Here is a 72,089-nt window from a genome sequence, read left to right as displayed (position 1 = left end):
TTTCAGGTGGAAGTGCAATCTTTTGGTAGGTGGTATTAGGAGTACTCCCTCTTCTGTTCTGCTTTGGAGCCCTCTTTATATATACAAGCGCACTTTGGCCAGAGTCATTCAGTAAATTTTCTGTTTTCAAATAAATGTCTTTCCCATTTCTTTAATCATGTGGCAAGTATGAAACAGGGTCTGTATTACAGACGATGTCAAACAAATACAGAAATTTCGTGTTCTGTAGGCGTTTTGATAATAGATCAGGCCATTCCTAGTTGCTTCTTACCAACAGAGGAGTTCGGTTTGTGCTATCCTGTGAGTACTTGCGTTAATCCCCAGAATTTAGTTACTGACTTTATTCAGGCGTGATCAGAAATCGATAAACGATGAAGGTAAATGTGTCTGACATCTATCTTCGAATCTTTTGTGGGATTTCGGAAAGTTCCACTAACAGTGCGCTGGTGAGAGTTTATTTCATGACACCAGGAGCTAGGTGGCTCACCCTGTAATGGAGAACTTCTAGTTTCTGTAAAGTAGATTTCGATGTGTTGCCATGTACGACGTTCCCTAATCGAAGACAGAGCGTATCAAGAGTATGATGGATGTGCCACTTTCAGGCCAATGATTTATGACCTGTCATCCTTCTCCACCTTTTATCAGTGATTCATGTCCCCTCTCCGATCCTCCTCCGCCACCTCATCCCTTTAGGCTGCTTGGGCTCTTATTCAGTGTTTATTTGATATCTAATTGATTGCCAAATTAGGAGTTCCATTTTTCTTATCGATATAATTTATTACCCAATACAAATAATTAATGAGAAATATGGCGTCCAGTATGGCAGACACCATGATATCACAATCAAACATGGTTGCCCAAAGTAAGTCTGCTACTATGGTGTCCCAGAGGTTGTAGCCCACTGTAAGATTCTTGAAAATTTTTTAAAAATCCAAGTGAGGTAGCTTGCATATCGCATTGCTTATTCATTTAAAACATTTAGGAATGTTTCTGGATCCTTCCAGACATGTATGTAGCAGCAATACATTAAAAAAACGTGCTAAAGCTTATGCAAAGCATTGTAGAGGCTATGCTGAATATAAAACGAAATGAAATTCAAAAAATGCAGGATAATTTACTTGTTAAAACGATTACTGACTTGTTACAGTGCACTATTTGAAAACTATAATTTTGAACACTGTTAAACATGAACTAGAAACTTCATATTTACCTCAAAAACGTAGCCGATGTAATGAGCTCACCAATCGCTTGTGATCGCAGGAGACAATGTTAATGAACCCATGTATGCCAAGTGAGCCAGTGTGGTCTGTGGCCTGCTGGCGTATATCAGCATGCTACTGGCAGCTACAGCTCCTAGCTTATCTCTATCAGACACCTTGCATGTCTGAGTGTTTCTTCACTAACTAAAGGGGTCATCTCACAAGCCATGGCAGAGATGTAGAAAATACATACCAGACATGTAGACATTATAGTGTCTAGATACTTCGCCCTTCAGATATCTGGAGATCAAAAGGTCTAGACTTTCAAGGCCAATAGTATAACCTTCAGTAGTCTGGAGGTCATATGTTCTGGACATTCAAGGCCAGCAGCCAGAAATGCCTGCATCCTCCCCCCTCCCCTCTAGGTCTCTTCTCTTATTGGTTGGAAAAATGATGGGCTTTTATCCTTCTGACTAAACGCATAGAATTTGCCCAACCCACACAAGGTGGATGGGTAGTTTTCCTCCATCCCTCTAGCCCTCCCTCATCCCTTCAACTACTCTACATAGTAACACCACTTGAATTCACTACAGTATCAATCAGACTGTCTGATGTGAAATGAACATACGGCAATCTCTCTGGGAAGAGTGATGAGGAGCCTAGATGTCCACACCTGGATAAAAACATATCATGTAGCTATCAAAACATTGTATATTCAGGTTTGTTCTTTTATAGGCGTGATTTAACGAATTTTTTGGCGTTACAGATCACGGAACATTATCACCACTGATGGGTGATGATATGCTAACCCTCATTTTGGAGATTACATGTAATCCAGTGGCGGGTGGCTGGTTTGGGATGGCTGAACCACTGCCATGACTATACTCATAAATACGTATCTCTATATATGTGCTGACAAAATTATTCACAATTTTGAAAGATGTCAGTCAGATAGACACGCATGAAAGCACTGTGCCCAACCTGAACGATGTCAGTCCACTGAGTGTGAAAGCATTATGGTCCCAGAGCATAAGCACTATACCTAAGCCAAATGAGGACAGTCCACTGGGTGTGCACCAGATGCAGATTATGATATATGTAAGTAGCATGGCTCTCTCTAAATATGCAGGTGTTTGTATCTTACCCTCTCCCTTAAAACCCACATCCTTTCGTCTTTCCCTCTCCTTCCGTCTTTCCTGATGAAGCAACCTTGGGTTGTGAAAGATTGAAATTTGTGTGTGTGTGTCTGTGTGTGTGTGTGTGTGTGTGTGTGTGTGTGTGTGTGTGTGTGTGTGTGTGTGTGTGTGTGTTTTATTGTGCCTATCTACCTGTGCTTTCTCGTTTGGTAAGTCACAGGGAAACATTCCACGTGGAAAAAATACACTCCTGGATATGTAAAAAAGAACACATTGACACCGGTGTGTCAGACCCACCATACTTGCTCCGGACACTGCGAGAGGGCTGTACAAGCAATGATCACACGCACGGCACAGCGGACACACCAGGAACCGCGGTGTTGGCCGTCGAATGGCGCTAGCTGCGCAGCATTTGTGCACCGCCGCCGTCAGTGTCAGCCAGTTTGCCGTGGCATACGGAGCTCCATCGCAGTCTTTAACACTGGTAGCATGCCGCGACAGCGTGGACGTGAACCGTATGTGCAGTTGACGGACTTTGAGCGAGGGCGTATAGTGGGCATGCGGGAGGCCGGGTGGACGTACCGCCGAATTGCTCAACACGTGGGGCGTGAGGTCTCCACAGTACATCGATGTTGTCGCCAGTGGTCGGCGGAAGGTGCACGTGCCCGTCGACCTGGGACCGGACCGCAGCGACGCACGGATGCACGCCAAGACCGTAGGATCCTACGCAGTGCCGTAGGGGACCGCACCGCCACTTCCCAGCAAATTAGGGACACTGTTGCTCCTGGGGTATCGGCGAGGACCATTCGCAACCGTCTCCATGAGGCTGGGCTACGGTCCCGCACACCGTTAGGCCGTCTTCCACTCACGCCCCAACATCGTGCAGCCCGCCTCCAGTGGTGTCGCGACAGGCGTGAATGGAGGAACGAATGGAGACGTGTCGTCTTCAGCGATGAGAGTCGCTTCTGCCTTGGTGCCAATGATGGTCGTATGCGTGTTTGGCGCCGTGCAGGTGAGCGCCACAATCAGGACTGCATACAACCGAGGCACACAGGGCCAACATCCGGCATCATGGTGCCGGGAGCGATCTCCTACACTGACCATACACCACTGGTGATCGTCGAGGGGACACTGAATAGTGCACGGTACATCCAAACCGTCATCGAACCCATCGTTCTACCATTCCTAGACCGGCAAGGGAACTTGCTGTTCCAACAGGACAATGCACGTCCGCATGTATCCCGTGCCACCCAACGTGCTCTAGAAGGTGTAAGTCAACTACCCTGGTCAGCAAGATCTCCGGATCTGTCCCCCATTGGGCATGTTTGGGACTGGATGAAGCGTCGTCTCACGCGGTCTGCACGTCCAGCACGAACGCTGGTCCAACTGAGGCGCCAGGTGGAAATGGCATGGCAAGCCGTTCCACAGGACTACATCCAGCATCTCTACGATCGTCTCCATGGGAGAATAGCAGCCTGCATTGCTGCGAAAGGTGGATATACACTGTACTTGTGCCGACATTGTGCATGCTCTGTTGCCTGTGTCTATGTGCCTGTGGTTCTGTCAGTGTGATCATGTGATGTATCTGACCCCAGGAATGTGTCAATAAAGTTTCCCCTTCGTGGGACAATGAATTCACGGTGTTCTTATTTCAATTTCCAGGAGTGTATATCTAAAAAAAAAGATGATGTGACTTGCCAAACGAAAGCGCTGGCAGGTCGATAGACACACAAACAAACACAAACATACACACAAAATTCAAGCTTTCGCAACCAACGGTTGCGTCATCAGGAAAGAGGGAAGGAGAGGGTAAGACAAAAGGATGTGGGTCTTAAAGGAGAAGGTAAGGAGTCCTTCCAATCCCGGGAGCGGAAAGACTTACCTAAGAGGGAAAAAAGGACAGGTATACACTCGCGCACACACACAGACACAAGCAGACATTTGTAAAGGCAAAGATGTCAGTCGAGGCGGAAGTACAGAGGCAAAGATGTTGTTGAAAGACAGGTGAGGTATGAGTGGTGGCAACTTGAAATTAGCGGAGGTTGAGGCCTGGCGGATAACGAGAAGGAGGATATACTGAAGGGCAAGTTCCCATCTCCGGAGTTCTGACAGGTTGGTGTTAGTGGAAAGCATCCAGATAACCCAGACAGTGTAACACTGTGCCAAGATGTGCTGGCCGTGCACCAAGGCATGTTTAGCCGCAGGGTGATCCTCATTACCAACAAACACTGTCTGCTTGTGTCCATTCATGCAAATGGTCATTTTGTTGCTGGTCATTCCCACATAGAAAGCTTCACAGTGTAGGCAGGTCAGTTGGTAAATCACGTGGGTGCTTTCACATGTGGCTCTGCCTTTGATCGTGTACACCTTCCGGGTTACAGGACTGGAGTAGGTGGTGGTGGGAGGGTGCATGGGACAGGTTTTACACCGGGGGCGGTTACAAGAGTAGGAGCCAGAGGGTAGGGAAGGTGTTTTGGGTATTTCATAGGGATGAACTAAGAGGTTACGAAGGTTAGGTGGACGTCGGAAAGACACTCTTGGTGGAGTGGGGAGGATTTCATGAAGGATGGATCTCACATCAGGGCAGGATTTGAGGAAGTCGTATCCCTGCTGGAGAGCCACATCTAGAGTCTGATCCAGTCCCGGAAAGTATCCTGTCACAAGTGGGGCACTTTTGAGGTTCTTCTGTGGGAGGTTCTGGGTTTGAGGGGATGAGGAAGTGGCTCTGGTTATTTGGTTCTGTACCAGGTCGGGAGGGTAGTTGCGGGATGCGAAAGCTGTTTTCATGTTGTTGGCGTAATGGTTCAGGGATTCCGGACTGGAGCAGATTCGTTTGCCACCTAGGCTGTGGGGAAGGGACCGTTTGATGTGGAATGGGTGGCAGCTGTCATAATGGAGGTACTGTTGCTTGTTGGTGGGTTTGATGTGGATGGACGTGTGAAGTTGGCCATTGGACAGATGGAGGTCAACGTCAAGGAAAGTGGCATGGGATTTGGAGTAGGACCAGGTGAATCTGATGGAACCAAAGGAGTTGAGGTTGGAGAGGAAATTCTGCAGTTCTTCTTCACTGTGAGTCCAGATCATGAAGATGTCATCAATAAATCTGTACCAAACTTTGGGTTGGCAGGCCTGGGTAACCAAGAAGGCTTCCAATAAGCGACCCATGAATTGGTTGGCGTACGAGGGGGCATCCTGGTACCCATGGCTGTTCCCTTTAATTGTTGGTATGTCTGGCTTTCAAAAGTGAAGAAGTTGTGTGTCAGGATGAAGCTGGCTAAGGTAATGAGAAAAGAGGTTTTAGGTAGGGTGGCAGGTGATTGGTGTGAAAGGAAGTGCTCTATCGCAGCGAGGCCCTGGACGTGCGGAATATTTATGTATAAGGAAGTGGCATCAATGGTTACAAGGATGGTTTTCAGTGTTAACAGATTGAGTAAGGATTCCAGGCGTTCGAGAAAGTGGTTGGTGTCTTTGATGAAGGATGGGAGACTGCATGTAATGGGTTGAAGGTGTTGATCTACGTAGGCAGAGATACGTTCTGTGGGGGCTTGGTAACCAGCTACAATAGAGCGGCCGGGATGATTGGGTTTGTGAATTTTAGGAAGAAGGTAGGGGTGCGGGGTGTCGGTGGGGTCAGGAGGTTGATGGAGTCAGGTGAAAGGTTTTGTAGGGGTCTAAGGCTCTGACGATTCCTTGAAGCTTCGCCTGGACATCAGGAATGGGATTACCTTGGCAAACTTTGTATGTGGTGTTGTCTCAAAGCTGACGCAGTCCCTCAGCCACATACTCCCGACGATCAAGTACCAGGGTCGTGGGACCCTTGTCTGCTGGAAGAATGACGATGGATCGGTCAGCCTTCAGATCACGGATAGCCTGAGCTTCAGCAGTGGTGATGTTGGGAGTAGGATTAAGGTTTTTCAAGAAGGATTGAGAGGCAAGGCTGGAAGTCAGAAATTTCTGGAAGGTTTGGAGAGGGTGATTTTGAGGAAAAGGAGATGGGTCCCGCTGTGACGGAGGACGGAACTGTCCCTGGCAGTGTTCAATTTGGATAGTATCTTGTGGAGTTGGATCATTAGGAGTAGGATTAGGATCATTTTTCTTCATGGCAAAGTGATATTTCCAGCAGAGTGTACGAGTGTAGGACAGTAAGTCTTTGACGAGGGCTGTTTGGTTGAATTTGAGAGTAGGGCTGAAGGTGAGGCCTTTGGATAGGACAGAGGTTTCGGATTGGGAGAGAGGTTTGGAGAAAAGGTTAACTACTGAATTAGGGTGTTGTGGTTCCAGATTGTGTTGATTGGAATTTTGAGGTTTTGGAGGGAGTGGAGCTGGAAGTGGGAGATGGAGTAGATGGGAGAGACTGGGTTTGGGTGCAATGAGAGGAGCTTGAGGTCTGCTGGAAAGGTTGTGAAGGGTGAGTGAGTTGCCTTTCCGGAGATGGGAAACCAGGAGATTGGATAGTTTTTTGAGGTGGAGGGTGGCATGCTGTTCTAATTTGCGCTTGGCCTGTAGGAGGATGCTCTGAACAGCTGGTGTGGATGTGGGAGAGGAAAGATTGAGGACTTTTATTAAGGATAGAAGTTCACGGGTGTGTTCATTGGCTGAGCTGATATGTAGGTGAAGGATTAGGTGGGTGAGGGCAACGGACATTATGACAGCTGCCACCCATTCCACATCAAATGGTCCCTTCCCCACAGCCTAGGTGGCAAACGAATCTGCTCCAGTCTGGAATCCCTGAACCATTACGCCAACAACCTGAAAACAGCTTTCGCATCCCGCAACTACCCTCCCGACCTGGTACAGAAGCAAATAACCAGAGCCACTTCCTCATCCCCTCAAACCCAGAACCTCCCACAGAAGAACCTCAAAAGTGCCCCACTTGTGACAGGATACTTTCCGGTACTGGATCAGACTCTGAATGTGGCTCTCCAGCAGGGATACAACTTCCTCAAATCCTGCCCTGATGTGAGATCCATCCTTCATGAAATCCTCCCCACTCCATCAAGAGTGTCTTTCTGCCGTCCACCTAACCTTCGTAACCTCTTAGTTCATCCCTATGAAACCCGCAAACCACCTTCCCTACCCTCTGGCTCCTACCCTTGTAACCGCCCCCGGTGTAAAACCTGTCCCATGCACCTTCCCACGACCACCTTCTCCAGTCCTGTAACCCGGAAGGTGTACACGATCAAAGGCAGAGCCATGTGTGAAAGCACCCACGTGATTTACCAACTGACCTACCTACACTGTGAAGCTTTCTATGTGGGACTGACCAGCAACAAACTGTCGATTCTCATGAATGGACACAAGCAGACAGTGTTTGTTGGTAATGAGGATCACCCTGCGGCTAAACATGCCTTGGTGCACGGCCAGCACATCTTGGCACAGTGTTACACTGTCTGGGTTATCTGGATACTTTCCACTAACACCAACCTGTCAGAACTCCGGAGATGGGAACTTGCCCTTCAGTATATCCTCCTTCTCGTTATCCGCCAGGCCTCAACCTCCGCTAATTTCAAGTTGCTACCGCTCATACCTCACCTGTCTTTCAATAACGTCTTTGCCTCTGTACTTCTGCCTCGACTGACATCTTTGCCTTTACAAATGTCTGCTTGTGTCTGTGTATGTGCAGATGAATATAGGTGTGTGTGCGAGTGTATACCTGTCCTTTTTTCCGCCTAAGGTAAGTCTTTCCGCTCCCGGGATTGGAATGACTCCTTACCCTCTCCCTTAAAACCCACATCCTTTCATCTTTCCCTCTCCTTCCCTCTTTCCTGATGAAGCAACCGTTGGTTGCGAAAGCTTGAATTTTGTGTGTATGTTTGTGTTTGTCTGTGTGTCTATCGACCTGCCAGCACTTTCGTTTGGTAAGTCACATCATCTTTGTTTTTATATATATGTATATATATACCCATTACATGCAGTCTCCCATCCTTCATCAAAGACACCAAACACTTTCTCGAACGCCTGGAATCTTTACCCAGTCTGTTACCCCCGGAAACCATCCTTGTAACCATACTGCTATGTCAAATTTCTTAACAGACTGGTCATCACAATCATTCAGCAGTTTTTTTTACACTTAGTGGTACAAAATGTTCATGTTTCCTAGAATTTAGACTTGTCAGAACTTTATTTAAGACTGCTAATACTTCACATATGGAATTATTCTGTTTCTCAATGCTCACCCATTTGTGAATGTACAAAAAGTAAATAACATTCATTTATAGGATCACTGAAAAAACTCTTTAAGATTGCAGGGCACTTTGAGTTAGACTGTGACAAAAAGTAAGATTTCAAAGGTTCATACATTTTCAAGATTCTTTTTGTGGCTGGCAACAATGAAAGCCACCTTGTTTTGGGAAAGGAAAGTAAATTTTTGTAAGTGACACCAACAAATTCACAGAATTTAGTGAGTTCTGCAACACGAACACAAAAAATACACTCCTGGAAATGGAAAAAAGAACACATTGACACCGGTGTGTCAGACCCACCATACTTGCTCTGGACACTGCGAGAGGGCTGTACAAGCAATGATCACACGCACGGCACAGCGGACACACCAGGAACCGCGGTGTTGGCCGTCGAATGGCGCTAGCTGCGCAGCATTTGTGCACCGCCGCCGTCAGTGTCAGCCAGTTTGCCGTGGCATACTTAGCTCCATCGCAGTCTTTAACACTGGTAGCATGCCGCGACAGCGTGGACGTGAACCGTATGTGCAGTTGACGGACTTTGAGCGAGGGCGTATAGTGGGCATGCGGGAGGCTGGGTGGACATACCGCCGAATTGCTCAACACGTGGGGCGTGAGGTCTCCACAGTACATCGATGTTGTCGCCAGTGGTCGGCAGAAGTTGCACGTGCCCGTCGACCTGGGACCGGACCGCAGCGACGCACGGAGGCACGCCAAGACCATAGGATCCTACGCAGTGCCGTAGGGGACCGCACCGCCACTTCCCAGCAAATTAGGGACACTGTTGCTCCTGGGGTATCGGCGAGGACCATTCGCAACCATCTCCATGAAGCTGGGCTACGGTCCCGCACACCGTTAGGCCGTCTTCTGCTCACGCCCCAACATCGTGCAGCCCGCCTCCAGTGGTGTTGCGACAGGCGTGAATGGAGGGACGAATGGAGATGTGTCGTCTCCAGCGATGAGAGTTGCTTCTGCCTTGGTGCCAATGATGGTCGTATGTGTGTTTGGCGCCGTGCAGGTGAGCGCCACAATCAGGACTGCATACGACCGAGGCACACAGGGCCAACACCCGGCGTCATGGTGTGGGGAGCGATCTCCTACACTGGCCGTACACCACTGGTGATCGTCGAGGGGACACTGAATAGTGCACGGTACATCCAAACCGTCATCGAACCCATCGTTCTACCATTCCTAGACCGGCAAGGGAACTTGCTGTTCCAACAGGACAATGCACGTCCGCATGTATCCCGTGCCACCCAACGTGCTCTAGAAGGTGTAAGTCAACTACCCTGGCCAGCAAGATCTCCGGATCTGTCCCCCATTGAGCATGTTTGGGACTGGATGAAGCGTCGTCTCACGCGGTCTGCACGTCCAGCACGAACGCTGGTCCAACTGAGGCGCCAGGTGGAAATGGCATGGCAAGCCATTCCACAGGACTACACCCAGCATCTCTATGATCGTCTCCATGGGAGAATAGCAGCCTGCATTGCTGCAAAAGGTGGATATACACTGTACTAGTGCCGACATTGTGCATGCTCTGTTGCCTGTGTCTATGTGCCTGTGGTTCTGTCAGTGTGATCATGTGATGTATCTGACCCCAGGAATGTGTCAATAAAGTTTCCCCTTCCTGGGACAATGAATTCACGGTGTTCTTATTTCAATTTCCAGGAGTGTATGAAAATGGTTGTACAACTTCATGACAATGCAGTTAATGTCAACAGGTAAAACATCACAAGCACTTTGAAGTGTGTTATGAACAACATGTGCTGGACAACCTATGCCAAGAATGTTAGAGTTTTTTAATTTTTCTTTCAGATGTGTGAAAACATTATTACCCTCTCTCTTCATTAACCCCCAAAAATTACGGTTAGTATTGTCTGCACCAAATGCAACACAATTTGAGATGATGCTGAATGACTGTATAACATGAGAAAGATAATTGGAAATTGTTTCGGACTTTTTGTTCTGCAATTCATTAAGACAAGCAATTTTGTTTGCAGTCCACCTCACTTACAGAAAAATACTGAACTATCACAGGAGAAATTTTCTGATGCCCATGGTTGCTAGCATCAGTAGATATTGAAAAGTATTTTGCACTGTTTACAGCAGCTATTACCTGTTTCCAGGAATGCAGAGCTATAACATTGTTGATAATTGCTTCACATGTTGTTCTTCCACATGAAACATTTTCTGCAATCTTAGAATCAGGAGTTCCCTTTTTTGTTTAGTTGAACACTGCAGTCATTAGAACGATAGCTTTGGTGGTGTTTTAAAAATGTGGAATGATAGGGTTCCTTCTGCTGCAGCTACATTTTTCTGTTCCTCTGTATTTGAAGTTACAAAATATCTCGTCATTTTTTGCGAGGAATCTGCCAATCGAAGATTCTTCCTTTGTTCCTCTGATTCCATATGATGCTTGAGATCTGCAGCACCACCATGAGACACAGATACAGCACAGTTACATACGTTACATTTTGCTGAACAGTCATAGTCTGTAGCAGTGAAGCAAGGAAATTTCCTCTGGAGCTCTTCTGAAAACTTTGATTTTCATTTCGGCATCGCCACAACGTGCTAGCCCTTAACGAAACTGATACTGAGTGCTCACAACAATGGCAAGCAAAAGCAAAGAAAATAAGAGTATGCAACAATTATAGTGCTTAAGATGTACATTATCAGGGGGTACCAACATACAGAATGTCAGTTTCAATTGATAGTTTATAAAATTGACGCTCAGAAAATATTTTAACCAATTTGTAAATGTCTGAAAATAATCCTTGCAAGTGGGGACAAATTGCTTGTTTAAAAAAAAAAAAGTCGGGACAAATTTTTGAGCCTCAAAAAATGCAACACTCCCGATTAATCAGGCCATATGGTCACCCTAGGTGTATGGCCAAGGGCCGGACTCTGATTTTGGACAAATGATTATGTAAGTGATAATTCATAAAAATCTTTCTACAATAATAATTTATGCTTACATATAATGCTTATCAGATGTTTTTCTTGTTTCTAGTAATCATGGTTAATGACATAGCTATTTCAGAATGGGTCAACGTCATAGCAAGTGTCTGTCCAACTAGAAGGTGGTGATTTCCTTATTGAGAAACACACCCCAATTAGAGCGCAATGATGAGGAGTTGAAATCTGTGTTAACATTCACACAGATGATTGACTATGTAAGTACCAAACATTATTTATGCTTCATACAATTCCTATCTATCATGTTAGTTTTTTCCTTAGGAATAGTCACATGCAATGCTTATCTACTTCCCTTTTTTCTACAGCAATATCAGAACCTTCAGGATTGTGTCTTGCAACAACAGCCCACCTGAGATAGTATTGCCTCATCATGATCACCTCAGCCTGGACTGTCGATGCCATGATCACCTCAGCTTGGACCATTGGCATCACGAATCACCTTACCCTGGATGACAGACATCTGCGGGCAGAAGTATCTTTGCCCATTTTACTAGCATCAGTGAGATAAATGAGCATCAGGTACACCATGCCACAGCTTTGCCTCATGCATTGATTACAGGCATGTATGCTATGAAATCACACATCTCCTCCTGTGCCCCCCCTCCCCCCCCCCCTCCCCCGCGCCCCCGCACAAAAAAAAAAATGATGTGATGTCAATAAACAAATCATTGTGCACCTGTGGAGGGAAAATGGTGTGATATTATAGGGCAGCTCCATTACTGAGTGGTTTGAGGATTCCTCCTTGAGTATCGTATATATTCAGTTCCCTGAAACGCAAGAAAGAGGATCTGGGAAAGCTCTACATAGAGTCCTCCACTTGGATGTTCACACCTTTTTTTTAACTGTTAAATGGGTGGGGGTCCTCCAATATCCATTTTACAGGGGATGTAGCTGGAAGACAAGCAATTATTAATCTGCAAAATGATGATGACTTTCACTTTGAATTGTTCCTTCTGGATAGGTAAAGAAATTACAAGAATCATCCAGAGCATACAAGTAAATAACAAATGCTTAATGTTTGTGGAAGAGGAGGAGGAGATTAGTGTTTAGCGTCCTGTCAACAACCAGGTCGTTAGAGACATCATAAGCTCAGACCAAGGAAGAAAAGAGAAGGAAAGCAGCCATGCCCTCTTGAAGGAACCATCCTGGCATTTGCCTTAAGCAATTTAAGGAAATCATGGAAAACCTAGATCAAGATGGCTGGACATGGATTTGAACTGTCATCCTCCAGAATGAGAGTCCAGTGTGCTAGCAACATGCCTCCCCTCACTTTGCCCTCACCAGTTGAATCAACATTTACAATATCATGATTCAATAACTTTTGCTTGGCTGATAGTTCACCAGCATATGCATTATGTTGCAGGCAAAATACTCACTAAGACTGTGAAAAAATATTGGTATGTATATTAGTTGTTGCTCTGCATTCTGCACTTAATAACTTGGCAGTGATCTCTACGTGAAGTTTCAGCTTCTTTAGCTAATTAAACCCACAAATGCAGCAGTTAACTGCTTTCTTCTGTAATGTTATATTTTCCTGCAATTTGCTCATAGGAATGTTAATGCAATAACTCACATCATCTTCATTTGCAAGCTGAGAGAGCAGCCATTTTGTAGGATTTTCCCCTATATTTGGTTCAAAGTCATTAAGCCTCAAGTTGTATGTGTGTACAACCTGATAGGCTGCTGCATATGGTACACGTTGTTCTGTGAAAGTGGTACGTGGGGCAGTGGGTTCCCTCCTACAGAATTTCTTAAATTTTAAGAACATATTCATTCCAGTAGGCTAGCCAGCTGCTTCCCCTCACTTTGCCCTCTCCAGTCATGCCCTGTGTACAGCAATTCAGCAGATGCTGTGCTAATCACTTGCTTGTAGTAAACACGTTCAGATATCTAGTGTGAAAATATTGTTTGTGATCTTTTGTATTCAGATGGGTGGAAATTAGATGAGACATGCTTTTGTTCCAACACAGGTGTTGTTTTTCCCTGTGAATTAAGAACAATAAATCTTCACATTTCTAGACCTGATCAGCAACATTGGAGAAGAGGGGGGGGTCCAGAAGCTTTATGTTCCAAGCTAAGCATGAATACATTGCTCAAGGAACGTAGAAGTCTTTACTATCGAGGGAAAATATAAAAATTAGATGTAGCAGGGCATGGTCTACAGTTGGGAGATAATTTAGTGAAGTTTTCCAAAGCCAAATTTTACCTATATCCACATCTATATCTATATTCTGCAAATCATCATGAGGTGCATGGCAGAGTGTACATCCCACTGTACCAGTTGTTATGGTTTCTTCCTGTTCCATTCACATATGGAGTGTGGAAAGATTGATTGTTCTCATGTCTTTGTGCACAGAGTAATTATTCTAATCTTATCTTCACAATCCCTACACAAGCTATATGCAGGGGGTTGTAGTACATTCTTAGAGTAATCATTTAAAGCCAGTTCTTGAAACTTTTTTAATAGACATTCTCAGGACAGTTTACATCTGTCTCCAAGATTCTGCCAATGCAGTTCCTTCAGTATGTCAGTTACACTCTCCCAAAACAAACCTGTGACCATTCAAACTGCCCTCCTCAGTATACGTTCAATATCCCCTGTTAGTTGTACCTGACACAGGGCCCACACATTTGAACAATATTGTAGAACCAGTCACACTGGTGATTTGTAAGCAATCTCTTTTGTAGACTGATTACACTTCCCCAGTATTCTACTATAACTGCTGTAACGTAATATTGGAAGCAGTTCCTAAAAGATGTTGCTTGACAATATTTAGTCTAATTTTAAATCATGAAGAACACACGACACTTGGCCTGCTTACGACTTCTTTATTGACTTTTGCTTAGCGGATATCTCAGAATCATCACATCTTTGCTACCAAAGAATAAACAAGAAAAAAATTAAAGATATTACATCATGTTATCAGTAATGAACTATAACTATTAACGGTCTTGGCAACTTCATAAAATATAAAAATTCCATTTAGATTCATCACTGTTGCCTTTATACTACTCCCCCACCAGTAACATGGTTATGAATTAATACACGGCGATGAAAGAATTTTTAACTGCTCTAAGAATTGAGGTGGGAACCTTATAATCCATCCTGACTTCGATACTCTGATATGTGGAGGTGGTTCCTCTGTGGGATGTTGTGGTTCAGTGTCCTTGGAAAAGTTTGGAAGTTCCTTCTCTGATTCCCATTCTTCTTGCAGGAGATAAGCTGGTTTAAGTCTGTCCACTGACACATTTATGTGTTTACACTTCCTTTTATTAGTGAAATATTTTTCATGTCTTGAAATAACAGGAAAGGGACCATCATATGTAGGTTCTAATGGTTTTCTAACCCTGTCACATCTCAGGAAGACATGGGAACGGGTTTGCAGATCTTTTGGAACAAATACTGATCTTGCTTTGCTTTGTGCAGGCCTACTAGGTTTCAGATGAAGCATGTGCTTTTGCAAATTAGATGCAAATGAATCAAGGTCAATCTCTGTAGTGGGCTCTTCAAAAAATTCACCAGGAAGTCTTATAGTTTTTCCATATACCATCTGTGCAATGGAATGGTTCAATGTTTCTTGCACTGCAGTGTGCAACCTCAATAGAACAGTAGGCAGAATTTCTGTCCAATTAGAACTGTTATGGGCCTTGATTGCAGACTTCAGAGTTCTATGTAGTCGCACAATTTTACCATTGCATTGAGGATGATATGACGTTGTGTGTTGAATGTTCATTCCACATACTATGCCCAAATTATTAAACAACTGTGATCTAAACTGTGTTCCTTGGTCAGTGATTACCTGTGATGGTACACCAAATCTTGCAATCCAGTGCTGGTAGAAGGCTGTTGCCACTTTTTCAGCTGAAATATCTTCAAGTGGTATGACTTCCATCCAAGATGTGAAATGGTCAATACAAGTTAAACTATAAGTCATGCCATTAGGAGGAGGAAAAGGTCTGATGAGGTCAATGTGTACAACACTGAAACGTTCATCAGGTTCTTCAAACTTCTCTAGCGGTGATTTTGTGTGACGAGTGACCTTGGTTTTCTGACAACTGACACAGGATTTAGTCCACTGTCGCACATCACTTTTGATGTTTGACCAAATGGCTCTGCTACTCAACAGTTTCACTGTTGTCTTTATGCCAGGATGAGCTAAACCATGAAAATGAAGAAATATTTGATAACGAAAAGGTTAAGGAATATAAGGTCTGATATTTGCAGTGAATGTGTCACACCACAATGTTTTCCCTGATGGAAGTTGATATGACTTGAAGTTTAAGGCGTTATTTCCTGCTCGGAGTTGCTGTAGTTCTTGATCTTGTTGCTGGTTTTTAGCAATTTCATCATAGTCCAGTATTACTACTTCATAAACTCTGGACAGGGCATCTGCAACAATATTGTCATGGCCACTGACATGATGAATATCGGTCAAAAATTGTGAAATGTACTGGAACTGTCTCATCTGTCAAGGAGATGCCTTATCATTGTTTTGCTTGAAAGCAAATGTGAGTGGCTTATGATCAGTGAAGATTATGTAGTCCCTTCCAGTAAATGCTTAAACTTTCTTTACAGAAAGGTAAATTCCCAGTAATTCTCGGTCATAGGTACTGTAACCCTTCTGCGATTTACTCAGTTTCTGTGAAAAGAATTCATCAGGTCTCGAATTTCCATTTTCCAGTTGCTAGAGCACAGAACCAACAGCAATATCTGATGCGTCTGTACATAATGCTAGAGGTAACTCCGAGTTAGGAAAAGCCAATAATGCAGCATTTACTATATCTTGTTTGGATTTCTCAAATATTTTCTTTGCTTCTTCAGTCCACTGAATTTGTCTATTATCCTTCTTTCTTGCTCCCTTAAGATAGTCATACAAAACAGCTTGATTCTGTGCTGCATCTTTAAGGTAGCGATGGTAGTAGTTGACAATGCCAAGAAATCTGCGGAGCTCATGCAGTTTGTCAGGTAACTTATACTCTAAAATTGCTTGCACTTTCTCAGGTAGTGGACAGGATCCCTCTGATGATATCCAGTACCCCAGGAATTCAATTTTATTCACTCCAAAGGTTGATTTTGATATGTTGATTCGAAGTCCATAATTAGACAATCACTCCAGGACTAGTTTCAAGTGTGTTCGGTGTTCTTCAATACTGGATGAGGCGATTAAAATGTCATTGAGGTAAGGAAACACAAAATCTAGCCCAAACATAACTTCATTAATGAATCGCTGGAATGTTGAAGGTGCATTCCACAGGCCAAAGCTCATGATATTAAATTCATACAGTCCAAATAGTGTGATTACAGCTGTTTTGTGCTTATCTTCTTCAGCAATTGGTATTTGATAATAGGCCTTAAAGAGATTGATTTTAGAAAATATGTTTTTGCCTTGAAAAATGCAATGGAAATCTTCTATTCCAGGTACAGGATAATGGTCTGGAATTGTTCTTTCATTTAACCGTCTATAATCTCCACACGGACGTATTGAGCCATCCTTCTTAGGTACAATATGGAGAGGACTTGCCCATGTAGATTTAGATGGTCTAATGATGCCACTGTCTAACATGAATTTAAATTCTTGTTTTGCCATCACCATGCACTTTGGGTCTAACTGTCTTGCTCTAGACAACACAGGCGGGCCATCAGTGGTAATACAGTGTTTGACATCATGTTTAATTTCGCTAGGTATCAAACTAGGTTTAGCTATGTCTGGATACTGTAACAGTAGATCTGTACATTTTGTGTTTTGGCTCATAGTGCTCAGGATGTTTTCCTCTGAGACTGACATAACTTTACCCTCAGCATTGAGCTTGGTTACATCATCTATTAATCTTTTATTATGGACATCTACTAATAATTGAAATTTATTCAAAAAATCAGCACCCAATATAGTTTTATTGATCTTTGCAACTATAAATGCATCTACTAATAATTGGAATTTATTCAAAAAATCGGCACCCTATATAGCTTTATTGATCTTCGCAACTATAAATGGCCATTGAAATTGACGTCGCAGTCCCAGATCAACAGTACGAAGTTCGATTCCGTATGTAGGAATTTCGGTACCATTTGCAGCATACAGTTTATATTGTGACTCACCATTAACATTTGCGTGAGAGGGAATTACAGAAACATCCGCTCCACTGTCGACTTAAAATTGCCAATCCCGTTTGTTTGTCAGTTACAAATAAGCGGGTTTTGCGGCAATGGACTTGGGCAGCAGAACTTGCCGCTAATTCAGCAGCTGGGTCACATTTCCCTTTTCAGTCCAGCTACACGGAGGTGTGCATTCTTCAGACTTGCAGTTCTGCCCAAAGCGAAATTGGTCATAACAGTACTTGCCCTTGGGGTTGTATTTATTTCGAGACTTACTACGACTTCTTTTACATTGACACTCACCGCTTCTGTTACGAGACCTGCCTCGATAACAATATGCATAGGTGCAGTACTGAGTCAAATGTTTCTCACAAATCAAGAAATACTGCCTCTACCTGGTTGCCTTGATCAAAATTTCAGTATGTCATGTGAAAAAAGTGCAAGTTGGGTTTCACATAATCAGTGTTTTTGCAGTCCATAGTGGTTGGCATGAAGGACGTTATTCGATCCAAGAGACTTCATGTTTGACCTCAGAATATGTTTTAAGTCTCTACAACAAATCAATGTTAAGGATATTGGACAGTGGTACTGTGGATCACTTCTACTACCCTTCTTGTGGATGGGTGTGACCTGTGCCGTTTTTCAAGAACTGGGCAAGGTCTTTTGTTCTAGGGATCTATGATAGATTATAATTAGAAGAGTGGCTAACTCAGCCTCAAATTCAATAGAGAATCTGACAGGGATTCCATCAGGGCCTGGAGCTTTGTTCAATTTTAACGATTTCAGCTGTTTCTCAACACCACTGACACTAATATTTATTTCATTCATCTTTTTAGTGGTACAACAACTAAATTGGGGCAGTTCCCCTGATTTTTCCTTTATAAAGGAACATTTGAAAACTGAGTTAAGTATTTCAGCTTTTGCTTTGCTATCCTCAATTTCAGTTCTGATCTTATTTGCCAGGGAATGGATACTAACTCTGGTGCCACTAACAGTCTTTACATATGTCCAGAATTTCTTTGGATTCTGTGAAAGATCACTTCACAATATTCTGCTATGGTAGTCGTTGAAGGCTTCCCACATTGCTCTTTATGCATCCAAACAAGTTTCATTCAGCATCTCCCTATCTATAGCCCTACACTTCGTTCTATACCTACTATGCAGTAATCTCTGTTTCTTTATAAGTTTCTTTACAGTGACTGAATACCATGGAGATTCCCTTTCATTACAAACTGATCTACTGGGTCATATTGATCCAGTGGATGGTAAACTATTGTTTTAAACTTGAGCCAGAGTTCCTCTACATGCTCATGCCCTGTGCTTTAAGTATCAAGTTCCTCACTGAGATATGACACTATTGATTTTTATCTACTTTACTGAAAATATCTATATTTCTGCTTGTTTTAGCTGTCCTTTGTACTTTGGTAATTTTTGTTGCCACTGCCACATCATGGTCACTGATACCAGTTTTGACGTGGATATCCTGAAAGAGGTCAGGTCTATTTGTTGCCATTAGATCCAATATGTTTTCATCATGGGTGGCATTTGTAACTATCAGTTTTAGGTAGTCTTCTGAGTAGGCATCACAGGATGCCTTATCATGACCACCACCAAAAAAAGTGTCATTTTCCCAATTAATTGTTGGGTGATTAAAGTCTCCACCAATGGTTACAGTACGAGTGGGGAACTTATGTACAAGCAAACTGAGGTTTTCTCTAAAGTTTTTGTTTACATCAGGAGATGAGTGTGGTGGTTGATAGAAGGAACAAATTATCATTTTATGCCTTCCCCTGATACTGAATCTTGCCCAAACAATCTCACATGCAGCTTTAATTTCTACCCCGGTGGATTTGAGTTTTTTGTCTACTGCGACAAATACGGCACCTCCACTTTCCATTTGCCTATCCTTTCAATACACACTTAAATTTTCTCCAAAAGTCTCACTGCTATCAATTTCAAAATTAGTAAGTGAGCTTCAATGCTTTTCATGAGGTCTTCAAACTCTGGCACTTTGTTGAAAGTGCTTCAGCAGTTTATCATTAGAATTTTCATACTCTTACCTGTGGGAGGCATTTCTTTCATTCTTACACTGATACTCCTGGATTTCCTACAGCTATGGTTCTCTGGATTTGATAGAGAGTCAACCAATCTAAAAAAAAAAGAACCTTTGTGTGCACTACACACACAGACAGCTACATGACTAGCACGCTCTGGTGTGTAGTGCAACCTAATCTAATTAGGGATACCCTACAGTTCTCAACCCTAAGGCACAAGGCCAGGAAGTTACAGCCTAGGTTGTCACAGAACATTCAAAGTCTCTGTCCCTTGCCGCCATTTACCTGAAGGGTACCATCATTTGCCATACATTTGAACTATTGATGATTAATGGACCCCTACATCTTGTATTTGCCTCTTCCTGATATTGGATAAAACAGGTTTCCTCTTAAAACAGGCAAAGTGAGTCCCACTGGGTCAATTTCAGTTTCAGTGAAAGACAGCACCTCAAACTTGTTGGTTAGTGGGATTGGCACAACACCCTGAGTCCTCCCTGGTCCCTGTCCACCTAGATCTATCCTTGACATGCCACTCACAATCAAGTGGACAGCTAATGGCAGATCCTCTACTTCCTGCAGAGGAGACAGGATCCACAGGAGAGGATTGTACTTGAGGTACCTCTGATACCAGTATCCCAGGTACACAACTCTCAGTAGCTCTTCCCACACACCGATTCTCAGCAGCTCCCAGTCATTTAACAGTAGTCAGGACAATTTCCAGATCAACCAACTCATCTTGTGCTTGAGAACAGCATTCACAGTCATGCTGCATTTTGGCTGATGCAATGTATTACAAGGCAGTGAACAAAATGACTTTAAATTAAGCCTTCTGCTTATGTTTTAATCTGTTGAGCTAAAAAGTTGCTAATTCCCAATAAGAATTGAAGCAGATACACATGACAATATTTCCACTCAGCCAACACAAGAACCTGTGGTAAAAATTACTAGTTTCCTAAAACCTTTTGATGTTAATTACAACTATTAGCAAACTCTAGAACAGAATTAATTTTTGATAAATGTGGATAATATATACTCCTCTTTAAGCAAAAACTATATCTAACACAATATCTTAGAAAATGTGCTACAGTAACTAAATGACAAACACTGATCTACTACAAACTTCTTACACAGACGTGACATGAACAGTAAAATATGCTAATCTAGAACTTTAATTCTATAGTGATGAACTATTATCCACAGGTATATTGAGAAACCATGAAAATATTTAAATATGAGGATGATTTTAACAAAAAAGAACCAGCCATGAAGCTTAGTTATGTATGGAGAGTTGCTCTACAGAATCAATAATAAGTTTTACCTTTTACAGATAGTAGTTGATAGTTAAATTTTACCCCTGATAAGGATTGTCTCTGCCAGTTACATGTAAACTTCAACTACACTGCTCTTCCGCAGCATTTATCAGTCAGCAAAACCCAACAGAAGAAGGAGCATCATGGGAGACATCCAGCACAGCTCTGGATGAAACATTAGGGATGGAAAAGTTTCGTGGACCCAGATCATACAACTCGTAAGATTCAACAACAGCTAGAACATCCAGTCATGAAAGCCTTAGTTGTATGATTTTTCCAAAGTAGCTACATCATGCTCTAGTTGCACCTTTAATAAAGAAAGACAATACAAAGAAAGGTAATGCAACTTAAAATTAGATGCCAGTTTCAGTGCTGTCTGTTTTCTCAAAAATAATTGAATCAATCATGAAAAATAGACTAATGAGTTACATGGATAAACACAACCTTCTTGATGAAGCACCATTTGGTGAAAACCAAGAGAACTGCAATATGAAGCTTGTAAACTGCTTCTGCAGCTTACTTAACTTACTGTTGTATTGTTCCTTTGATGATGGGTGTACAACTGTTTTTTCATAATAACTAACAATTTTCAATAATTTTGCCTGTGGCTCACTTGTTCCAGTGTATCAGAAAATGTTTGGCATATCCAGTTATTGAATTAAGAAGCTGACAGTTCTTGTACAAACTTTTGAATGTATTAATGAAATTGACCAATTAAACTGAAGCAAAGAATGTGTTGCAAAATCTGGTACCAGATTGCAGAGGTATGGTCTCTACCATACCACTTAAATATAATCACAATAATGATTTTCATATCAAGCCACTATAACAAACATGTTTTTACTGAAATTACAATTAAAATTTATGAATTTGCAGAGACTGACTTTAATGCAAACAGTGCCACGTTATGAAATGCATCTCTCTCTCTCTCTCTCTCTCTCTCTCTCTCTCTCTCTCTCTCTCTCTCACACACACACACACACACACACACACACACACACACACAAGACAAACTCTGTCAGGTGGAGTGTGCAGGGACATGACTGCCAACAAGTACAGTGTGCAGAGGTGGGGGGAGGGGGGGGATGGGCAAAATAGGAGAGGGGTGGGGAAAGATGGGCAGATGCATTGGCCGAGGACTGCAAATAAACAGGATAGGAGACGAGAATGAGAAAGATATGATAGGACAAAGGGGGTGAAAACTGTTGGGTGGGACAGTATGTTACCATAGGATGTCAGGAGTAGAGAATGTGTTGTAAGGATGGCTCCCAGTGTGCAGTGCAGAAAAGCTGTGGCAGAGAGAAGGATCCACATGGCTTGGGTAGTGAAGTAGTCATTTAAATCAAGTGTGTTATGTTCAGCTACATGTTGCACCACAGGATGGTCTACTTTGCTCTTGGTCACAGTTTAGCGGTGGCCATTCATCATGGTGGACAGCTGGTTGGTAGTTATACCAATATAAAAAGCCATGCAACTACTACAGCAGAGCTGGAAAATGACATATCTGCTTTCACAGGTGGCCCAGCCCTGATGGGGCAAGATAAAACTGTGACAGGACTGGAATAGGGTTTGCTGGGTGGGTGGAATTGGCAGCTTTTGCATCTAGGTCTTCCACAGAGATATGACCCTTGTGGAAAGGGGTTGGGAGTGGGAGTGACATAGGGATGGACTAGGGTGTTATGGAGGTCAATCTCAGACAAATTTTATCCACATGGATTTTTGATGTTACATTCTTGAATGCAATTAACATGATGTCCATGTAAAACATATAAGCATATTGCTATGGGATCCAATTTACAAACTCTGACATAGGCAGCCCTGTGCCTGCATCTTCTTTATGTGAACCAAGTGTAAAATGCTCAAACAGTTAAGTTATATTAAGATCCTGCCCAATACACCCATTGAGTGAAACAACATTTGTATGTAAGACATCAAAATCATATGTCACACAGCCAATACCCTTCATCGTAACAAAGAACTACCCACTTTTTGGAGATATGTATGTATTGGTGAGTATGTACCGGAACAATTCTGAAATTGTTGTGGGAACATCTCCTCATAGTAACATTGTGCCACACATCAGGAGCATCCTGTAGTCTCATCCTTAATGTGTCTACTAACTGACTCTTGATATATAAATCCATCCATATTTTATCACTTTTTTATCAACAAATACTAATGCAAAAAAGAACCTGAATCAGTACTGAACAGCAAACAGTTGTACATCTGGGGCAGATGGACAAGATGACATTTAACCACGTTGTCAACAGAATACCAACTCTCAACAAAAAGTCTTCTTTATATGCACAATAGACATTCATTACATTAGGCATTTGTGCAGGTGTGGTGGTACTCTCCATATAATACACTGACTAAGGAAATTGGGGTAACTGACTGAATAAATTAGTCTGTACAAGCCTGTCACAGAAGCCAAACAATCAGCATTCTACTTTAGTATAACTAAAAAAAAAAAATTGTTGATAGTATTTGGCCTCATCCAGCTTTATGCAAACATTTCCAATAACAGTCATAAAGTAATAAATTAATTTCTGCGTGGAAGTATGCAATTCTGGTTTTATGAGTAGTTGAACTATTACTTATTAGCAAGATAGGCTGACATTGTTTCCTCTTGGTGATACTTATAGATTTTAACCTTGTAACATGTGAAAACTGTGTTTACACTGTTTATTGACATGTAGGTAATAGACACAAAGTTAACCACCATGTACAAGGTTTTCTAATGTCTTGTTCTTTCAGGTTTATGAGTTTAACACCTAGTTGAACATGTTCTGTCATGAAGACTGTTCTGTCGATACTTTCTGTTTGGGACACTACTGTAGATGTGCCATACTGAGAGAATTAAATGCAAGGTTATAAATATTATTTTCCCAAACTTTGTTATAATATCACAATATTATTCGTACACAACATACTCATGAGCAACTGAATTAGACATCTCTCTACTTGTATGAGCACTCGCTGTCACTCAGCAGACAGTGCTGTGTCAATATGGCCATATGACAGTGGGGACATTGGGGAGCCATACTAATTCATCTCTACTATTGCCCATAACTTTGAACTTGAACAAAGCTGGAATCAAGGTATGCCATTCTCTATATTCCAAATGAATACTATAGGATTGGGGTTAGATGACCCTGTGGGCCACACTACACCCTCTTGTCAGTTGTTTTCTCAAACTGATATGATTTGGTGTGGATGTATTGTCTGATGTAGAAAACAGATGTCTGTACATGATTTACAATAAGTGTCCATATCACTCATTGGTGAGAGATGACGGCTGGCAGATACAGACAACAACAGAGAGGGGAGAAGGATAGAGTTCACCTTAGGATACTTCTAGCACCTGCATGCATCACTTCATACAATATTTCCTGTACATTTACCCTCCCATAGGCAGGTGTCAATCTGTACCATAACGAACCAGTTTGTGAGTTCGTGCTTAAACTGCTAAATAGCCTTTTCCCTCAGATCGTGGTAATATTTTTAACCAGTAATTTGCAGAAAGTATATGTACATTTTTGGAGTAGTAGCTGATACGCCTCACAACACGTTATAGATGGTAAGACTGTTCATCACTTGTTGCCCAACAATTGTTGGATATTTTGCTGCAATGGAGCCAGTATATTCATTACTGCAGTCTTGACTATCATCAGAGACTCCTAATGACGTTTTGTTGCCCATAACATTTGATTATTGCAAAACTGACCATCTTCATCCTCATTTACAACCTCACCTACATCCATACTCTGCAAACCACCGAAGATCATTGCAGAATGTATTACTGTACAAGATGTTAGGGTTTCTTCCTATTCCATTTGCATATGGAGCATAGAAAGAATGTCTACTTAAATTCCTCTGTTATGCTGTAAATAGCCTAATTTTGCTCTGAAATCCCTACAGGAGCAATAGACAGGGAACAGCTGTTAAATGTATGAAGTGCACACATTACTCACGAAGTCTGCTAGGGAAATCAGGTGCAAATATAGGCTCCCTGTTATACATATGTATGACTGGTTGCTTTTTGTTGTTCACGCTACAAGGCCTGGAGATGGCCATTGAGGAATTGAAACAGATAGCCTAAATTAAATGCTATAAAAATAATGGCTGTTGGATTATTATTTTTTCAATATAATACATTGTTGGAAAAAAAAGTACACCTGGAAAGACAATATCAATTTTTATCCAATGATAGCATATACCATCTGGCAATAACAGATGTACTAATAATGGTTTCAATGTTGTTGACCAACAGACAGCATAGTGGCATACCTACCAGTGCACCATCTGTGTCTACACTTTAATAAGAAGTGCTCACTGTTAGAAGGCTCAGTGTGGTGAAAAAACTTGAAGTAAGCAGGCAACCATGCCACAGAGATACACTTGCACTCCCTACAGCCACTTGAGTGGGTTTGAAAGGAGTCAAATTGTGGCCTTCCAAGTGGTAGAAGGGTCCTCTCAGAGACTTGCCACACAAGTTGTATATGCCGCATCAGATGTGCAACAATGCTGGTATCACTGGTTACATGAACATTCTCGTACACATAGATGAGGTTCTGGACATCCATGCAGCAAGACTACTGTCAGGATTGTCGAATTGTAAGGGCAGCAGTGACATATCATACAGCTACAACAGCACAAATAATACAAACTGTTGTGATCCAGTTATTAGCAGTGGGACTATGGGCATGCACGTTTCTAGCCCATCTTCCACTCAACCACAGCATCAACATTGTGCAGCTCAACTGGTGCTGTCATAGGACCACTTGGAAGATGGAATGGCATGCTTTGGTCCTTAGCAGTGAGAGTAGATTCTACCTGCACACAAGTCTTGGTCGTTTGTGCATATTAGATTAGATTAGATATAAATACAAAGATGAGGTGACTTACCGAACAAAAACGCTGGCAGGTCGATAGACCACAAACAAACACAAACATACACACAAAATTCAAGCTTTCGCAACAAATTGTTGCCTCATCAGGAAAGAGGGAAGGAGAGGGGAAGACGAAAGGAAGTGGGTTTTAAAGGAGAGGGTAAGGAGTCATTCCAATCCCGGGAGCGGAAAGACTTACCTTAGGGGGAAAAAAGGACAGGTATACACTCGCACACACGCACATATCCATCCACACATACAGACACAAGCAGACATATATATATATATATATATATATATATATATATATATATATATATATATATATATATAGATTAGATTAGCTTAGATTAATACTAGTTCCATGGATCATGAATATGATATTTTGTAATGATGTGGAACGAGTCAAATTTTCCAATACATGACATAATTAAGTTAATTTAACAACATAATTAAGTTAATATAACAACTTTCTTATTATTTTTTTATGTTTTTTTTTTTTGTTTGGTTTTTTTTTCTTAATTTATATCTAAAAATTCCTCTATGGAGTAGAAGGAGTTGTCATTCAGAAATTCTTTTAATTTATTCTTAAATACTTGTTGGTTATCTGTCAGACTTTTGATACTATTTGGTAAGTGACCAAAGACTTTAGTGGCAGTATAATTCACCCTTTCTGTGCCAAAGTTAGCTTTAATTTTGAATAGTGAAGATCATCCTTTCTCCTGGTATTGTAGTTATGTACACTGCTATTACTTTTGAATTGGGTTTGATTGTTAATAACAAATTTCACAAGAGAGTACATATACTGAGAAGCTACTGTGAATGTCCCTAGATCCTTAAATAAATGTCTGCAGGATGATCTTGTGTGGACTCCAGCTATTATTCTGATTACACACTTTTGTGCAATAAATACTTTATTCCTCAGTGATGAATTACCCCAAAATATGATGCCATATGCAAGCAATGAGTGAAAATAGGCGTAGTATGCTAATTTACTAAGATGTTTATCACCAAAATTTGCAATGACCCTTATTGCATAAGTAGCTGAACTTAAACGTTTCAGCAGATCATCAATGTGTTTCTTCCAATTTAGTCTCTGATCAATGGACACACCTAAAAATTTTGAATATTCTACCTTAGCTATATGCTTCTGATTAGGGTCTATATTTTTTAATGGCATCATACCGTTTACTGTATGGAACTGTATGTACTGTGTCTTATCAAAATTCAGTGAGAGTCCATTTACAAGGAACCACTTAGTAATTTTCTGAAAGACATTTTTGACAATTTCATCAGTTAATTCTTGTTTGTCAGGTGTGATTGCTATACTTGTATCATCAGCAAAGATAACTAACTTTGCCTCTTCATGAATAGAGAATGGCAAGTCATTAATATATATTAAGAACAACAAAGGAACCAAGACCGACCCTTGTGGAACCCCATTCTTGATAGTTCCCCAGTTTGAGGAATGTACTGATCTTTGCATATTATGAGAACTGCTTATTTCAACTTTCTGCACTCTTCCATTTAGGTACGAATTAAACCATTTGTGCACTGTCCCACTCATGCTACAATACTTGAGCTTGTCTAGCAGAATTTCATGATTTACACAATCAAAAGCCTTTGAGAGATCACAAAAAATCCCAATGGGTGGTGTTCGGTTATTCAGATCATTCAAAATTTGACTGGTGAAAGCATATATGGCATTTTCTGTTGAAAAACCTTTATGGAAACCAAACTGACATTTTGTTAGTTATTCATTTTTACAGATATGTGAAGCTACTCTTGAATACATTACTTTCTCAAAAAATTTGGATAAAGCTGTTAGAAGGGAGATTGGACGGTAATTGTTGACATCAGATCTATCCCCTTTTTTATGCAAAGGTATAACAATAGCATATTTCAGTCTATCAGGGAAAATGCCCTGTTCCAGAGAGCTATTACACAGGTGGCTGAGAATCCTACTTATTTGTTGAGAACAAGCTTTTAGTATTTTGCTGGAAATGCCATCAATTCCATGTGAGTTTTTGCTTTTAAGCAAGTTTATTATTTTCCTAATTTCAGAGGGAGAAGTGGGTGAGATTTCAATTGTATCAAATTGCGTAGGTATGGCCTCTTCCATTAACAGCCTAGCATCTTCTAATGAACACCTGGATCCTACTATATCCACAACATTTAGGAAATGATTATTAAAAATATTTTCAACTTCTGACTTTTTGTTCGTAACATTTTCATTCAATTTGATGGTAATACTGTCTTCCTGTGCTCTTGGTCGACCTGTTTCTCTCTTAATAATATTCCAAATTGTTTTAATTTTATTATCAGAGTTGCTGATTTCAGACATGATACACATACTTCTGGATTTTTTAATAACTTTTCTTAATATAACACAGTAGTTTTTATAATGTTTGATAGTTTCTGGGTCACTACTCTTTCTTGCTGTCAGATAAATTTCCCTTTTCCGGTTACAAGATATTTTCATACCCTTAGTAAGCTATGGTTTGTTACATGGTTTCTTACGAGTATATTTAACTATTTTCTTGTGGAAACAGTTTTCAAATGCATTTACAAAAGTGTCATGAAATAAATTATATTTTAGATTGGCATCAGGTTCACGGTACACCTCATCCCAGTCTAACTGCTGTAGGTTTTCCGTGAAATTGTTAAATCGTTGACTGAACGTACTACTTTGGAGGACTGTTTAGTACTGCTGAGTCGAGCTATGTCATATATTGTAACTAGCTGTGCACCATGATCAGAAAGACCATTCTCAACAGGCTGAGCATTTATCTGGTTAAACTTATCTTGGTCTATAAAGAAGTTATCTATCAGTGAGCTTCTATCCTTTACCACCCAAATAGGAAAATCAATAACGGGTGTCAAATTGAAAGAACCGAGTAATACTTCAAGGTCATTTTTCCTATTACCCTCTTTCAGAGAATCTACATTGCAGTCCCCACAAATAATAATTTGCTTCCCCCTGTCTGACAGATAGCACAAGGAGCCCAAATTTTTCAGAAATAGATGAAAATTTCCCGATGGGGACCTATATACAGTTATAGTTATAAATGTGCCTTTATTTAATTTAAGCTCACAGGTTTTGTTTCTATACTTTTTGCACAATGATAACTTTTGACATACATGGCAACTCCTCCTTTCTCCATATTTTCTCTAATTACATGTGCAGAGAGCTTATATCCACTTACATTTACCTTATTCATATCAGTAACAATGTGATGCTCAGACAGGCATAGTATATCTATTTCATCCTCAGCTTCTAAATCTTCTAAACAAACCAGAAGCTCATCTATTTTATTCTTTAAACTCCCAATATTTTGATGAAATATACTTACATTATTTTTAATTATACTTTCATGAGAACCTTTCCTTATTCTAACATTTGCAGTATTCTCCTGTCTGAGTTTCTCATTGTGCTTAGGCCTAGTTCCTATACCAGTGGTCACATGGTGTTCAGAGAGGCAGATTATGTCAACTGGGTTGGGTGACTAATTCATCAATGCAATTACCTAGGACTGAGATACAACTTGGTGGAGGTAAAATTTCTGGTGATTGGTGAAAATTTATAATTGACAGCTGTGATTGGTGATCCAATGTGCTAGAATTGTGCTGTTTAATTTCTTTCCTAAACTGAATATTTGTTTGAATCCTGACCTCTCGTAGAACTTGACATCTTTCTGTCTTACCTATCCTAAAAAAGGTGCTGCTCCAACACCTGTAACCACTGGTATTTTACCATTCATGGCAGTGCCTCCTCCCCCCCCCCCCCCCCCTTAAATTTCCTGCTATTACCCCAGCCAATTTACCCTTCCCTTTCCTGTTGAGATGTATAGTCCCACCAACTGAGAGAATCAATAGGAACCACACCAATATGAGCCCCCGCACCCGACCCAAGCAGCCGTTCCAACTCCAAATTAACTCTCCCAACAGAAGAGTTCAAATGAGGCCGGTCATGGCATCTCAGGACAGATACAAATTCAACATTGGTGTGTCTCGATGCCAGTGCAATCTTTACCAGGTCACACTCTATACTGTACCCAGGATCTCTGTCTATACTGTTCCCTGGCCCTCCCACAATAACCATGGTGTCTTCCCTGGTAAATCCTTTACAGAGTGAACCTAAATCCTCTGTCACCTGATCCAGACTAGCACTTGGTTTGAAAAAATTTGTGACCTAGTATTCTGGTCCTAATTCCTCCTGCAGAAGTTGGCCTACACCTCTTGCATGAGAACTGCCTAACAACAAAACTTTCTTCCTTTTTCATGACTTTCCTACATTTTCAATTTCCTATTGAAAGTTTGTTGTGTCCTGTCTACACCTACCTCTGCTTGAGGCTCATCAGTTTCTAACTGAAGCAACAGGTCAAACTTATTTTTGACATTCACCACAAAACTGTCAGACTTAGTTCTAGGCCTGTTCCTTCTGTTACCTGTTGCCACTTCCCACCTCTCTTTGCCCTTCTCCCTCCTTAACCTGTCCAGATCTTCCCTAGCCTGATCTAGCTCAGCCTGAAGGACAGCAATTTTCCCCTCCTGTTCCACTATCTTCCTCTCTGTGGTAGGTACTGCCTCATAGAGTGCATTCATCCAAGACACACTGGCCACAACCCAGGCCTTATGGTCTGGAATGTAGTAAGATACAACTCCCATCCATCTTCGGTATTTCTGGAGGGGATGCTAACCAGCACTTGTTATGTGCAGAATGTTGTTAGATCCATTCTTTTTGCCAGTCTTGTGACAGGAAGGTGATATATTGTTCCAACAGGATAATTATCACCCACACACTACCCATGAAACTCTATATGCTCTGCAAGATGTGCAGCAACTTCCCCACCCAGCACAATATCTGGACTTGTCTCCAAGTGAGCAAATGTGGAATATGATGGGCTGAAAAGTGACTTGTGCAACTCGTCAATGAAAAACTCTTACAGAACTATGTGAACAGGTTGTGCAGGCATGGAATAATGTTTTCCAGGACTGTGCCTGCCATCTGTCTGATTGGCTGGAAGCCAGAGTCAGCACCTGCATTGCCAGCAACGGAAGCTATACAACATACTAATATGAATGTTTCAGCATAGGTCAGTACTTGGTACATCAAAACTGCTTCTACTATTCATCTGTACTTTGAATCATTTGTTGTACTCCATATACACTGTTGCAAGAATAAATCATTAGTGAATTGGAAACCTCTAGGAGTATATACATTTTTTCCAGCAGTGTAGGTAGGGGACTTGAGCATCTTCCTGTCCGAGTCACTTAACATACTGACTGCTATATGTCTGCTGCTGGCCATAGTAGAACTGCAGCCCTTTCACTACGTGACCATTAGTGATCACAGCAGAGTCACATGGCTACTGTCATGGACTTGGCCTGGCCTGGCCATGAATCATCTATCACTCAGTGTGTCATAGACAATGAGTTAGTACTGGTTCTTCAAACTTTGTGAGAAGACTTTTTCAGGGTACTTGACAAATGTAAATTACATTTATAAACTGACTTTTAATCTGTCTAGTTATCCAGATTTACATTATTCATGCTTCCTTTAAATAATTTCTAGTTGATCCTTTCTGAATGGTGACAGGTGATCATCTGCCCACACCATGCCCAGTTCTGTCTTGGGATCCATCTCTAATAACCTGACCATCAACAAGAGAGTCCCTTATTCCTTTCCTTCCATTTTATACAAACATCATGTAATAAAACAAACTAAACTACTTGCAATGTGATCCTTTTAAGTTTCAAGCATTATAAATTTGTAATTTCCTGCTATAAATCATTTTGGTAATTGGTGCACATACTAGTAATGTGACCCAAGTAAAATGAAAATTTAGCAATATACAGCTAAGAATATTTTAGCTAGGCTGGGAGTATCTGGGTTGGAATAGAATGGAAACATCACACATTGCCTGGCAAAAAGTGAAGCAGATAACTTCTTAGACATAAACAGCTTTGGAGGATATATAAATGTTCTGAGACGCAATACACTGTGACAGCTTTCTAGCTGACTGCCAGAGTGAATTAGTTTTTTCCGTGTTTAGTGTTGTCACAAGGCTTCATAGGGTATACAAGGGGTGTAAATAGCATCAGATATTGAGGGATCACAGTGGAGGATAGAGATACCATGTACTTGTGTGAGACAGTGTTATCAGAGCATGCCAGGGATCAAAAGGGGTCTCATTGTGAGTACCCATTTGGCTTGATTGTGTCCATGTTAGTGGGGCACTCAGATTTGACAGTGGCCCAGTAACACGAGGGCAGAAAAACTTGTTTTCATGATTCCACTTGGCCACATCTGCCCGTCACAATGGAGGCTAACCAAATTGTGCACTAAGTATATCTTAACCCCTTTACATCTGTGCCTGCCGTCTGAAAATTAGTGGACTACATACAATACTGTGTCATCCCTCACCAGTGGTTGGAGGAACACCATGAATGTCTTATGTCCTCATGAGTCATCTCTCATGCAATTGTACCATGGTATCATGTTTTGACAATGCTCATCCTCACATGAGAAATGTGTGTATGAACTGTGTCCATGATGTTTTGTTACTTCCATGGCAAGCATGATCCTCAGAGATCTGTCACTGACAGAATGCCTGGGGCCAGCTTGGTCCTAATCTTCATCCCTGTGTCAGTATACAGGATATCGAGGACCATTTATCACAACTGGCAGCCAGCTTGCCTCAAGAAAGGAGACAATAGCTTCACAATACCGTTCCCATCCGAGTCAGTGCACGCATCCAGGAGAGATGGGGTGCAACGTCATATTGCTAAGGGAGCTCATACTGTCAAGTTCTTTATAAATTTGACTGTTTTGTGATCATTGCAATAATGTTAAATATCTTCTCAGCCCATGAAGTTTCATTCCATTTCATCTCCTCCTCCACTTCTGGGTACTTCATTTTTTTGTCAGACAGTATATATATATCTGCTTGTGTCTGTATATGTGTGTGTGTGTGTGTGTGTGTGTGTGTGTGTGTGTGTGTGTGTGTGTGTGTGTGTGTGTGTGTGTGTGTGTGTGTGTGTGTGTGTGTGTGTGTGTGTGTGTGCGCGCGCGCGAGCGCGTGCGCGTGCACGTGCGAGTGTATACCCGTCCTTTTCTCCCCCTAAGGTAAGTCTTTCCGCTCCTGGGATTGGAATGACTCCTTACCTTCTCCCTTAAAACCCACATCCTTTCGTCTTTCCCTCTCCTTCCCTCTTTCCTGAGAGGCAACAGTTTGTTGCAAAAGCTTGAATTTTGTGTGTATGTATGTGTGTTTCTATCGACCTGCCAGCGCTTTCATATGGTAAGTCACATCATCTTTGTTTCTAAATATATTTTTCCCGCGTGGAATGTTTCCACACACACACACACACACACATATATATAAAGTGTCAACACATTTATCACACAACTACCTTTTTCCATGTGTTACTCAAATTACCTTATATTCTTTCCCATTGCCAAAGTTGTCACCAGTGCAAATAAATTTATTTCAGTTTTTGCTGAATGTGCTGAAGATTTGATGTGTCTATCAAAGAAGATAAAAAATAAATTTATGGGACAATGTTACATGAGGGATATGTTGATAGCATACAGTGTAGACCTCACAGAATTTTACTTGGTAATGGTGAGAAGTGGGAGGGGAGGGGAGGGGAGGAGGGGATGAGGGGAGGAGGGGGAAAAAATTGTCTAGAGAGACAAAGGCTTTTAACACATTAAATAGCTCGAATGAATGGTGGTATGAATAGTTACACAGAGATGAAATATTTTCACTGGCAAGACTAGAATGGAGAATCTTATCTAATTAACACTCTCAGCATATTTCTAGATTTCCTTCGTTACCTCATTATGTTCAGCTGGATTCCGTATACAACCCACACAATGATGAATGTTTCCTTGTCTGTGTCAAATTTATCAGTTTCACAGTTGTGATTTCAGTGGTTAATTTCAAGGTTAGTGACAGGTAACTAAGAAATGATATTTCATTGTATACCAAGTTTAAAAACATTACATCAAATATATTTCAATTTTTCATTATATTATCAATATGAAGTAAATAGGAATATAAATACAATGGTTATGATCTCAAATGAAAGTGTCAAGTGAGTAAATTAATGTCACTGAGTTGACAGTCTCATCACCAATTTCTTCTGCAGTTTCAGTCTTACTTTTTGGCAGTCATTGACTCAAACAGTTTCTTAAATTCTAAGGCTCCTGCATGGTTAGTTTCTTCATAGGATGGAATTGCTTTCTTTGCTTGCTCAAACCAATCTGCAACTTTAGCGTATTTCTTTATATCAAAGCCAATAACCTGAAAAAAGTAATCAGTTAAAACAGTACTTTAAAGTCAATAGCAGAGTACAAATAATGTCTGCTTCATACTTAAGATTATTCATACCTAACTAACATCAAGAAATTACTATTTATTGAAAAAGCTTCTATTGTTCAATGCTTCTTTCATGGCCTGACAATTAGTGGAATTTTATTCCTTAATAACCCTATCTATATAAGAGGCTGTCTCCAAAACTTTTAGCATTTAACATTTTATACTCATTTGATTGAATGCTGTAAGTATCCTTATGGCACAGTTTCAAAAACAGATCAAACATATGAATGAATGCTTCAATACCTACTCTTGTTTGTGATGTAAAGATATGAAAACAGAGATCAGATTAAATTCAGTTTTTGTTCCTTAGACCCAAAAAATGAGTTGATTCTTGTGGGTGTGGAACATGTCAGAAAGTATAACATAAAAACATAAAAATTTGAATATAATACTTACTGCCCTGATCATTTGTCAGGAGATTGCTGAAATAGGTGAATACAATGGGGTAAACTAGAACATTTAATGTTTACAAAATTGACATGTCCGAATGAAACACTGTTATGCACTATTAATAAATTTGTCATACACAAAATACCTATCTTGACTGTTGTGACCAAGTGCCGTCAAAACTGAAATCTGACATTTTTACTAAGCTGGCTTAACAGTCTCTTAAGATATTCATCTATGGAGTAGGAGTAGTTTCCTATCAGAAAGTCTTTCAAACTCTGTTTAAACTGTGCTTTATCCAAAACCAAGTTTTTAATGGTTGCTGGCAATTTATTGAAAATGTGTGTTCCTGAATATTGGACTCCTTTTTGGACCAAGGTAAGTCATTTTAGGTCTTTATGTAGATTGTTCTTATTCCTAGTATTGATACTATGTATTGAGCTATTGGTTGGAAATAGAGATGTATTACTTGCAACAAATTTCATTAAGGAATAAATATACTGAGAAGCAGTGGTTAGAATACAAAGTACCTTGAACAGGTTTCTACATGATGTTCTCGAATTTACACCACAAATGATTCTTATCACACATTTTGCACCCTAAAAACTTTTGCTTTGTTTGATGAGTTGCCCCAGAATATGATCCCATATGACATCATAGAATGAAAGTAAGCAAAGTATGCAAGTTTTTTAATATTTATATCTCCTACATCTGACATGATTCTCATAGCAAATACAGACTTGTTTAGGCGCTTAAGCAATTCTGTGGTATGTGCTTCCCAACTGAATTTATTATCAAGTTGTAATCCCAGAAATTTAACACTGTCAACCTCTTTGATCTGCATGTCTTCATATGTTTTACACATGCTGGAAGGAAATCTCTTACAGGTTCTGAACTGCAGATACTGAGTCTTATCAAAGTTTAATGACAGTGAATTAAACCACTTATTTATGTCTGAAAATTTGATTATCAGCTATTTCTAAATCTGTACTTGATTTGATACTTATTACAATGTTTGCATCATCTGCAAACAAAACAAACTTCGCATCTGGCAATGTAACAGATGATAGGTCATTAATTTACATAAGAAAAAGCGATGGACTAAAGATGGAACTTTGAGGGACACTGCATGTAATTAAATCCCAGCCAGATGAAGGCTGACTGCTTACTGCACAGGTATTTCATTACACCCTTTGTTTCCTGTTAGATATGACTCAAATCATTTCTCAGTATTGCCAGTGACACCATAATATTCTAATATACTTAAGAGAATGCTGTGGGTCACACAGTCAAAGGCTTTTTTTTTTTTTTTTTTTTGTGGTTTTCGGGCGCACAACTTCAATGGTCATTAGCGCCCTGACTACTCTAAGAATGCACCGCGAGGCACAAGTTGACAACAACAACTAAAAGGGAAAACACAATAAAAGACAGACTGACAGGCATGGGATTAAAAAACATCATCAAATGTCCTTAGCGAGGTTTGTCAAATTGATAAAACAAAGAACACGAGCAGCTGCTCGTGGGTCATCCGCTAAAATGGCATCTAAAGTATTAGGCAGGTTAAGATCGAGGCGCAGTGTGGTAAGATCTGGACAGGACATTAAAATGTGTCTAACCATCAGCAAGTGCCCACATGGGCAGAACGGCGCCGGCGCAGCCGTCAGCAGATGGCGATGGCTGAACCGGCAGTGTCCAATTCTTAACCTTGCTAAAACGACCTCCTCCCGCCGAGAAGGGCGTGAGGAGGACGTCCAAGCCACGGGAAGAGGTTTTAAGGCCCGAAGCTTGTTGTCGGTAAGTGCAGCCCAATCAGCATGCCACAGCGACACAACGCGCCGACAAATGACCCTGCTAAAATCGGACGAAGGGACACAACAAGAAGCTGTCCGAGGCTGGAGGACCGCAGCCTTGGCCGCGGCATCTGCAGCTTCGTTCCCAGGGATACCGACATGGCCAGGAACCCACATAAAGCTAACCGGCGTACCGACGTCCACCAGCTGCTGAAGAGAGCGTTGGATCCGGTGTACGAAAGGGTGAACCGGGTACGGATCACTGAGGCTCTGGATGGCGCTCAGGGAATCTGAGCAGATGACATAAGCAGAATGTCGGAGGCGGCAGATGTAAAGAACAGCCTGGTAGAGGGCAAAGAGCTCAGCTGTGAAGACCGAACAATGGCCATGGAGCCGGTATTTGAAACTTTGTGCCCCGACAATAAAGGAACACCCGACCCCGTCATTGGTCTTAGAGCCATCTGTATAAATGAAAGTCATGTCGATGAACTTCGAACGAAGTTCCAAAAAACGGGAGTGGTAGACTGAACCGGGGGTGACCTCTTTTGGGAGCGAGCTGAGGTCGAGGTGAATGCGGACCTGAGCCTGGAGCCAAGGTGGCGTGCGGCTCTCGCCCACTCGAAAGGTTGCAGGGAGTGAAAAATTAAGGTGTTGAAGGAGGCGACGAAAGCGAACTCCAGGGGGTAGCAAGGCAGAGACATACAACCCGTATTGACGGTCGAGAGAGTCGTCAAAAAAGGAACGATAAGACGGATGGTCGGGCATTGACAGTAGCTGACAGGCATACCGACAAAGCAGTATATCGCGCCGGTAGGTGAATGGCAATTCGCCAGCGTCAGCATGAAGACTCTCTATGGGACTGGTATAAAATGCTCCGATCGCAAGTCGTAAACCCCGATGTTGTATGGAGTTGAGGCGGCGTAAGATGGATGGCCGTGCAGAGGAGTATACGAAGCTCCCATAATCCAGCTTGGAGCGGACGAGCGACCGATATAGACGAAGTAGGACAGTTCGATCCGCTCCCCACGACAGACCACTGAGAACACGGAGGACATTTAAAGAACGGGTACAACGGGCGGCCAAATATGACACATGTGGAGACCAGCTAAGTTTCCTGTCAAATGTAAGGCCTAAAAATTTGGTTGTCTCCACGATTGGGAGAGCAACGGGACCGAGTCGTAAGGACGGTGGGAGAAACTCTTTGTAGCGCCAGAAGTTAATACAGACCGTCTTCTCGGCAGAAAAACGGAAGCCATTGGCGACACTCCAGGAGTAAAGACGGTCAAGAGAACGCTGAAGACAGCGCTCCAGGACACGTGTACACTGCGCGCTGCAATAGATGGTAAAATCGTCCACGAAAAGGGAGCCTGATACATCAGCTGGGAGGCAATCCATTATTGGATTGATCGCGATGGCGAAGAGAGCGACACTTAAAACTGAGCCCTGTGGCACCCCATTCTCCTGGCGAAAGGTGTCGGACAGGACAGAACCCACACGTACCCTGAACTGTCGATCCATTAAAAAGGAACGAATAAAAAGAGGGAGGCGACCGCGAAGGCCCCATGTATGCATGGTGCGGAGAATGCCCGCCTTCCAACAGGTGTCGTAAGCCTTCTCCAAATCAAAGAACACAGCCGCGGTCGGGCGCTTCCGCAAGAAGTTATTCATAATGAAGGTCGACAAGGTAACCAGATGGTCAACAGCAGAGCGGCGCCTACGAAATCCACATTGTACATTGGTAAGTAGGCGTCGAGACTCGAGCAGCCAAACCAATCGAGAGTTAACCATTCGCTCCATCACTTTACAGACACAGCTGGTAAGCGAGATAGGTCGGTAACTGGAGGGCAAGTGCTTGTCCTTCCCCGGCTTAGGAATCGGGACAACAATAGACTCGCGCCAGCATGCGGGAACATGTCCCTCAATCCAGATGCGATTGTATGTACGAAGAAGAAAACCTTTACCCGCAGGAGAAAGGTTCTTCAGCATCTGAATATGAATAGAATCAGGCCCTGGAGCGGAGGACCGTGATCGGCCAAGTGCGGTTTCGAGTTCCCGCATGGTGAATGGGGCATTATAACTTTCACAATTCGAGGAGCGGAAGTCAGGTGGCCTAGCCTCCTCTGCCTGTTTGCGGGGGAGGAAGGCAGGGTGGTAATGAGCGGAGCTCGAAACCTCGGTGAAAAAGCGGCCGAAGGCATTGGAGACAGCCTCAGGGGCCACAAGGACTTCATTCGCGACCTTCAAGCCAGAAACTGGGGAGTGGACCTTAGTGCCAGATAGCCGGCGCAGGCTACCCCAGACAACAGAAGAAGGAGTAAAACTGTTGAAGGTGCTTGTGAAAGCAGCCCAGCTGGCTTTCTTGCTGTCTTTGATAATACGACGACACTGAGCACGTAATCGTTTATAATTGATACAATTCGCCACTGTAGGGTGGCGTTTAAAAGTGCGTAAAGCACGTCGACGGGCACGTAAAGCGTCTCTACATGCTGCGGTCCACCAGGGGACCGGTACGCGACGTGGAGAAGGAGGGTGAGGGATGGAATATTCAGCAGCAGCGAGAATGACTTCCGTGAGGCGTGCGACCTGACGATCGCAGCTTGTAAAGGTTTGATCCTGAAAGGTCGCCCTGGAAGAGAAGAGCCCCCAGTCTGCCTTGGAGATGGTCCATTTAGAGAAGCACGGAGAGGGGGTATGCTGCAGGAGATGGATAACACACGGGAAGTGGTCGCTCGAATATGTATCAGAAAGTGCATACCACTCAAACCGGCGTGCAAGTTGGGGAGTACATATAGAGAGGTCTAAATGGGAATAGGTGTGAGATGTGTCCGAAAGAAAAGTAGGGGCGCCAGTATTGAGGCAGACAAGATCGAGCTGGTTGAAAAGGTCTGCTAACAAGGAGCCCCGCGGGCAGGATGCTGGAGAGCCCCAAAGGGGATGGTGGGCATTGAAGTCTCCAGTTAACAAAAATGGTGCAGGTAGCTGAGCAATAAGTTGCATCACGTCTGCCCTGGTAACGGCAGATGACGATGGAGTGTAAACGGTACAAAAGGAAAACGTAAAAGTGGGGAGAGTAATGCAGATGGCAACTGCCTGCAGGCCGGTGTGCAACGTGATGGGATCGTAGTAAATATCATCCCGGACCAGCAACATAACCCCTCCATGAGCTGGGATACCTACCACAGGGGGTAGGTCAAAACGCACAGAGGTGTAGTGTGCCAAGGCAATGTGATCGCATGGGCGTAGCTTCGTTTCCTGGAGGGCTACGACAAGCAGACGGTGCAAGCGGAGCAGCAACTTCAAGTCCTCTCGGTTGGAGCGAATGCTGCGAATATTCCAGTGAATAAGTGCCATCGTAAGAAAAGAAAGATGAGAGAAGTGGTCACCTCGAAGGCAGCTTAGGGCCTGGCTTCGAGCGAGCACTGCCGCCGCTATCAGTAGGCGGACAGTCATCGTCCATTGGGTCGATAGGGTCATCGGCCATCTCGGGAGGATGGCCGGGAGGGGGAGCTTCCTCCGCCAGTGAACGGCCAGATGTACGGCGACCAGTGGTGCGGCCAGGCGAAACGGATGACGGCCTGGGGCGGCAGCCGCTGGGTGGCGCAAGAGAAGAAATGCGCCGTGGCGGGGAAGGAGAACTGTGCTTCCTATGCGCCTTTTTGGAAGGACATGTAGTGGAAGTACCGGTCGAAGGCTGTGAGGTCGAGGTACGGAGGAAGTCTGCATGGGATGGTTCCTTCTTGAAGGCCCGTGCATCTGACTTCGGTGTCTTTGTCTTAGCAGAAGCTGAAGAAGGTGCTCGTGTCTGTGGGGTGATGGGAGGAAGAGGAGACGTCGACCGCGCGATCTTAGCACTGGCCGAACGGACGACCGTGGTGCTGAAGGTCAGATCGCATGTCTGGGTTGCTACCTCCCGGGTAGGCCGAGGAGAGGTGAGGACAGTACTGTATTTCCCCGCTGGGAGCAGCGTGGGCTTCCTACTAGCCAATAGCTTGCGAGCAGCCGAGGTGGACACTTTCTCTTTGACCCGAATTTCCTGGATACAGCGTTCTTCCTTATAGACAGGACAGTCGCGGGAGGATGCTGCATGGTCACCCTGACAGTTCACACAACGAGGAGACGGAGGTGGACAGTCACCCTCATGGGCATCCCTGCCACAGGTGACACATTTAGCCGCATTGGAACAAGACTGTCGAGTGTGATTGAAACGCTGACACTGGTAGCAGCGCGTAGGTGTCGGGATATAGGGGCGAACAGAAATAACCTCGTAGCCCGCCTTGATGCGCGATGGCAGCTTAACACTATCGAAGGTCAAGAAAATTGTCCGGGTCGGTACAAGGTCATTGTTGACCTTTTTCATGACCCTATGGACAGCCGTCACGCCCTGCTCAGCGAGGAATGATTGAAGCTCCTCGTCAGTCAATCCGTCGAGGGAGCCAGTATAGACCACACCACGAGACGAATTCAAAGTTCGGTGGGCCTCCACCCGGACAGGGAACGTGTACAGGAGGGTGGCCCGAAGCAGTTTTTGTGCCTGAAAGGCATTCTCAGTTTCTAGTAATAAGGTGCCGTTACGCAACCTGGTACAGGATTTGACAGATCCGGCTATGGCATCTACGCCCTTCTGAATAACGAAAGGGTTGACAGAGGAAAAATCCTTTCCGTCCTCAGTTCGAGAAACTACGAGGAACTGTGGGGCAGGCGGTAGTACTTTTGTCACTGTTGGCTGGTCACGTTTCCGTTTTTGGGTCGAAGTCGAAAGAGACGGAGTAGAATCCATTGCGGAGGAATCCCCCATGATTGCCAGCGTCTCCGATGGCGCGCTCCTTCCTTGTGGGGACCCTCTCAGAGGGCACTCCCGCCTTAGGTGAATGTTTACACCTCAGGTCACACCTCCCGAGAAACAGACGGAGGGACCAATCGGCATGGTCAGAAGGTATCAGCTCAGGCAATCACCCCTCCCCGGGCCTGGCCTTTACCAGGGGGTACGCGCGTGCCTTACATGTCTACCCAGGGCGGGGACTTACGCGTTACCCCGTCACCGGCTACGCGTGCGAACGCGTGGGTCGGCCTTCAGACACGCACAGGGAGGAAGGAAGAAGAGGAAAAAGAAGAGAGAGGGAGAAAGAGGACAGACTGTCTCAAACGCCGAGGCGGAGACCAGAGAAGGCAAGGAGAAGAAGGCAATGAGAAGGCAAGGAGAAGGAGGCAATGAGAAGGCAAGGAGAAGGCAAGGGAAAGAGTAAGGAAGACAGTGAGGTGGAGAAGAGCAAAGAAAGGAACCAACAAAAGGAAGGAAGAAACGAGAAGTGAAAAAACCAAAGGGACCACGATGATAGGTCGTGGAACCGTCCGTCTCCGGACGCAGGCGCGAACTACCCCCATGAGGGGGATGGACTCCTTTTAGTCGCCTCTTACGACAGGCAGGAATACCGCGGGCCTATTCTAATCCCTGGACCCGCAGGGGGTAGTCAAAGGCTTTTGACAGGTCACAGAAAATGCCAGAAGCCTGTGATTTATTATCTAATGAATTAAGTACATTCTCACTGTAAGTGTAAATAACTTTCTCTGTATCAGAACCCTGAAGAAGTCTAAACTGTGACTTGGGCAATATATTATTTCCAATCAATCAGATGCTTAAGGAGGCACTTGAACATAACCTTTTCAAATATTTTTGAGAAAGCCACCAAAAGTGAAATTGGTCAATAGTTTGATGGTATCTCTTTATCCCCCTTCTTTAAAGAGGCTTTTAGCCAGTCTGGAAATGTTCTGCTGATGCGAGACTGATACACAAACAACTTAAGATAAAACTCAACTCGCATGAGCACTCTTTGATTAACTTTGTTGATGTGTTTTCATACCCACTTGAATACTCAGATTTCAAGGATTTTATGATGGATGCTACTTCTTTGGAAGACATGAGTGTCATTTCCATTTTACTGAAGTTGTTTTTAAAGACTGGTCTCAGATACTCCATTGCACTGTTCACTGAAACTGATAACCCCAAGCTGCCAGAAACAGAAATGAAGTACTTGTTTAAGAGGTTTCCAACACTACATGTACCTGGTACCAAAGTCTCATTTATTTTTAGAGCTATTTGTTCTTCTTCCTTTTTTGGCCCCACCTGTCTGTCTTCCCTATATCCCATACAGTTTTTATTTTGTTGCCTGGTGTAATTATCTTTTTCTCATAATAAAGCTGCTTTGATTTCTGGATTACTTGCTTCAATATTTCGCTGTATTCTTTGTAATACATTACAATTCTAACATCAGAGAAGTTCCTAGACAGTATATACAGTCTCCTTTTTGTCCCACATGCTATCTTTATTCCTTGTGTGATCAACAGTTTATTTTTTGACTTCTGTGTGATTTGAGTTATCTTTAGGGGAAAACAGTTTTCATAAGTGGAGGTAACTTTATTAATGAATACTTTGTATTTTCCGTTTGAGTCAGAAATATTGTAAACATCTATCCAGTTCATGTCTTTGAGCAATTTCTTGAATTTCTCAATTTTTGACTTTTTTATTACCCTCCTGTACTCTGATTTAATAGATTTTTATCCTGACATGTTTCAATATTTAACACAACATGCTGCATGTCATGATCAGATTGCCCATTTACTATTGGTTTTGTGATATGACTTTTTTCCCTAGATTTGTCTACAAAGATATTATTAATAGCAGTCTCAGATCATTTACATATCCTAGTCGCAAAGTTCACAGTAGGAACTAAATTGAACGATAGTGTTACTGACTGCAATAACTGTTCACTGACAGAGCTTTTTAATAAATCCACATTAAAATTACCAACAACCACTATGGCCTTGTTTTTTGCCATGAGATGGGACAGCAGAGCGTCCAGATTCTTTATGAAGAGGTTACAATTTCCTGAAGATAATCTGTATATACCTACTATTATAAACAGAAGAAATGTTTCACTTGTTGACAACAAGGCCTTACCTCTGCTGTACTGACTGATGCCATTAGAGAGTAATCAGCAATTGTGATGGAGTTACCAGCAACCCATTCACTGTCTTCTAAGAATTTGTTCAGGAACTCATAAGCTTCTTCAAGTTTCTTTAATTTCTCTGGATCGTAGCTTGCTCCGGCAAAAGCCACAGGATACTAGAACAGGAAGATTAGTCAGTACCCGCAGAAAAATCATTAATGGAGAGCGCATTCATAAATCTCACAGAATTTTATAAGTCTTCTAAATTAGAGGTCTTTATTTTTATTTTTATGCCTATCTGAAAGCGTTTAGGCCATTTCTAACAGATGATACGTAAGCAGTTATTATAATTTAAGAAATGTAGAATGATGTCTTGGGAATAAGGAATTTGGTGCCTATCATCAATTAGATACAAAAGACCAGTAATTTCATGCATATAGATTTCACAGTTTCCTGTAGTTCTGCTACAAATACATTATGTTTGTTGAGGGTGAGCAAGAGATTTTAGAAGCTTGAATGGAAGAAATTGCTCAGTAACTCTTACTGGTTTGGAAAGATACTTATACTTTAAAATTTGTGATCTATCAAAGAACAAAATTATTTTAGCATTTACTACTCTTGAAGATACACCAATTACTTTGCGCTAGTAATGCTTGGAAGGAGGTGGCATTCTGTCACAATGTGAGCTGCCGTCTGTAAGATTCTGCAACCACAGTGTGGGGGTGGCTCATTTAATAAAATAAAAATGTGAGTTAATGTGGTTTGACTGATGTGGAGACAACATAGGACAATGTATTCCTTCTGGGAGGAATGGTAGGAAGAGTACCATGCAGCTGTAGTCTCTGTCATAGTGTGGAGAGTTTATTAGAGGGTTAGAGGGGGGCAGCTGCTCAGATCTTTGAGCAGTTGTTGTTGTTGTTGTGGTCTTCAGTCCTGAGACTGGTTTGATGCAGCTTTCCATGCTACTCTATCCTGTGCAAGCTTCTTCATCTCCCGGTACCTACTGCAACTTACATCCTTCTGAATCTGCTTAGTGTATTCATCTCTTGGAGTCCCTCTACGATTTTTACACTCCACACTGCCCTCCAATACTAAATTAGTGATACCCTGATGCCTCAGACCATGTCCTACCAACCGATGCCGCCTTCTAGTCAAGTTGTGCCACAAACTTCTCTTCTCCCCAATCCTGTTCAGTACCACCTCATTAGTTATACAATCTATCCATCTAATCTTCAGTATTCTTCTGTAGCACCACATTTCAAAAGCTTCTATTCTCTTCTTGTCCAAACTAGTTTTCATCCATGTTTCACTTCCATACATGGCTACACCCCATACAAATACTTTCAGAAAAGACTTCCTGACACTTAAATCTATACTCTATGTTAACAAATTTCTATTCTTCAAGAACGCTTTCCTTGCCATTGCCAGTCTACATTTTATATCCTCTCTACTTCGACCATCATCAGTTATTTTGCTCCCCAGATAGCAAAACTCCTTTACTACTTTAAGTGTCTCATTTCCTAATCTAATTCCCTCAGCATCACCCAACTTAATTCGACTACATTCCATTATCCTCGTTTTGCTTTTGTTGATGTTCATCTTATACTCTCCTTTCATGACACTGTCCATTCCATTCAACTGCTCTTCCAAGTCTTTTGCTGTCTCTGACAGAATTACAATGTCATCGGCAAACCTCAAAGTTTTTATTTCTTCTCCATGGATTTTAATGCCTACTCCGAATTTTTCTTTTGTTTCCTTCACTGCTTGCTCAATATACAGATTGAATAACATCAGGGATAGGTGACAACCCTGTCTCACTCCCTTCCCAACCACTGCTTCCCTTTCATGCCCCTCGACTCTTACAACTGCCATCTGGTTTCTGTACAAATTGTAAATAGCCTTTCACTCCCTGTATTTTACCCCTGCCAACTTCAGAATTTGAAAGAGAGTATTCCAGTCAACATTGTCAAAAGCTTTCTCTAAGTCCACAAATGCTAGAATCATAGGTTTGCCTTTCCTTAATCTAGCTTCTAAGATAAGTCGTAGGGTCAGTATTGCCTCACGTATTCCAATATTTCTACGGAATCCAAACTGGTCTTCCCCGAGGTTGGCATCTACCAGTTTTTCCATTCGTCTGTAAAGAATTCGCGTTAGTATTTTGCATCCGTGACTTATTAAACTGATTGTTCGGTAATTTTCACATCTGTCAGCACCTGCTTTCTTTGGGATTGGAATTATTATATTCTTCTTGAAGTCTGAGGGTATTTTGCCTGTCTCATACATATTGCTCACCAGATGGTGGAGTTTTGTCAGGACTGGCTCTCCCAAGGCAGGCAGTAGTTCTAATGAAATGTTGTCTACTCCTGGGGCCTTGTTTCGACTCAGGTCTTTCATTGCTCTGTCAAACTCTTCACGCAGTATCGTATCTCCTATTTCATCTTCATCTACATCCTCTTTCATTTCCATAATATTGTCCTCAAGTACACTGCCCTTGTATAGACCCTCCATATACTCCTTCCACCTTTCTGCTTTCCCTTCTTTGCTTAGAACTGGGTTTCCATCTGAGCTCTTGATATTCATACAAGTGGGTCTCTTTTCTCCAAAGGTCTCTAATTTTCCTGTAGGCAGTATCTATCTTACCCCTAGTGAGATAAGCCTCTACATCCTTACATTTGTCCTCTAGCCATCCCTGCTTAGCCATTTTGCGCTTCCTGTTGCTCTCATTTTTGAGACGTTTGTATTCCTTTTTGCCTGCTTCATTTACTGCATTTTTGTATTTTCTCCTTTCATCAATTAAATTCAATATTTCTTCTGTTACCCAAGGGTTTCTACTAGCCCTCATCTTTTTACCTACTAGATCCTCTGCTGCCTTCACTCTTTCATCTCTCAAAGCTACCCATTCTTCTTCTACTGTATTTCTTTCCCCCAATCCTGTTAGTTGTTCCCTTATGCTCTCCCTGAAACTCTGTACAATTTCTGGTTTAGTCAGTTTATCCAGGTCCCCCACATTTTTGCAGTTTCTTTAGTTTTAATTTACAGTTCATAACCAATAGATTGTGGTCAGAGTCCACATCTGCCCCTGTAAGTGTCTTAAATTTTAAGACCTGGTTCCTAAATCTCTGTCTTACCATTATGTAATCTATCTGAAACCTGTCAGTATCTCCAGGAGGTAATGGGGTGACAATCTTTAGGTCCTTGAACTAGATCAGTGTAATTCAGGTCTGATGGCTTAGTAACACAGGGAATAGATTTCAAGGAGGTTAGGCAGAGGTCCCAGCAGTGGGCCTTGAGGTGCATTTCAACTGGGAATCCCACCTGAATGCAGATATCAAGGGCTCAATGCCACTTGTATGCAAAAAATAATTTGGTAACTTGGGTGATTAAAAATTGTCTGATGGTGACTGCATAAGTGGACAAGAATTGGTACTGATGGAGCTGAAGAGGAAAGTTCACCACTTTGGTAAGCAGACTGTCTATGGTACTATTTCAGATGGTGTCAGTGACCAGTCTTTCTCCACTACAGTGCTGAGCCATAAACCTGGTTACCAAAGTCCAATTGGAGCAAGATGATGGCCCAGTAAATATGGATGAGAGTAGTGTCCCAAAAAGTATGCGGAAGGAAGCAGAGCATGTTAAACTTTTGCATGCAGCTAATCTTTAGTTGAAGTGTATGGAGCAGCCGTCTCAGAGTTATTTCAAAAAACTGCCCCAAAAATTGGGAGTGTTTAACAACTTCCAAGTAGAGTTCTGTGTCAGGATGAACTGTGGTATGATGGCAGAAGTGCATGACTTTATGGGAGAGTACTGGAAACCACAGGAGAGGATCCAAGTAGAAGCCCCTTGGATGGTGCCTTGGAGCAGATAAGCCAAGGCTACAACATGGGAACTATACCAAGTGCAAAAGTTGTCGAAATACAGCATTGGGGTGACCAGTGGTCTAACGAATATCACCATCCCATTGGTTATGGCAAGAACGAAAGTAATACTTAGCACAATGGATGTCATTCTCTCAGACACTTGGGAGCTGAGAAATGTACCAACTGTGACCAAAAACAACTGGTATGATAAAAACTAACAAAAATTGATATAGAGCCTCAGAAGCCCCAGTTGTGGAGATCAAATAAAATATGATGGTCCCAAATAGAGTTGTATGCCTTCTGTAGGTCAAATACAACTGCAATTGAGAAGATGGTGTTTAGAGAAAGTCTGTTACATGGACATTGTGTTTTTGTCTGGTTTAAGGATTGGGATGAGCCCTGTAAAGGGAAAACATCTTCTAGCCAAATTATGTAGAAGATACCAAGTAGATGGAATCTTTGAGTAAGATTTAGATTTTGGATCACCTGATTATGAACTGAGTCAGGGCCTGGAGTCGTACCATGTGATGAGTCAAGAGCCTGAAGCAGTCCGCAGTCAGTGAAAAGTTCATTATATAATTCTATATAATGGCAGGTGAAGAGTAGGAAGATGTTTTTAGCTTATTTATTGAAATGTAGATGGGTAAGGAGACAGCACATATGGTGTCCCAAAATGGATTGCAAGGTGTTTAATGAGGACTGAAGGAACAGTACAAATACCACCACGAAAGAAGAGGTTGTTGATATTCAGTGGCCCAGAAGACTATAGAGCTTGACCCACACCTGTGTTTAAGAGGTAAGTTTCCAAGGAGAAGGCTTAGCACCAACAGTAGTAGTTCTTACTGTGTTTTGTTAGACAGTGGGCTTTAACACAAAGTTGCTTAAAATTGAGGAATGTAGGCTGCGAAAGATGATGATTGAGACACTGCAGACTGTTTCAGCAATCCTGAATAGCTGCTGAAGTGTCTTTGTCCATCATGGTATTTGCCATTGAGGGCTTATCGCATCAGACATGTTTTCCACAACTCTGTTGATGCAGTCTGACAGACTGGGGCAAAGGTGACAGAAGATGTATAGAACTGCCAGTTGTGTGGTAGCTTGTGGTAACTTGTGCATTTGGAAGTGCCAAGGCAAGTGACATGATCACTAGAAAGTGCACACTGTCATGAGGATCATCTTGTAGTGACCTTTGTAATGAGAATGAGAGAAAACATGATAGATTGATAGGTGAAAAGGTGCCATGGGCAGCACTGAAGTAGATGGGAGTACCATCACTGAGGAAAGACGGAACAAGATTGAAAAGAAGCTGGTCTGTCAGAAGGCTCATATCATATGACATGGTACTTACCCACAGGGGGTGGTGCAGCACAAAATTCCCAAAAACCAAAAAGGAGAAAGGTTGCTGGTTTCATCTGCACTTGCATTGCTATTGTTACCAATACAGCACAGAAGGGAAACCACTCACTGATGGCATCTGTGGGACCCAAAGTACAAACTCCTCCAAATGCCCTCTTGGGAGCAGTACAGTCCCAACTGAATTCTCAGTAACTGCAAGGAGTTGAGAAATGGTCATCAGTGAAGTGTGTTTCATGGACAGCAACACAGATCGTAGAAGTAGAGGAAATTAGTTGTAGTTTCAGTATGTAACAATAATATCATTGCAGTTCCACTGGATCATGATGTTGATGTCCTATTTAGGCATGAAATGTCCAGTAGGCTATGCCTTGCCCTAGGATCACTGCTGCCAACGGAGGTAGACCAACATGAGTGAACACTGCTTCAGAGACCACCAGTGTGGGAGGATCTGAAGTTTCCAACATCATCAGAGTAGGCCTCACCTGAGATTTCCCCTTATCACTTTCACAATGTTTGGTGGGCTAGATTATCGTGAGAGCTTGTCTGCTGTGGGACTAGAAATGGAAGAAGAGCCTATCCAGGCTCACAGTCTGTGGTGCCTGAACTCATTGGATGGTTTCAGATCCCTTGATTTCAGAATTTCCAGGTAGAAGATTTCCAAAAGAGTCTAGTCATCAAAAAACATTGGAGGAGAATGCTGATTCTGTTTCCAGTTTCAGAAAGTGGTTCCCAAAGATGGTGCTGCACAAATCACAAGAAAGGAAGGCCTATTGCATCCGTCTTCAAGTTTATTTGCACAACTACCAGAGGTTGACATTTAGGGAGTAAATACATGATGTACTGCTGACAACCTGGACACAGTAGTGGCAAAGGTTGATATAAGTGAGACTGAACGCAAGCTATATAGTACAATTCAGGAATCAGGGAGAGCAGTTGCTCCCAAAATTGACAGAGAAATTGTAGCACACATGGTGAATTTTTGTGAAGTGGCTGGCCACAGTCCCCACAAATTGGGTCATAAGTACACGAGGAAGTCATGTGTCCGAAGTGCTGGCATACAAAACATCACAGCAGGGATGGGAAATACAGCTTCACATTGCAGCAGTAATACATGATTTTGCCCTTTCTGGAAGCAAATCTCCCTCAAATGTGGGAATCAATGTTCTGACATCTACACTGTTGATTCACAGGCCTTGATGTACAAGGGATATGAAGTGTATGTGACACCTCTCCAACTGCTTGTACAGTTCTTTGTCCATCTGAAATCTTAGGTCTTGGTGAAAAATTAATCCTTGTACCACACTGAGGTGTGATGTTGGTATGTTTGTCAAAAAGTTTATAAGAGACTAATAGTCAAGACTGAGTAGGATTTGGCATCTTGATTGAGATGGAACCACACCATACTTTATTAAGTGAAGAAAATTCAACACAAATTTTGAATATTTTCCACAAAAAACATTCATTTAATATAGAGAAAGGAACCTCCATCTGTTCATCTGTAAACCAGGGACAGACAGGAGTAACTTTCTAAGTTGTTTGGAGGGAAAGTTCATAGGGCCATAATGGTCAGCACTAAGCAAGTGTGACAAGAGATGTCTCATGGTTATCATTGATAACTTTGGTCATTTCATGACGCTTAATATCAATCATGATGTCACTTATTCCAAACGAGGGCTTTCTCCATGGGCTCGAACCAGCCACTTGGCCACCTGGCGTGATGGGCAGAGCCGCCAAGTGGACAGACACCTAATGCTTGGCATGTGTGGGTAGGTGACTGCACAGAGGCCAAGAGTATGATCCCCATGTGGTTTGGAGCTACCACATGAACTGGCAACCATGCTGTGTACTGTGTGACCATCCCCACATGGCCCACACAATCTGTAAAAATATTTGAAATGGTGGAGGACACACATAGACATAGAGACCAAATTCTTGGCACAGAAGTAGTCACCAAAAGGTTGCAAGGCCCTGGGAGGCAGGGGTGGGGGTGGGGTGGGGGTGGGGGTGAGGGATGGGGACAGGGGAAGAGGGCAGGGGACTAAGAAGAAGGTGGGCCTTTTTGGGAAAGTCTGTGGCAAATAAAAATCAAAAAAATTATTAGGGATAAAATTTCATGCATTGTCTTGAATGTTTTTTGCTACCACATGGTACTTATAAATTATTGTATGGCTTGCAGACCTTGGTACCACACTAACAGTATTTTTATTATGCCGTGTAAACAGACACCTGTTAGCCATTATTATACATTAGATTACTTACATAATAATCAGCAAATCTGGCGTAAAGTGTTCCAATGTCAAAGAACAGTCTTTGATTCACCAACCCTCTCTTCTTCGCTTCCTTAGGATAGAGTGAGTCATCTTTGGCATACTGATCCACCAGGTAGCCAATGATGGCATGGCTGTAGAAAATGTTAGTGTGAGAAGGATACCAGGAAATGTGAAGTAAAACACAAGGAGATAAGTGCTGAATTCTGGTAATCATAATTGATCTCTTAGAGGTGCACATCACTCCTTAACTATGACAAGATAATTTGTTAAATATCTATAGCCTATATGTTTCTTACTGTGATATTAAGAATTTAATTACTGACATGTTTATGTCAACTTAAAGAAAACAGAATATTTGATAATTACCTCTCCCAAAGGTGAAAGCCATTGTCATCAATTGTAGGAACTGTGTGCATTGGATTCATCTTCAGAAACTCTGGTTTAAGCTGCTCACCTGCCATGAGGTTCACAACTTTCAAGTTGAGGTCAACACCCACAGCTTTGGCCACCATCCGGACTGCTCTGCAAGGAGCACTGCCCGGAACATGATACAAGTCCACTGATGGCATGCTGGAATGGGGAATAAGGCATTGTTAAAATGTTATGTCTCTATCAGTTTAAAAACATGTAATTTTTTTGTCAATGATCTAACTGTGAAAACTTTTGGCTTCTTCTTATAACAGATCAACTAGCCACTTGAAGATTACTGTTTTAGTTCCCCAAATAAATTAAATAGAGTGGGAAAAAATTGTGTCTATTGTCCCTATCAATAGTTGTAGTAAAATAAGCTAAAAGGGAAATAGGTCTATGTTTTAAATGCACTGTTAAGAACAAATACAGTAATGTAATAAATAAATAAATAAATGAAATAATGATAGATAAACTTGACTAATGAGGTAGAAATTGCAGATGAACTGGTAAAACAATTGTCATCCTCTACCGAAGAAATAATCATATGTCACAAACCCCACAGACCAGTGAATATTCACATTCTCTCTTCCCTCTCTGAACATGAACTGCTTAGGTATGTGCTTTGTTCTGTCAGGTACTGTCTACTTCTATAGGTAGCAAGCTGCAATTGCCACCTGCTTTGCAATTTATATCTCAATATTATTTTCTCAATTGCAATTTTTCTTGTGTTTACATCTGCAATTTACACTTCTGAAACTGGGTAAGGAACTATGTTATGTTTTTATGCCATTACATTTATTTATATGAGAGTTTTTCACTACCTTTTCATTATTAACAATCTCCTCATACATTGTTCTTACTATTTTTTCTGTTTTTCTCTTTGACAATCATGCTCTGTCTTCAGAAATTATGTTTCTGCTCTCCATTTCTAACTTTTGAAACATACGAAAGTGTTAAGTGATTTTCTTCTCAAACTTTTAAAAACAGTTAAAACATTCTGTCTTTCCATTAAGCAACTTAAAATTCCCCACATCTGAATAGTAATTTAGTCCCCCCCTTGACCCACTTTCTGCCTTTTCACCTTCAATAATATTTCTTCACACTGTTTTTGGTTTACATCCCAAATTCTGTGAGCTCAGTCATAATAAGTACTGTCTCAGGAGTTGGTAAATTACTAACATGTGTAACAGTTTTAAGTAACATGTTAAACACTATGCTTCTTGAGTCAAAGTACTATGTCCAAGCCTTACAGAGGATGGAAGAAAATGTTGACTATATCCTTGTTGAAGAAACCAGTCTTGATAATCACAGGGTATAATGCGCTGAAGGGACAATACAGAAGCAAGCTGGCCTGAATTACTGCCAGTAATTCCTGTACAAGGAAATGGGATTATGTAATTTGGCTTATACTAATATTCAGAAAAATTAGGGATAGCTGAAATTTTGTATTTAGAATGTACTAAAAGGCAACTTGCTGGATAGCAAAGAGTGTTATTCAGTTGCAAAATGTCTGTCAGTTAAGTTATCACTGAGGTATGTTCTTAATGAATCCAAGTTGTTAACCACAATTTACAGGAGGTTTTATGTGTACTGAGGTGGGGCAGTTGGGAGTAACAAGAAGATTGAAAAGCAAGCTTATACACATATTGTGAAGTCATTGGAATACATACTAACTTACTGAATATGCCACAGAACATAAAAAAGATCAAAATAGAAAACCAAACATGATTTACCATCTTTGTCAATGGTTAATCTTTACTGGCTTGACAGCAAAGTAAGGAATGAAGGATTATGACACTGCCTTTAGACACCAAGTGCAAGCTCTGATGGGGCAAGGTTTGGGAAGGAACCTGCAGTGCCTGTTTCAAAGGAAGCATCCCAATATTGGGACTGTCTTAAAAACTTTTCCACTGAGAATTTATTACAGTCAGTAGGACGATCATTAAACTAATTCCTACAATAAACTTTCCAACTAGGGTAGCAAATTGCTCACAAACAGCTATTGATAATATCGTTATAGAAAGATACAAATAACAATATTATATTGCACTGTCCAGTTGCATTAATGTGACCATCTGTCAAACGTGCAAATAACTACCTTTTGCTGTATAGACACCTGTGAGATGTGCAAAAACAGAGTGAGGTTCTGAAAAGCACTGACGGGGATGTGGAGCCACACCACTCTACTGCCATGGCTAGCTGTCTAGGTTTCTCTGCTGAGGACCCATGGCATTGTAGCAGATGACTGTGTTTGGTCAAAAGTATGCCAGAGTGGAAACGAGTAGCAACAGAGACAGCTGCAGGCAGGCAAGAGTGTTATGCGTTGCGAAGAGTGTGAGCAGAGCCAGCTGGGAGCAGTACAGCAACTTCTGACACTGCAGTATGCTAGTTGAAAGACATAAGCTTTTCCTCACTTCCCACCATGGAACTGTTTAGAGTACATGCCTTAAGCCCTAAATGAACATAGTCTGGAGCATGTAAGTACTCAGCCATTCGTATTCTAAATTATTCTCATCTCAGGATCACAGCTTACACCATGAGCCTGTGACACCCAGAACAACATTCTGAAGTGCAGTAAAGGGTCCACTGTTTGCTACAGGATGGAGCAGTTTACCCTGAGTCATGAGACCAGCTGCCACTGGAGCCGAGAGACACCTGCTCACTGGAGGGAGCTCACGGCTGCCTCCGAGGTATTGCCAGCAGTGCTGCCAAGCCGTCATCATGGTCGCAGCTTGAGATGTTACTGTTGGGGGAATTCAAATTACAGCATGCTTGCCTCCACTCTTTCAGCTGTCAGCAATGATGTACATCTATAGCTTTGCATGCGAGTCTCTGGACTCTTCCACCAAGCTATTCCTACTGTACCATGGCCGAGGGCCAGAATAAAGAATTTAATTAAACAGATCTACTGCTGTCCCGATGTCTTATCTCACTCTCCACAGGTGACTATCAAAGGGTCATATAACAGTATGAGCAGCCTGATTGAGGTGGTCCCATACATTCTCAACTGAGCTTCAATCTGGAGAGTGGTGGCCGTGGGAGTATAGTAAACTCATCCTGGTGCTCTTTGAACCATGCACATACCCTGTGAGCTGTTTTATTATCCTTCCGGTAGATGCAGTCATGCCAAGGAAAAGCAAAGGTCATCTGGGTATAATACAATTGGATACATAAAAAGCAACACACCAAGAGGCAGCAGAAGGTAATACATATAAAGGTTAAAGAAATGTGTAAGCTTTCAGAGCCAGTGGTTCCCTATTCTGCCAGAAGAGCTGAAGGATATGGAAGAGGAAAGAAGGAAAAGGACTGGCAAGATTTAGGAGATGAGAGAGTTCAGAAAAGTTTCTGAAAATCATAGGCCAGGGGAAACTTACTGGAGCTGAAAAGGGTAACCAGAAAGCGAAAAATTGATTATTTTACAACAAGACATGAACTGGAGTGGTGTATGCTGTGCTCATGGTATGAATGACAAACATAACACTTTTTTAATGAATTCCTTGCCTTATTTGAATATTGTTTTCCCTAAAAGCTAACCCAGATAAGACCAAACTGTACAAAGAGCCTGTGGATTACTCAATGATTAAAGATATCTTGTAAACAAAAGGGAAACTGTCAGACAGAAACATGGTGATGCTACAGATCATCACAAAATGTACTGCAAAACATTAAAAATAACGAGGATGCCATGAAAGCAAAAGCATGACAAAAAGAAAATCACATCAGACATCAAAGTAAAGACAATGTAGGATGTACTGTAGGAGGAGACTGGTAGAACCAGATGTGGAGAGAGGAATTACATACATGAGTAACAAGTGTGTGTACTGTTGCAAAATTTTAACAAGTGTTTCATAATTGTTACTGAAAAGATGGGGTTGTCAGCTTCAGTAAATGCTGTAATGGAATATTTCAGACCATTCATTACAGATAACTTCAGTAATACAAATATGACCCACACTACACCAGTAAAAGTAATGCCCACAATATAATCTTTAAAACCAAAACATTGTAATGGGAATGATAAAATGTCAACAAGGTTGATTAAAGAGTACACTTCTGAGCTATGTATGTAACCAATCATTTGTCTGTGGAACATTTCCTGGATGGTTGAAACACACAAATTAAGCCTTTGTTTAAGAAAGGGGGTAATAAAATTCTGCCAAGTTTCCATACAATTTCACTTGTGACCAGCATTCTTGAAAATTTTAAAAAAGGTAATATACAGGGTGAACATAAAGTCCGGGGTACTTTCAATTATTTATTGCATAAGAACTAAACATTGTACAGGTGTCATATTGCATTTTGAAGAGAGAGTCCGGAAGTTCTTTTTTTTTTACAAACATTCCATATGCGAACCATGAGTGACCCGGCAGATGTCAATACACTAATTGAATTCTTGACATACTTGTCCCAGCATGACAACAACTGTGGCAGTTGCTTCCCGTATTCTCTCCCGGACCTCTGCTACAACATGTGGTAGAGGTGGTACATACAGCAGATCTTTAATGTGTCCCCACAGAAAAAAGTCACACCGAGTGAGATCCCATGACTGGGGAGACCATTTCAAACTCCAACACACAGAAAGCTCATTCTGCATGAGAACTTGCCATGTTTGAGTCTAGCACTGACTATCAGCAAATTACCAAACTATGCTGTGGCAGAATACGTGAAGAAAGACTTTCAGGGTTTCTCTTCAATATGACATATGTATGGTATCTGCACAATGTTTGGTTCTTGTGCAATAAATAACTGAAAGTGCTCCTGGGCTTTATGTACACCCTGTACAATCTGGTTCTTAAGCAGTTGATAACAAATAATATGTTCTGAAAGTCACAGTTATTGTGATGTTCCACAGATCATTTGTATGATAAGTCATAATATAGAATGGGTCATTTTACATTCACACCACAGTTCATATTTCTAGTGTTCTGGTACTGGAAAGGCTATCTACACATACAGTGAGAATGTACTTAATTGAATGGACAATAACTTAGAGTGGTTCGTGGAGTACATACAGATAATTTACTTTAGAGAAACTTAACTCATCTTGATCAGGTGGAGGTCACTCTACCATAAAATATGAATCCAGTGTCACAAGTATTGTCCCACCTGATTCCATGTGAATACATCAGCACTCAGTTATTGCACATTCTAAATGTGTTATTTGTCTATATTCACTTCTTTTCTGTGCCTTAATATATCATTTTTTTAGTCTCTTACCATAAGTACATAGAGAGGCCAGTGGGCTGCATTCTAATGTTTTAGAAATAGCAGTTCTGCAAAGTTTATCATAAGTATTTATTAACAAGCTGTTTGCCATATTACCAATTCCCTCTATGTTAAGAGGCCAGAATTTCCATTACACAAATATTGAATCAGCCTGTTCTCTCCTCATTGGGACACTTCTACTTCTATTACTAAACGTCTGTGCTTATCCAGCCTCAATACTGCTATGTCAACTATTGTGAGCTCACAGGTGCTGCAGTAAAACCACTGGTACAACATTCACAGTCTCATGCTGTAATAAATTTATGACCTTTACATTATGGTGTGAGGACTGTCATTTGACTAGTAATCCCTGTCAAATTCTATACAGAATTTGCAAGTGAGGTACATATCATTGACATCCATCTATTGCAGAGTCCTCAGATGTATTCAGGCATCCGACAATGAGATACTTCGAACAAAATGGCCTCCTTCATGGGCTCTGAAAATATCTGCCAAGCAAAACCCATCTTGCAATTCTCACGTTCCAACCTGAAAGTCATGGGCCAAGGTAATGGAGCTGGATGTGATAATTTCCAAGAAAAAACATTTGTATTGGTATCACACAAATGATTATTAACAGAAAATTTGTGACTGGGTTGAGAATCTCTTGGTAGGCAGAAAGCAGCATCACTGTAAGTCGTTGACAGAAGTAGAAGTAACTGCAAGGAAATTTATTGGTACCCTTGATGTTCATTTCCTTTTTACGTTAACGACATGGTACACAAAATTGTAGCCAACCTAATAATTTTTGCAGAGTATGCAGTTATCTATAATGACATACTATCCGAAATAGCCTTCACAAATATCCACGCAGTCTTTCCGAGTGGTGTAAAGAGTGGCAGTTTGCTATGGATGATCAGAAATGTAAAATTAGGCACTTCACAAAACGTAGAAAATTAGTATTCTGTGACTACAGTATCAGTAATTCACGATGAAAGTCGGTCAACACACAAATACCTGGGTGCAGCAATCTGTATGGATGTAAAATGGAATGATGACAGGTTCAGTTTTAGGAAAAGCATGTGACAAACTACGGTTCATCAACAGGATAGGTGGAAAATGGTGAGACTGGCAGACTGGAAGGGAAACTGCTTTCGGAACATTTGTGGGTCTCATATCATATTATCGCTGAAGTTTGTGGAACCCATACCAAATATGACTAACAGGGGGTATTGTACGTATTTAAAGTAGTGTGTCATGAATGTTCAGACGGAGACCGGGTTCGACGACAATTATCCACACAAACGAGTGATTATTTGGCGCCTCTCCCCCCCCCCCCCCCCCCCCTCTTTTTCCCATGTGCACTTTCACCCGTGTCAGTCTAGTTCTGATACGCGCAATATAATAAATCTTGCACTTAGTCGGCCTACGTGCCCCTCTCAGCATGGCGCCCCAAGTTGTGTCTTGCGTCGTTTGGGCCTTAAACTGGTTCTGGTCAGAGGCTTGTTTCACGAGAACAGAGTCAAACTATCCTGCGAAAACCTATTTACAAAGTTTCCAGGACCACTATTGAGAGGTGGTGCAGTGGCTAGCATACTGGACTCGCATTCGGAAGAATGACGGTTGAAATCCTCAAACGTCAACCCAGTTTAACGTTTTCCACGATTTCTCTAAACCACAAAAGACAAATGCCAATAAGCCGACTTCCTTCCCAATACTCCCGTAACCCGGGCTTGTATTACGTCGCTAATGACCGCTTTGTCGTCGGTACAAACTGTAATCTTCCTGTTTAGGAAATCTGCGCCAGTCCTCTACGCGTCACTCCCATAGAGACCGCAAAAGCCTAATCACCCACACGTGGTTGCAACAGTAAGAAACCCAAACATGTTGCACCCAAACATGTACCATGTCTTATTAGATTAGAGGGTCTCTGGAAACTACAGAAAGAACGTCAATCTAAAAGGATGCATGCCAAACACAGGAAGGTAGACCTAGCAACAATTGTTCGATGAGATTTCGGAATTGCAGCCAAATCACGTTGACTTCTTGCCACGATATTTCGATTGGCAGTCGTCCAGCCATCTTCAGGTGAGTGTCCGTCACTGGAGACTGCAAGTTGCATGAGTCAACTTTACACCAAAAATTGGCGCGGAAACGCATGCGCATTGGCCTCCGTCACAGGAGCGTCCTCTATCGAAATCCGCGCCCTCTGGAGCAACTGTTCTACCTGTGGAATGCATGCGCCTGCGTAAAGGTGAAAACTACATTCTGCCCTCTGTCGGAATGCGCGCCCGCGTCGCTAAAAACAGACGTCAGATGTCGCCAGATTTGTCATTATGAACAAACTGTCTTCTCTCACCACGATGGATACAGAGATAAGTGACCACAAAGTTGAAGCGAGACTTAATGTCGCAACATCCAAATCCAACCAAAATAAACGCAAAATGCTTCTATTAAAAAAATAGAGATAAAAATTCGCTAGATGACTTCCTAAGAGTGTCTCCACTGCTTCGAATCAATCTGTAAATGCAGACCAGACGCAGTTTAAATTCAAAGAAATAGTATCGAAGTAATTGAGAGATAATACCAAATAAATTAATGATATATGGTACTTATCCCCCATGGAGCGCAATACAGCTCGGAACACTGTTGCAGAAGGAACGAAAAAAGCGTGCAAAATTTAAAGATGATGGCGAAATGCTACAGGCGCTAGGAATTTAGCACGAACTCCAATGCGAGATACTTTTAATACCTTCCGCAAAGAAACTCACTCTCGAAATCTGGCAGAAAACCCAAAGTGATTCTTGTCGTGTGTGAAGTACACGAGCGGGAAGATGCAATCAATACCTTAACAGCGCGATGGCAACGGTTATGTTACTCATTACAGTGCCACTTATGAAGAGTTACTAAACATAGTTTTCTGAAATTCCTGTGTAATGAAGTAGCTTGAAACACTTAATGAAGGGAAGGCCTCCAGTTCAGATTGTATACCAGTTAGGTTCCTTTCAGAGTAGCTGATACAATAGTTCCAACTTAGCAATTATATACAATCGCTCGCTTGTCTGAAGATTCGTAAATAAAGTGTGGAAAGCTGCACAAGTCACACCAGTACCCAAGAAAGGAAATATAATTGATCCGCTAAATTGCGGACCCATGTCACTAACGTAGATTTGCAGTAGGATTTTGGCACATATACTGTGTTCGAACAATTTGAATTACCTCGAGACAAACGATGTAGTGGTAAACTGGCAACACGGATTCAGAAAATATCGTTCTTGTGTAACACAACTGGCTCTTTATTCTCACGAAGTAATGAGTTCTATCGAGAGGGGATGTCAAATTGATTCCACATTTTTAGATTTCCAAAAGGATTTCGACACTATTCCTCCCAAGCGACTTCCAATCAAATTGCGTGCTGATGGAGTATCGTCTCAGTTGTGCGAATGAATTCGTGATTTACTGTTGGAAAGATTAGACTTCGCAGTAATTGATGGAAAGTCATCAAGTAAAACAAAAATAATATCTGGCGCTCACCAAGAAAGTGTAACAGGCCCTCTGCTGTTCCTTATCTACATAAACGATACGGGAGACAACCTGAGCGGCCCCCTTGCAGACGATGCCATCATTTATAGCCTTGTAAAGACTCAGATGATCAAAATCAGTCGGAAAATGATAGAGACACGAATCTGTGTAGTGCGAAAAGTGGCAGTTGATTCTAAATAATGAAAAGTGTGAATCATCCACATGACTTCTAAAAGGAATCCGTTAAACCTCGGTTACACAATAAATCACTCAAATCTAAAGCCTGTAAATTCGGCTATATACTTAGCGATTACTGTTATGAATAACTTAAATTGGAATGATCACACAGACAAACCAAAGATTGCGATTTATGGGAGAACACTTAGAAGATACAACAGATCTACTAAAGAGACTGCCTGCACTACGCTTGTCCGCCCTCTTTTGGAGTGCCGCTGCGCGATGTGGCATCCTTACCAGATAGGATTAACGGAGTACATGAGAAAGTTCAAAGAAGGGCAGCACGTTTTGTATTATTGAGAAATACAGGGAGAGAGTAAAATGGAAATGTTGCAGGATCTGGGGTGGAAATCATCAAAACAAAGGCGTTTTTTGTTGCGGCGGGATCTTTTCAAGAAATTCCAGTTGCCAACTTTCTTCTCCGAATGCGAAAACATTTTATTGACGCCGACCTACAGAGGGCGAAACGATCATTATAGTAAAAGAAGAGAAATCAGAGCCCCTAGGGAAAGATTCAAGTGCTTGTTTTTCCTGCACGCTTTTCGAGAGTGGAACGGTAAGAGGAACAGCTTGTAGGCAATTCGATGAACCCTCCGCCAGGCACTTATTTGTGAACTGCAGACTGATCATGCAGATGTAGACGTAGTGGAGTGTGATTTTGCGTATGCAAAATTGTACATATGGGAGAAAGTGTGTACAGTGCAGAATTTAGCAGCTAAGCTAGTGTCTCATCTTTGACACTGATATGCGGAAAACATTCCTCTGGCCGCCTCGTCAAATTGAATCTATACTGCGTTAACAGATTTGTGGTAGTTTACCTGCCTGTTCAAAATACTGCTCCATACACATTCTTCATTCTCCGATGGATGTTTACCTGCGGTTATCCTTCGGGAGCCAAGAAAAGGTGGACGCATTTGGTAATACCGTCACCGTAGTTCACGTTTCCCTATATATCATACACATGTCAGAAAGACATGACTGCCACGCTAATGCCTTGCCTACATGTCTGTGTTTAAATACCCACATTGGAGTCGTGCTTACGTTGGATACACGTTGTGGTAACGCTCTCAAATGGAATCTTTTTGATTGCCCCTTATACAATATACAACCTGTAAACTTAATGTCATTAGCTGTCTCCTTGTATATGAAAGTAATGCAAAAATCTGTGTATGGAATTGTGCACTTTACAGTACCAATGCCGTGGTGTTTGACTGTTGTGCACATGGGCAGCTGCATGCAAGGCAGCGACGGAAAGGGAGCCCTGTTAGTTCCAGTGCTGAGTGCTGGTGGAAGGCAGTTTTTGTTTTCTTTCCTACTCCAATGTTGTTGCAGTTAATAGTGCACTGTTTTCTTGAATGATGTTAGTTGGTTGGTTGTTGGAGTTAAAGGGACCAAACTACGAGGTCATCAGTGTCCTTATCCTATATCCCTCCATGAACAGCCCTCAGAAGACTATAAAGGCTATAAAACACAATCTTGGGAAGCCCAACTGTAACCAAGACACAATAAGACAGAGATAAAATCGAGGAGAAGTAGGAGTGGAGTGAGAGAGTGTAAGGTGGGAGAGCTGTTCTGTCCAGAATTGAGCTGGATATCCCCACAGTACGCTACACAGTGGGAGAGACACCCTCCGCATCCCACCAGTACCATCTTACTTCCCATTACCCCAAGGAAACGAGCAACACAGATAAGATGATAAAAGTTTAGGGAATATAAAACGTTAGAAATGGCAAACACAAAAAAAGAAGAATAGAAAGGTAGGAAGAGTAGGGGCCGGGCCAGGCCAGATCACCAAGTAAGGGCCTCCATGGGACCCTACGGCCAGAGCAGGCGAGGGCTGCCCCTCCAACTGCTCAGGCAGTCAATGAGACCAGAATGTCCCACCTCACAGAAACAAGTAGAGGTCACATCCTTTGGTGAAACGTAAAACCAGATATGCCAGTTTGACGTCGTCCACTAGAACCAGAGGTAGAGTATCAGGAAGTTTAAGATATCACCATGAATCAGCCAAATTTGGGCAGTCTAGTTGGATGCAGGCCACCGACAGGTGGGCACCACATTGTCAGTAATGTGGGTTCTCATGGGGAATGTAGCTGTCTGTCAGCAAGTGTGGCGAATGCATCACCGTCAAAGGACAGTGAGAAGCACAATGAGATGACTGACACATGGTAATTGTCTCCTTTATTGTCCTCAGTGTGTCTGGGAAGTCTGAGACAAACCATGCCAAGGTCCAGACATCCAACAGTTGATGGCATAGAGATGACAAAAGGGCCAGTTCTGTGACCCCCATTTCCAAAATTGGCATCCCAGTAGCCAACTTTACCAAGGAGTTGGCATGTTCATTCCCTAAGATCCCAACATGTCTAGAAGTCCAAAAAAAGATGACTGGCTTTCCAACTTGATAGAAATCACAAAGAGGATCCTGGATAGTCGTGACTAATGGGTGACGAAGACAGGACTGTTCTATAGCCTGAAGGCTGCTCAGGAACTTGCTGCAGGTTAGAAGCATTTTGCCAGCGCAAGAACAAGCATGCCTAAGGGCTCATATGATGGTTAACAACTCAGCAGTGAAGATACTGCAACCATTTAGCAAGGAGAATAGTTCACTACGCTTTGCAGTTGTGAATGTAAATCTGGTTTGTCCAACGACCATTGAGCCCTCAGTGTATAGCACTTCCAAACTTGGAAATGTGTTTAGGACAGCCAGGAAACAGTGGTGAAACACCATAGGGTCAGCTGAATCTTCCGGTCCAGTGGATAAACCGAGACTGATCCAAGGTCATGGTACATACCCTGAGGGTTTACACGATTGCTCCCTGACGAGAGGTGACAATGGGGGATGTTGGAGTTCAGACCAGACACACTGGAGTCAAACTGCAATTGTGACCCCAATTTTGGGTCTCTTTTGGGGGAGGTGGACCTTCCTAACAGGAAAAAGAACATGGTAGTTTGGATGTGTAGGTGAGCTGTGAACTTGTACAGTGAGCGTAATATAAAGCTTAAAAAGAATCGTGAAACTTTGCCCAAAATGATCCTGCATTTTCTTTTTGTGGAAACTTTGAAAATTCCTTGCGTGGAGATACTGAAAAAGGCGATTCAGTTAGAAAGAAATGCAGTCTTCAAAGGTGTTTGTAAGACCATTCAGATTGAGTTACTTTACTATTTGCTACAACGAAGAAAAGGACGGAAATTAGAAAAGTTTCCTTTGTAGCTCTGATGACACACATATTTCGGAACGTACTCAAATGGTTCTTGTTCTGCGGTAATTATAGAATGGACAAGTCCTTGAGGGCTTTTAGAGAGTCTTTATTCCACAAAATCAAACTGCATACGACATATGAAAAGTATTTTATAATGTGATGTAATTCTTCAAGCACGTGGACCAAACTGATAGCTCACACATTTGATGGTGCAAATGTCACGAAAGGCACACATTCAGCAGTTACACCAAAAATAAAAGTAGTTTATAGAAATGCACATTTGATTTGTTGTTATGTACATTTCACTGTTCAAATGTGTATGAATTCCTAGGGGACCAAACTGCTGAGGTCATCGGTCCATAGACTTACACACTACTTAAACTAACTTATGTTAAGAACAACACAGACACACCCATGCCCAAGGGAGGATTCGGACCTCCGGCGGGAGGGGCCGCGCAACCCATGACATGGCGTCTCGAACCGCGCGGCATTTCACTGTTCATTCACTTAATTTAACAATGCACCTAGTAGCAGACGAAAGGCAAGAATATTTTCCCTTAAGATCCTGGTTTTTTCCAAGTTCCTCTCAAGATAACGAAACGCGTGTCCTTTCTCACGAAACATATCTACGTCAACATTCCATTTCCGTCCCCCATGGTGAATTTTCTACTTTCTGACCATAAACATAGTTCATAAAACTTGCAGCCTTTAAATGACTTCTTTACTGAAATTCGGCGAACATCAAAATGAGATGAAATCGTTGGCAGAAGCAGCAAGAATTTTAAAATACGTGAATTTTTTATAAGATTTTGCCTCACTTTAAAATAATTCACAAGTAAATCTCGAGAAATCAGTCTGCTTTTAGTTAATGAATATATAACAGTATTCAAAACTACTATTTCAGGATTAAGAACCTCATGGTACTGTGAGAATCTTTCAAAGACTCTCATAGTAGAAGCTAAGGAAGTGTGTCACTGTGTATGTGTTGATATAAAGGGCAGATATTCTTCCACTAAACACTTACTGTACTAGCTGCCGTATTGTTCACCAGAGATGTTTCATTAGTTTTAAGACTGATCCTTCATAAGAGATAACACGGACCACTGAGGCGTATCCCATGACTGACAAAGAAAAGCTTGAAACTGAACTAAAAGTATTCTATCATAGTCTATATTTCTGATATTTATGAAATGGCTACTGTAAATTAACTGCGCTGCTTGAATTAATCGTGGGAAGAAATCTAGGCGGTATTCTTAATGGAATTACGAAATTAATCAAATTCAAATGGCTCCAAGCACTATGGGACTTGAACATCAGAGGTCATCAGTCCCCAAGACTTATAACTGCTTAAACCTAACTAACCTAAGGACATCACACACATCCATGCCCGAGGCAGGATTCGAACCTGCGACTGTAGCAGGTGGGCGGTTCCGGACTGAAGCGCCTACACCGCTCCGCCACAGCGGCCGGCCACGAAACTGATCATCTTGACAGTTCTCTTAAGCACATCAAAGACAAAACTCTGTTTTTCCAACATTGAAAAGAATAAAGACTTTTGTAAAAAGCACAATGAATTCGGAAAGGGTATGTGCGCTTGTTGTGTTTTCAACCGACAAAAGTCTCCTCAGACGTCATCCAGAGACGACAGAGAAAGTTACTGATCTTTTTGTGCAAACTAAAACAAGAAGAATGGATTTCCAATTTAAATGAATGTATAAGATTGAACTGTAAAAAATTAAGATTAAGTAAAAAATATTTGACTTTGTTATTTTAACATTTTAAGTAAATTTTCTTTTTATTTGCGTTTGTTTCTGGAGCAGCACCTCCACTAATTTTAGCTAGGTTCGTCACTGCGAACGATGTACACCGGAACAAATATGTCTTGAGCCAGACGGTGCTGTGCGAGCACGTATTATATCGACATACCATGGCTCAGTAAGCACTTGTTGCGCGCACACTTCCTCGCAACGTTCAATTAAGTTTTCAGTCCGAGTTAGAAGATCACAGAATGAACAGATTTCACTTACAGCAACAGAAGTGAACACTTACGTGATGAATATTCAGCTTCCACAGTGCACTGCGTGGGTATCACCGTCGATCCAACTAGACTGCCCGCGCGCCCGCTGCTGCTCTTAAATAGGGAACTGCACCGCGGAAACGTGAAGCAGCAGCGTTTGTCTGTAGCCGGGGGCCGCGCCGTGGGAGGGGCGGCGAGCCGACCAATCACGTAACGACACCTCCTCACGGGAAGTATGCTTTGGCGGCCTCCGGGACAGCCGAGATTTCCCGCGTAGGGAATATGCGCGGGCACGGAACCGATGCTGCCGGCTCAGAATGAGTCTGGAAAAGTAGTGGACGTTAACCCAGACTTTCCTAGAAGAGGTATTCTGCGCCACACAGAACGCAATACGCAAGGCGTAGCGTACCGTCTCCTTAATAGTGCCAGTATAGTGAATATGTTTCCCTACATAACTCAACGCTTCGTAAGGGAGCGCTTTACGTCAGGCGTGACTGGGCAACCGGTTCTGGTCTCGTCTAATAAGTTGTACACTGTACTCTAGTGAATCAAATATTGCAGTTCAGGTAAAGTTCGTGTGCAAAATTGCCACAAAGTGTGCTAGAAAGCTATAAGTAGGTTTGAGTGCCAAGGAAGATAATCTGTTATTTGACGCAAGGTCAAAAATACAATGACGGAAAAAAATTGTAACACCAAAAAATAATGTAGACGAATGAAATTTCGGGTACAAAATATACTTGTTCAAGTAACATACGTAAGTGATTAACACTGCAAGAAAATAGGTTAGTATAAGCGCGAGACAAGACATTACAAATGTGAAATGCTGGCACATTAACAATCTGTGTAACTGCCATAATTTGAATGTGTGCATATACGTGTGCAGACATTGTGTTGTACAGGTGCTGGATGTTAGTTAGTGGCATGGAGTTCCATGCCTGTAGCACTTGGTCAGTAAGTACTGGAGCGGTTAGTGCTGTTTGTGAATGACGTCACAGTTGTCGTCCGATGATGTCCCATATGTGCTCGATTGGAGACAGATCTGATGATCGAGCCGGCCAAGGCAACACGGTGACACTCTGTAGAGCATGTTGGGTTACAACGACGGTATGTGGGCGAGCGTTATTCTGTCGGTAAATATCCCTGGAAGATTGTTCATGAGTGGCAGCATTACAGGCGGAATCACCAGATTGTCGTACGAATTTGAAGTTACGGTGCGGGGGGAAACCACGAGAGAGCTCCTGCTCGCATACTAAATCACACCAGAGTCCATTAACTCTAGGTCTAGGCCCAGTGTGTCTAGCATTCAGACTGGTTTTCAGCTTAAGGTGGGAGCAAGTAATCTTATTTTTCAATGTCCAGTATATTTTTATTTGTCAGCAAAACGAGACCTCCTTTTCTTTTCTCCTACGCTGTCCATCAGTTCACATGGCACCAAGCACTAAGGGACTTAACATCTGAGGTCATCAGCCCCCTAGACTTGTAACTACTTAAACCTAACTAACTTAAGGACATCACACACATCCGTGCCTGAGGCAGGATTCGAACCTGCGACCGTTGCAGCAGTGCGGTTCCGGACTGAAGCGCCTCGAACCGCTCGGCCACAGCGGCCGGCTGTCCGTCAGTACTTAACGGTATATTAGCTCTATGCTTAAAGTAACAACACTTCGAACGACCTTCCCAGATAGCTCGTGTGGACTGAATAGTTAATGCGCTTGATGTTTCATTTTCTGGGGAACCATAAATGCGCTACTTATTTACGTTTGACGTCCCTGTCGAAGCAAAATTCCTGCTTCTAGGAAAACGTAGCTTACTGTAGCACTTAAGCTTTGATTCGGACTTTGGGGTGTACTCGGATAAGTCAATCGTTGGGCACAGCCGGTCGACTCAAAAAGTTTCGAGATTGTATTAATAAAACACGGAGAAGAGTTAAGATGGTAGTTTTAATGCTTCTACATAGTCTCACCTCATCCGAGTGCAGCGCCGTGGACGACCATACAACCATGTGAAAATGCCAGAGAACTCCCCCTTTGGAATGTTCAACTCGCGCGTCACATTGGCTTGAATTAGGGTATATCATCAAAGGGTTGACCCATCGCGTAAATTTCTGCATTTTATTATTTTATGGTGGGTTTTGTACTGAAATCATCAAGTCTCGTCAAACATGGTGATTGTTTCCGCGCTTTGCACTTCAATGAGATCGGAGCAGGCGTCCATGGGCCGTTTTGGTGTGGGACAATCTTCGCACACGCTTTTTCCGTATTCAAAACATTCTGGAGAATGCCTTCAGTACTTGATTTAGAGATGTCGTTCCTTTGCGATTTGTGACATAACATTGTCACTCTACGGCCGTTCGTCCACTACTACAATATCTGTTGTTCGCAGTTGTTAGTTCAAGCTGCCATCGTTGTTATTGCGCTAACGTTGCTTGTACCATAGGAATAAAATCAGTCTCAGAATTTTCTGGACGGACGGTTAGCCCGAAAAGTCGTACGGTTCTAATCTGTCAGGATATTCCGTATGCAGTGTGGTCCAGGTTGGGTGCTCGGTATTCAGGGATATGACAAGAACGTTCATTCGATGCAAAAAAGTCTAGTAACATGTATACTAAAGAGCACTTCTTTGTTTTTTATACTGTGAAACAAATCTCTTCTACAGCAAGCTATTTGCTTTCCATAATTTAAGAGGTAGTAGTATGGATCGAAACAAGGAAAAAGGTGTGTAGTTACTACGAAACACATCCCTTCTAGTGAACAAGTGCCGATAGCTCTTAAGGTAAGAATTTTAGAGCCTACTTTTACTAGACAATTTTTTATTGTTTTGGTCCATACTATCTCCTCCCAAAATATGGAAAGCGAAGAGCTTACAGCAGAAATTTGTTTCACAGTGTAGATGAAGTGCTCATAGCTAGTAAAGTACGCATTTAGAGCCCATGCTTATTAAACTTTTTTGCTTCGAATGATCGTTCCTGTTATATGCCTGAATATTGACCTTTTCTCTTGGGGCACCCTTTTTTTTACGAGTGACTCCTCGTTTCAGAGATGTGATTTAGATTTGGTGGACTGCACTTATAAATGTGTCTCTTAACGCGGTATCGAGATCGTAAACTGCGGTAGCCTTTCGAGGAAACGAATGTCATTCTATTATATTCGCTTACGGAGCACGGAAGAATGACTGCTCAAATATCCTTGGGCGTGCGGTAATTAGTCTAAATTTATCTTCCCGGTCTCGGCGTGAGTGATACGTAGTGGGCTGAAAAGTATCTCAACATTCTTCCCTTAATACTGATTCTCGGAATTTTGTAAGCAAACTTTCGCCGGATAACTGGCTCCTCACTTCAAGTACCTGCCAAAGTAAGTTACCCGGCATTTCTGCGACCATTAGTGCTGCCCTTTTTTTTTTTTGTAATGGTTCAGTACCCCCCCCCCCCCATTGGTAATATCTGGTATGGGTCCCACACGTCTGAGTAATATTCTAAAATAGAACATATAACTGTTTTGCAGACGACCTCTTTAATAATTTTTGGAGCACGCTGCTTTATAATATGAAAGTGCTTCCTTTTCGATTTGAGTCTTCTATTTTTCGAAGGTTCCTGTCTAATCTCACACTCAATTGCGTATTGATCAAGTGTTACTGGAAACGTTATGGAGTGTTATTGTTACTAAACCTGTATCGAAAAAAAAAAAAGTTCAAATGGCTATGAGCGCTATGGGACTCAACTGCTGTGGTCATAAGTCGCCTAGAACTTAGAACTACTTAAACCTAACTAACCTAAAGACATCACATACATCCAATCCCGAGGCAGGATTCGAACCTGCGACCGTAGCAGCAACGCGATTCCGGACTGAAGCGCCTAGAACCGCTCGGCCACAGCGGCCGCAAACCTGTATCGACAAATTGGGCACAGTGTAGTTCTTTCACAAGCGTTGGCTTTGTAACGCAGTGGAAAATTTGAAACTTCAATATCCGAGCTCTTGAAAACTTGCGGAAGTGTTTTAACGCTTCTCACAGTTACCTAAGAAATACGTTTTTGAATATTATTGATGCATAGGATTACAATTACCTTGCCTTCTTTTTCCGATCTTAGATCTAACTTAGCGACTTTAATGTGGACGGTCGTCTACCTTGGAATTCTTCACTTAATGAAAAAAAAGCGTTTTAGTAGGTTTGAACACTGTGAAGCCATGTCACCTGCTGAAGACAGCTCCTAAGTGAGCCATTTAGTGCTTAGAAATTCTTTCACTGCAAACACTGCTTGTAAGTCGTATCACCTTGTGTCTTCGTGGCATCCTAACACTTCTTCTACCTCCCTCTAGATCGACTTCCTTCCAAATTGTCTTATTTATGAAATGGAATCGAAATGTTCACGAAATATATCGGAAATACGGAAGCGTCCGATCCCGCTCGTCTGCTTTGACCCACAAACACACACACTTTCCACAAGAAGCCTAATGACACTAACGGGACAAGCGCGGGAAATGGGGTGTTTTGGGTGGGGGGCAAACTAAATATAAACAAATTTAGACGCCTTGCGTAGCTACAACGTGTAAGTGAAGACAGCCATGCACGAATACCCACCCACCTCCTCAGCGGTCGTAACCCCTGCAACCCATAGAAGATAAAGATGCTTCAGTAGCTGATTAGTGTTTTTTGTCTTTAAAAAAAAAATCTCACGGGATAGAACGAACAGATCAGAAAAGTTAATAATATAAGATAAAACAGAACTGGAGACAGCCACACTCAAACCAAAATCCGCGCCGTCATGACGTCACACACGACAACACCCTTACGTCACGGGTCAAAGCCGACGCGTTGGATCGGACGCTTCTGTCGACCCAATATTATCAATTAAAATTAACACTACTCTGTTACTCAAATATTATTTGGACCATCACCTTTGAGGCAAATACACTGATGCCAACTTTTCTGACGTTTTTGAAATGCGTTCTGAAAGTCTTTCTTTGTTAGGATGTTAAGTATACTCTGCTATTGCGACTGAACCTCCTCTACTGTATAAAATTTCCGTCTCTTTCACCTGATTTTCATCTTGGAGGAGATGAAGAAGTCACATGAAGCTGGGTCTGGTACCTGCGGCGGGTGGGACATAACTTTCATCTAATTTTTAGTCAATAATCGTGAATAATGTAGATAGAATGTGTTGTGCATTGCCATGATGGAATACCCAGTTGCCCATACACTCTTCTGTTGTTCCCTCCTCCTGCCCCACTTCACGCCTCTTAGAACACAACGACCAGGAAGGACGAACTCTTTGTGCACAATCTCCTCAGTACATATAAAAATATCGAGAAGAACGTAGTGTTAATACTGACTTGTCACGATTTCTTTGGTCGAAGTTAAAAAAGCCCTCTTGGACTGTGACAACTGCAGCTTAATTTCAGGGTCATATCCATAAACCAAACTTTCGTCACCAGTAACAACATTTGAGAGTAAGTCTGGATCATCTTGAAGCAGTTGTTTAAATTCTTTGCAGATTTACATCTGTTGTTGCTTCTGATCGTCTTGAACTGCTTGTGGCAAAAAGATTTGCCGCTAACTTTGTCATATGGTATTGAGTTCGTTTGAAGGAAGAAGTTCACATGTTCTGTAACTTATTCTCAAGGAATTTTAGTGGTGTTGGACGATCTGTCTACGATCTAGCACATATCCCTCACTTTATGAACATTTTCTGATGTGATGTCATTTTTGGACGACCGGAATGGTCACCGTCATCAATCAATGCTCTCCAGCTCTAGAAATGCTTATACCAATCGTAAATCTGTGTCTGACCTAAAGCGTTGTTCCAGAAGGTTACGCCAACTTTTGGTGCGATACTGCAGCGGTTTCCCCAAGTTTGAAACAAGACTCTAAACAAACATGCTGAGCTTTCAGCCATCACAAAACCACAAACTCACGGGAACACGACAGTGGAAATACGCCTACCAACTATTCACCAAAGCACGTAGTTCCCAATCAATTGCCACGCTGAATCAAGAAGGACCTTGGAGTATTTCAGCGTACTCATTGTAAGTGTGCAAAATTCATATTTTGGGTACCTTCAATGCCCGCAATGCTTTCACTACATACAGGGGTTAGACGAAAATATGGAAAAGTCGCGTGAAATGCATGCTTCAACACCACTGCATATGCTACCCAAGCCTACAGGTTGCACTATTGTATTTGATCAGAAACGGCACCTGTGCAATGTGCTCAATATGTTGCAAGTGCCAGTGGTGGCTAGAATAGTGTTTTGTGTAGATGTGACTGAATTATGTCGGAGATAAGTGAATTTGAACCGGGCATTGTCCGCAGCTCGTGGTCGTGCGGTAGCGTTCTAGCATCCCGCGCCCGGGTTCCCGGGTTCGATTCCCGGCGGGGTCAGGGATTTTCTCTGCCTCGTGATGACTGGGTGTTGTGTGATGTCCTTAGGTTAGTTAGGTTTAAGTAGTTCTAAGTTCTAGGGGACTGATGACCATAGATGTTAAGTCCCATAGTGCTCAGAGCCATTTTTTTGAACGGGGCAAGTTGTTGCTATCCTTGTGATGAGCACTCCCGTAACTAAGACAGCTGAAGTGTTTGGTCTTTCCAGAGGCAGTACATCAAAGATTTATGTCACGTGCAGGAAGAGTGCGAAAAGATCATCCTCTAAGTCATAACGCGGATGAAGGTTGT

General features: G+C 42.2%; 1 protein-coding gene across 1 annotated transcript; it reads right to left on the bottom strand.

Annotated features, from left to right (window-relative positions):
• Nucleotides 1–33,838: 33,838 nt before the first annotated feature.
• LOC124777814 (glutathione S-transferase 1-1-like) lies at nt 33,839–65,611 on the bottom strand. The gene is made up of 5 exons (XM_047253333.1): nt 65,456–65,611; nt 51,198–51,401; nt 50,821–50,962; nt 43,360–43,524; nt 33,839–34,152 (listed from the first exon to the last, which is right to left on the bottom strand). Exons 2-5 carry the CDS (start codon nt 51,398–51,400, stop codon nt 34,006–34,008), a joined length of 657 nt encoding a protein of 218 aa, XP_047109289.1. The 5' UTR covers nt 51,401; nt 65,456–65,611; the 3' UTR covers nt 33,839–34,005.
• Nucleotides 65,612–72,089: the final 6,478 nt, after the last annotated feature.

Source organism: Schistocerca piceifrons, chromosome 2, assembly GCF_021461385.2.
Source record: "Schistocerca piceifrons isolate TAMUIC-IGC-003096 chromosome 2, iqSchPice1.1, whole genome shotgun sequence".
Taxonomy (NCBI): domain Eukaryota; kingdom Metazoa; phylum Arthropoda; class Insecta; order Orthoptera; family Acrididae; genus Schistocerca; species Schistocerca piceifrons.
The sequence above is the reverse complement of the archived record's forward strand: the minus strand, read 5'-3'. Positions and strand labels throughout refer to the sequence as shown.

Excerpts from the sequence above, each read along its gene's own strand:
- LOC124777814 (XM_047253333.1), bottom strand. The coding sequence starts at position 51,400 with ATGCCATCAGTGGACTTGTATCATGTTCCGGGCAGTGCTCCTTGCAGA. Across the intron at positions 43,525-50,820 it reads CCAGATTTGCTGATTATTAT|TATCCTGTGGCTTTTGCCGG; the intron begins GTAAGTAATCTA and ends TTCCTGTTCTAG. Across the intron at positions 34,153-43,359 it reads CATCAGTCAGTACAGCAGAG|GTTATTGGCTTTGATATAAA; the intron begins GTAAGGCCTTGT and ends TACTTTTTTCAG.